This window comes from Carassius carassius, chromosome 19 (assembly GCF_963082965.1).
Source record: "Carassius carassius chromosome 19, fCarCar2.1, whole genome shotgun sequence".
NCBI lineage: Eukaryota > Metazoa > Chordata > Actinopteri > Cypriniformes > Cyprinidae > Carassius > Carassius carassius.
The window spans coordinates 344,299-415,000 of NC_081773.1; the positions used below are offsets into that span (position 1 = coordinate 344,299).

Sequence of the window (70,702 nt, forward strand, 5' to 3'; positions counted from 1 at the left end):
CTGTCATAACAAAATAAATAAAAGTTAAATATCTACATATTGAATTATTTTTCTCCATTTCATCGTATTACACTGAATCACATCGTGTTGAATAGAATCGAAATCGTATAACACCGCATCGTAATAGCAGTGAATCGCATCGCATCGGTAGCTGCCTTTATGTACCTTTAATGTATCGCATCCTTGGCTATGCATCGAGATGCGTATCGCATCGGCCTCAGTTATGGAGATGCACATCCCTAGTATGCATCACTCACTTTCCATAATACAATATAAATTGTTTCTTCACTTGCAAATATGTCACAATATGATAGTATAGTCGCTCATTTCATAATGACCTGAACAAGATATAAAAATGAAATCCTTGTGTATACAAGCAGCAATAACTTTATTATCAAAATATTATAAGGGTACTTCAAAATGTTTATTTTTTTTTTTTTTGTAGAAAATCCCCTGTGTATCATTTCTTATCTATAGCAGTATTTTCCAATCAAATCATAAAATACAACTAACCTTTATTAACAAAAAAAGAAGACCTGTTTCCCTAATGTGAACCATAATGATTCAGAATGTCAAAAACCGTATCTGTATTGCACAAAGCGCACTAAGTGGACTCTCATCAAACCACACATATGCTATTAAAAAACAAAAGCAACAACAAAAACTAAATTACAAATCTATGTACAGAGGTGAAAGTTGTTATGGGCAATAGGTGAGTGATATTCTTGAGCATCTCACTCAGCATAGTAGTGTGTAAACTGCCATTTCTGAAAAGTATTGACAGTATCACAGTCCGTAAGGAAGATGCTGTCAGCTTTAACTCCAGCTTCCAGGCAAATGGGTTGGGAATGACCCTCCATCATCACATGCTCTGTCTAGACATAGATACAGATGGTAGAATTTGGTCAAACAATGTTTACACATTTAAACTGAGCACAGTTCCTATCTTGATATATGAAATCAAGAATGCAACTGCACACAATATGATTTATAAGAGAACCTAATACTTTTTATATAAAACCTTATAAAACAGCACTTGGCTGATGAATGATCAATGTTAAAATATACCACTGAAACATATTTAAACACCACAGCTACTGTACTGTGTGTATCACTGTGCAGTGCCAAGAGATTATAATAACTAAACCTTTTAGTGGAAAGTGATTTAATTTTCTTCATAACATGTCCTTCATATTTTTATTATGTGGTAAAAAAGGGAAACACGGTACTTTGGGGCATGCTTATTATTATATATAATGGTAAGTTTGTTAACACTTAACTTCTACAGTATCTACATTTCAATTAATTATTTGATACAATGCATTTATTGTTTAATACAGCATATATTTTTTACATTGTACTTATATTTTAAAAATACCTGCATGTAATTACATCTGTAAATAATTTATGTAATTACATTTTTATTTATATGTTTTACCCATCCCTTACATTTTAATCCACCCTTAAAGGGATACTCCACCCCAAAATGTAAATTTTGGCATTAATCACCAACTCCCATGTCGTTGCAAACCCATTAAATCTCTGGTCGTCTTCGGAACACAATTTAAGATATTTATGAAGAAAACTAGGAGGCTTGTGACTGTCCCATAGACTGCCAAGTAAATTACACTGTCAAGGTACAGGAAAGTATGAAAGACATCATCAGAATTGTCCATCTGCCATCAGTGGTTCAACCGTAACATTATGAAGCAAAAAGAATACTTTTTGTACATGAAGAAAACTAAAATAATGACTTTATTCAACAATTCCTTCCCTCTGTGTCTCTCTGCATCACTGTAGCTCCATTTCATAGAATAAAGTACAGCACTCTGTGTCAGCCGTCTCTTCCATTGCATCGCTGCTTGCAATTAACTGATCGCATCGCTGCTTGCAAATCAAACTGTTGCAGTTTGTTTCAGAACATCTGAAATCCGCATCTAAGATAAGTGAATGCTCTTTTAATCCATATCGCTGTGTATGCAGGAACGAATATTAAGCATATTTGCAGCAGCATTTATCTTATATCGCTCTAAGGACACGCCGATAAGGCCATGAGAACAAGGTGAAATGAGACAAGCGTTCTCGTGCAGCGTTTCAACTGGCGTTCGCTGTATTTAGCGGCGAAATCTCAATGTCACTGGTGTTTATTTCTAAGGTTGATGTCACATTAGCTGTGTGAGTGTTTCAGATGCACAAAGCTTCAAAAGCACGCATTTATCACTCTATGGCTTCTATACATAGGCTTATAAGAACGTGATCTCAATAGCCACGTTTACATGTATTTTATTTTTTCATTCAGATTTAAAGATTCGGTGGACTGTTTACATGAGACGTTATCTAATCCGATATGGTGTTTACATGTGCTCGTGCTTTCGATTTTGGGACATACTAAGTGGCCTGCGATGATAAGCCAATTACCAGGAAAAAAAAAATAAAAAAACGCATTCATATTTTTAATAACTGCTCGCACTTGCTTGGAATTAACAGACTAATATTTGAACCTCTAGTGTTCATTTGTGCGCTCAGTCATGTGGCCCGAACACTATCACATACACACTAAGGCCGTCTTCTATCGTACGGTGTAGTCGGGGCCATACGCAAGTATACCCACTTGTTTTGTTGCTTCGCAAAGTCTGTAATTTACTATCATGAATTTTTCCCTTTAATGGTGTACCATACAGTTGTGAAACTAGTGATTCTTTGTTGTAATTGGTGCATTATCAGTTCTGTCATTTCACATTCCCCCGCCCATCATCTACGAGTGCGCGTGTCCGCTGCAGCGAGAGAACTCCGCTCAAATGCCATCGGGAGCACCAGGACATTTCTGGACCGGTTGAGTTGAGAGCTGATCATCGAAGCGAGGGAAACCTCCCTCACATTAGGCACTGTTTATAAATTGCAAAATTTTTGGCAGTTACACCAAACTGGCAAAAAAGTGTGAAACGGCGCTACGCACTGCATCCGCCAGCTGCATGCAAGAGCAGAGTCTCCCGCACAGTGCTGCATTTGTGCAACAATGTAAAGTGATAAACTGCTTCATCCATTCAGATGTGATACAGAATTATTGATACTGTCGTGTCGTGTGACAGATGAAAACATTAAGGTTCTGTAGTGATGCTGGCTGAAAAACATCCACAATGTTAACTGCATGGAGAGGTAAACTGGAAAACGCCAACATAGGCATGTCAATTCACCAGTGGTGTCAAAAGTATTGACATTCATTACTCAAGTAGAAGTATAGACACTAGGGTTTAAAAATACTTTTGTAGAAGTTGAAGTATCAACTTAAGCTTTTTACTCAAGTAAAAGTGTAAAAGTACTGGTTTAAAAAACTACTTAAAGTATAAAAGTAAAAGTAATGTAAGGGGAAAAAAAATATGAACAAAAGCTTAGGCTGCGTGACTGGGGCCTATTGTGCACTACCTCACCTCCTCAAAAAAAAAAAAAAAAAACATTTTTCTTAAGGCCATAGGCCATAATGACTATAATATTATATTAAAATGTTCATGTTGAAAAATTTGGGATGCACTATGCTACTTGTTTCAGCCACATATATGCCCATTGAAAATGAACGCACTTTAGTACAATACAAATACATTAAAGAACTAGAGATATGATGACTAGTTGCCTATAAGTATTGTTATGGTGCAAAAAGTCAATCTTCAGAGGCATGTCATCAATAACCTTTAATGGAATGTAAATGTACATCCAAGCTTAGCTGCAGGAATCTGTGAGGGCAATGGATAAGAACACTGGTGCAGGCTTAGTAACAATTACCCTTGTATGGTTGTCTATACACAATAAACATTATAGTGCTGTCAAAATGAATGATTAATCCAAGTGATTAATCAAAAACTAAAAATGAAAAATAACTCATAATCCGGATAACTTCTTGATTGATAGCTTCCTGTATTCGCTACATACATGTGCTATGTCCAGTGGGGGGGGGGATAACGAGTTACAAAGTTGGTACAGCCTACTTATCACAACATTGTCAATCGCAAACGCTAATTTATTAAAATCTCTCGCTACCGAACTACCTACAGTAGCTTAATTTGTGGAGGACGAAGAGAAAGCACCCATTTGGTAAATGAGTCAGTAGTGAGAAATAATAACTTTTAAGCAGGGTCCAGTGCCATTTCGAAAGTTTTAAAACAGTACCGGTGCCTAAACGGTTCATGAACCGATACTTTAAAACAAAAAGAGCCAAAAAAAAAAAAAAAAACCTTGGATAACATTAAAGAACATTACAAATTTTTAAAATAAATTCATAGCTTTCACCTTGGATGCTCTCATTTCCCAAGTTGTGCTTCCCTTACTCTAAGGCTAATAAATGTATTTCACAATCTGGGTCATTATTTAATACAAAACCACACATAATGTTTCTACTGTATCTCTGTCACTCACTCTGATATTTAGTTAGAAGATGAGTGCTGTCTGTCATTGTCTTTAAACGGTTCTGTGAATTACTGTTTGGTCATTCTTTATAAAGTAGCAACAATGTCATTTGTAAAGTACAGAACTGTGCAAAAGTCTTAGACACATTAGTATTTTCACCCCAAAAGAAGGTTTAAGCCAGTTTTTTTTTATATTTTGCTGTAGTGTGTCAGTAGGAAATATCAGTTTGCCATTAATTTTAATAATAATCTAGTGCGATTTTGAATGCACAAGCAGTCTCACAACGGCAAAATGAATGTTTGGAAATGTAAACTGATATTTTCTACTGACACACTACAGCCAAATATAGAAATAACTGGCCGAAAACCATTCTTTTAAGTGAAAATACTAACGTGCCTAAGACTTTTGCACAGTAGCTAGTGTATGTATAAAGTACGTATGATTAAAGTGTAATTAAAGTATGTGTTCGTTCAAATGTGTTAAGGGCTAGATTTTCGCTGGAGGAAACAGCTGTGGTGTGATGAGCTGTGAACAGCGTAAACTTTACAGTAGATGAGAAACCGACTGCTCCCTCGTGACCTTTTGTAAACAATCTGATGAAGAGCGCGCTGAAAGACGGAGAGGAGACCGGTCTGACACCGGTTTCATATGAAATTTAAGGGGACTGACTCTGAGGCGATGGCGAATTTGTGTACAGTTTATGGAGCTAAAAGCTATAGCCCCGCTAAAAAAGCCTAGCGACGCCCGTGCTTCTTGTGTACATTTCGGAGAACCAGGAAAAACATTTCAATCAATCGCTCAGGCATTTAAAAGGCACCGAAATCTGCGTCCTTATTCGGTTCGGTGCATACCGGTTCCATACCCAACCCTACTTTTAAGAAATATATTTTTTGATAAACTAACCCAACACTGGCTATGTCCTTGCAGGAGTGTGATGTGATTTGTGTCATGTGCAGGTGCGATGGATCGCGTACAAACCAATAGGGTGTCGGAATGGTATATGTTTATACTTCTTGTCCTACCACAATCAAATTCACTCCATCCGGATTGCGCGATTTATCTGGATAGGATTTTTTTTTTTTAATGATGACAAGCCGGAATGAAAACAAGCCGAAATGAAATGGCAGTAAATAAGCTATTTTTAAAATGTAAGGAGTAGAAAGTACAGATACTTGCGTGAAAATGTAAGGAGTAGAAGTAAAAAGTCGGCTGAAAAATAATTACTCAAGTATAGATACCCCAAATTTCTACTTAAGTAAGGTAACAAAGTATTTGTACTTCGTTACTTGACACCTCTGCAATTCAGCAAGGGGAAATAGCCGCAGCCTAAGACCTTCTGTAATGCAGCTATGAAATAAATTGTATTATGACATAAAAAATAAAAAAAAAACAGCTTTAATGCATATTACATGCTTCTCGTGCTGCAGGAAGGGGTTGTATGTATCACACATTTGTTTAAAGGGGGGCTACAATGGTGTTTCATGGATTCAGAGTTGTTCAGTGTTAAAGAGATGGATTTTTGTGCTAAACATGACCATTTTGGATTAATGGAGATATCTTTGCCAAAAATCTTACTTCTGGGTGGTAGTGCTGGGCGGTAAACCGGTTCATACCGAAAACCGGTGTATATTTTCAGAGAGTGGTTGAATGTGCATTTTTCCTGAGCACTGGTTTTAAGCCAATTTAGATACTGTGGCATAACCGTAACTTATAATTGTGAGTTAAATAAAGATCAAACTACATCTTATGAATAATCAATGCAGAAACCTATATATAGGTGCATCTCAAAAAAATTTGAATATCGTGAGAAAGATTTTTATTTTTTATTTTTGGTAACATTTTAAAAAGGACACTTTAATATATTTTAAAATGTGTTTTTTGTTTTTAATTTTGATGATTAGAGTTTACAGCTCAGGGAAGTAAAAAATGCAGAAACAACAACAACAACAAAAAACTAACACTAGCTTTTCTAACCTTTTTGTATTATATCTATTTATTTTCTTTTTATTTATTATACAATTAACAAAACCAAAAAAATACCTCTAACACTAGCTTGCTCTATTCTTTTTCTATTCTTACTGTTTTCTTTGTATTTATTGTATATATATATACATATATATATATATATGTGTGTGTGTGTGTGTGTGTGTGTGTGTATGTATATATATATATATATATATATATATATATATATATATATATATATATATATATATATATATATATATAAAAAACCTTGTTGTAATGGGTTAAGATAACTGAGACTTGTTATGGCACTTGCATATCATAGATATTTTGTTAATTTTGATTGCTTACATCGTCCTCATTTGTAAGTTGCTTTGAATAAAAGGTCACATTTTATTTTAAGGTCCAATTATCACTATTAACTAACCATTAACTATGACTTTTGCCTCAATTAACTCCTAATTTGCTGCTTATTAATAGTTTATAAGGTAGTTGTTCAGTTTAGGGTATTGGGTAGGACTATGGATGTCATGCATTATATGTACTTTATAAGCACTAATAAACAGCCAATATGTTAATAATAGGCATGCTAATAAGCAACTACTTATTAGTGAGAATTGGACCCTATACTAAAGTGTTACCGAATAAAAACATCTGCTTAATGACTAAATGTAAATGTAATGTATACATTGACAGTGTCCTTCATTTCAATTCATCTTAACACTAACATGAACCATAATTAAAAGAGAAGCAAATTATCAAATTTCTGATATATTTGTAACAATCATATGGTGTTATTATTAAATATGTCCTGTCCCACCATTTACACCATTTATTGTTTAATTTATCAGTTTTACTATGCCTAGAGATTAAATTTTGTGCTATACTTACCAAACCTTTACCAGACTTGTGCATCCAGCGGAGATGTGGCTTTGTGCTGTCACATGGTTCCATGATAATCTGTTTTTCCTGAGGAGCCAAACAGAAAGTGTTCTGTCGAACCATCCTTAACCAGGTGTAGCTGAAGTGTTGACTCTGCGAGGCATGAGAAAACAGAAACAATTTTTATGATGCAGTGTTTTTTTAATGAATGCAGCAGAACGAAATATACATGTAAATAATATTTCTGACTTGGATTTACCTTATTTGTGAGATCACATTTATCAAAAAATAAAATGTCATTTTCAAACACCAAACATTTTCTGGTTCCAACATTGAAAATCTATAGAAAAAAATATGTTTGTAAGATTAGTAACAGAATAATTAGTTGTATAAGTGATAGTGGTGAAATGTTTATTTATTTTCTACCTACCAGTCCTTCTGCTTTGACCAGAGGGGCGTCAAGGTCTGGGTAGACATTCTCCAAGTACCATTTAAAGCTTTTACACTTGAGTTTTTTTCTCAGCTCAATCTGTTCTGTCAGGTTTCCTATATCAGTAACACGTTTGTCCAGCAGATGATGGTAGCCATGGCCATAAAACAGCTCTTTATAGTCATCCAGCCACACCTCTGCAACCCTGGCCAAGTTTCTCTCGACTGTCTTCACACGATCTTTAGGGAACTTGTAGGGGTTATCACCACGGAAGATGTGGCCGACACGTGAGCAGGGGATGATTTCAATCTCACCTCCACACATCCAGATCTACAGCACAAATATCACATTACCTTTTGCCACTGTACACAATTATTTCAGAATGGCTCAAACTTATACTCATATTAAATTTTAATTTAGGATCCATAAACTATTTGAGCCCCATCAGACTGGTTGTGGCGGAGGTGTTGCAACAATATATAGTGATATTCTCAATGTTACCCAGAAAACAGGATACAGGTTTAACTCTTTTGAAATACTTCTGCTAAATGTTACACTGTCAGACATGCAAAATAAATCTAATGTATCTCTTGCTCTGGCTACTGTGTATAGACCACCAGGGCCGTATACAGAATTCCTAAAAGAATTTGCAGATTTCCTCTCAGACCTTCTAGTTACAGTTGATAAGGCGCTAATCATGGGAGATTTTAATATTCACATTGATAATGCAAATGATACATTAGGACTTGCGTTTACTGACCTAATAAACTCCTTTGGAGTCAAGCAAAATGTCACCGGGCCCACTCATCGTTTTAATCATACACTAGATCTAATTATATCGCATGGAATCGATCTTACTGCTATAGATATTGTACCCCAAAGTGATGATATTACAGACCATTTCCTTGTGTCGTGCATGCTGCGTATAACTGATATTAACTATATGTCTCAGCGTTACCGTCTGGGCAGAACTATTGTTCCAGCCACCAAAGACAGATTCGCAAATAACCTGCCTGATCTATCTCAACTGCTATTTGTACCCAAAAATACACATGAATTAGACGAAATTACTGACAACATGGGCACTATTTTCTCTAATACATTAGAAGCTGTTGCCCCCATCAAATTGAAAAAGGTTAGAGAAAAACGTACTGTGCCATGGTATAACAGTAATACTCACTCTCTCAAGAAAGTAACTCGTAGTCTTGAACGCAAATGGAGAAAAACTAACTTGGAAGTTTTTAAAATTGCATGGAAAAACAGTATGTCCAGCTATAGACAGGCTCTGAAAACTGCTAGGGCAGAGCATATCCACAAACTCATTGAAAATAACCAAAACAATCCAAGGTTTTTATTTAGCACAGTGGCTAAATTAACAAATTACCAGACGCCACCTGATTCAAATATTCCACCAACGTTAAATAGTAATGACTTTATGAATTTCTTCACTGATAAAATAGATAACATTAGAAATACAATAGCGAATGTAGATTCTACAGCGTCTAACACTTCAGTTTCATCCATCGCACCCAAAGATAAACTGCAGTGCTTTACAAATATAGGACAGGAAGAGCTAAATAAACTTATCACTGTATCTAAACCAACAACATGTTTATTAGATCCTGTACCCACTAAATTACTAAAAGAGCTGTTACCTGTAGCCGAAGAACCGCTTCTCAATATCATTAACTCGTCGTTATCTTTAGGTCACGTCCCAAAACCATTCAAGCTGGCGGTTATCAAGCCTCTTATTAGGAGACCAAAACTAGATCCTAGTGTACTGGCAAATTATAGGCCTATTTCAAATCTTCCATTTATGTCTAAAATTTTAGAAAAAGTTGTGTCTGCACAACTGAGCACCTTCCTGCATAAAAATGATCTGTATGAAGAATTTCAGTCAGGTTTTAGGCCCCACCATAGCACAGAAACTGCACTTGTTAAAATTACAAATGACCTGCTTCTTGCGTCAGATCAAGTCTGCATCTCATTTCTAGTCTTACTTGATCTTAGTGCTGCGTTCGACACCATAGATCATGACATACTCATAGATCGATTACAAAACTATACAGGTATTCAAGGGCAGGCTCTAAGATGGTTTAGATCCTACCTGTCCGATCGCTACCATTTTGTTTACTTAAATGGGGTGTCATCTCATTTATCATCAGTAAAATATGGAGTGCCACAAGGATCCGTCCTAGGTCCCCTTCTATTTTCAATATACATGTTGCCCCTTGGTTATATTATTAGAAAATACGGAATTAGCTTCCACTGTTATGCTGATGATACTCAGCTATATATCTCAACGAGACCAGATGAAACTTCCCAATTATCTAAGCTAACAGAGTGTGTTAAAAATGTAAAAGATTGGATGACAAATAATTTTCTCCAATTAAATTCGGATAAGACAGAGATATTAATTATTGGACCAAAAAACACCACACAGAATCTTGTAGATTACAATCTGCAACTAGACGGATGTACTGTTACTTCCTCTACAGTCAGAAATCTGGTTGTTATATTAGACAGCAATTTGTCTTTTGAAAATCATATTTCCAATGTTACAAAAACTGCATTCTTCCATCTTAGAAACATTGACAAGCTACGAAACATGTTATCTGTTTCTGATGCAGAAAAGCTAGTTCATGCTTTCATGACCTCTAGACTGGACTATTGTAATGCACTTCTAGGTGGTTGTCCTGCTTCGTCAATAAACAAGCTACAGGTAGTCCAAAATGCAGCAGCTAGAGTCCTTACGAGGTCAAGAAAATATGATCATATTACCCCAATTTTACAGTCTCTGCACTGGCTACCTATTAAGTTCCGTATCAGTTACAAATTATCATTACTTACCTATAAGGCCCTAAATGGTTTAGCTCCTGCGTACCTAACTAGCCTTCTACCACGCTACAACCCATCACGCACCCTAAGGTCACAAAACGCTGGACTTTTGGTAGTTCCTAGGATAGCAAAGTCCACTAAAGGAGGTAGAGCTTTTTCACATTTGGCTCCCAAACTCTGGAATAGCCTTCCTGATAATGTTTGGGGTTCAGACACACTCTCTCTGTTTAAATCTAGATTAAAAACGCATCTCTTTCGCCAAGCATTCGAATAATGTATCTCTTAAATTGTGAGTGTAGTTGCATCTGCATTTTTATTCTTTAGCTTGGGTTAAACTAATTTTACTTTGTTGGATCAGCAGCTATGCTAATGATGTCTCTATTTTGTTTCTATGTTTTGCCACGGGATGTAACTAGGATTTACACAAGCTCCAGTCTGGATCCAGAACACCTGAGAAGAGATAATGCTGACCCTCAGAGGACCCCAGATGATGCTAACCTTGAATCAACAAACAGAACTAACAATTATTGCTACATGTGTGACTGCATCATATAATTACTATGAATTAATAATATTGATAGTTCATCATCTAGCTGACTACATCTTGTATTATTATTATTATTTTTATTTTTCTAAAATCCTGTCAAACGTGCACAAACTACTAGCTACTACTAAATATTGTAGAAACATAATTTTCTGTAAAGTTGCTTTGTAACGATTTGTATTGTAAAAAGCGCTATACAAATAAACTTGAATTGAATTGAATTGAATATTAACAAAAAAGTGAGATGTTATGCTGTTTGCCCTAAATGCACGTAAGCTTAATTTACTGAAGGAAAGCTTAAAAGTGGTCTGCTTTTGACTCGCATTTTCTTTCACACACCATCCTAAATAAATAATAATAAAATAAATATGCCATTCCCCATGAGATGATCCCTTGAAATCGCTGGTTAAAGATTATTTGACCCTGCAAATAAACATTTGGGTTATTTACCTTAAAAGAGATTTCCATATTTTCTCCACCCCATACATCCAGGCCTGGGTCATATGCCCCCAGTTCATAGAAATAGCTCTTGTCAATAGAGAAAAGACCCCCTGCCATAACAGGACACCTGTGCAACAACAACAACAACAAAAAACCTGTCACCTTGAACTGTACTTTGGATTTAGATATTTTATTACATATTACAACAAACATATTATAACCTATAATTAGACCTATAAGGAAAATTAAAACTACTATATATAAACCTTCTGACATCCTAACAACAAACAGAGCTGAATAATGGAGCACAGCATATCATTGCAAAAATGTCAAATGTTGGGGAAGACAATTTAGCCCTTTGAAATTAGTGCGATCAGTGTCAATGTGTATGGTGGTTACAGTCCTGATTTGTTCAGCTTTTCATATCAATCAACGGTTTACAGCAAAGAGAAAAGGTGCACAATATCTACATTTAAAAATGACTGATAATCACACAATTAAAAATATCTGCAAGTGGCAATTATAGCGGACTCATACAACAATGATACAGTGGACCTGTCTCTTTTCTTAAAGTGTCTCTTTACAGGAAGATTTATAGTTTTAAATTAAAATAGAACAAAAAAAAATGTCTTAAAAATAATTCATGTAAGTGGACAGCAACATAGTCAAGTCACTGGACAAGTATGTTCATCTTAATTTCATTAGGAAATAAAATTATCTGTAAGCTTACTGAAGATCACTTTTTTTTTTGTAAACTGACTATATTAAACTCTTTCAAACTATATTAATATAACATTATTATATCTTTATATGCTTAACCGTTTACTAAGATTTGAATCTATAAGACCTAAAAATAATTATTATCCTATGACTCCCTCTGGTGGCCAATGTTAGTATCATTAATGTCACTAATATTGATAAAAAATTACTGATACTGTAGTTACCCTCTGAGCAAATTCATTAAACTTAACATATACTCAGAATGTCCTGTTGTCTATTTGTAATAACGATACTTTTATGAGATTTGTGAAGTTCGGACATTCACAAAAAGATTCACAAGATTTGTGGCAACACCCACAAATATAATGGCCTATATTGTTGCAACATCACTAACATTTTATAATAAAGTTCCGTTTGTTAACATTAATTAGGTATATTAGTTAACATAAACTAACAATGAAAAATATTTGTAAAGCATACTGATCTCAGTTCATATTAATTGCAACGTATACTAATAAATTGTTAAAAAACAAATATTTATATTATATATTTGTATAATATTAATTATTAGACCTGAGCTAACATTAACATTGTACAGGTGTAATTACCATAATTATTGTTAACAAATTAAATTTTTAATAAATACTGTAACAAATGAATTGCATATTGTTAGTTAACATAACGTAAACTACTGAACCTCATTGTAAAGTGTTACAAAGTTATCAAAACTGTTTTGACAACTTTTTCTCAGGGGCATCTCCAGATGGTGGATACCATTTTTTATTAATTCAAAATGGTGGAACACTTCATGCAAATAAATAAATACATGATTAACTGATGGAATTGGAAGAGAGATTAATTTAGATTTTAACCACTACAAATCCATACTTATTAGCAAAAACATACATAAAGAATAACCTTGTGGTTGATTTTCACCAAATTCCAAACACCTTTCCAAACACCTTAAAGCAATAATTCACGCAAAAATGAAAATGTGTTAACAATTTACTTACCTTTGTAGGGTCAAAAATGATCAAAGACTGTTTTCCTGTCCCAAACTATCTTGAGTTAACAAAAGGCCCATTTGGCACTCCTGAAGGCATTGAAGTGATTTTATCAATCAAGACCTGTAGGCCAGCATGTGTTTACATCGGGGGTCTGCTAATTGTCACACCTTTTGCACAATGGGTGAAGCTGTTGTCTGCTGATTTGTCAGTATAGCCCCTTTCACACTGCCATTCCGGCAAATACACGGGTAAAGTGTTCTGGCAATTGTTCCCGGGTCGCTAGATTTTGCACTTTCACACTGCCAGTGATTACCCGGGATATGTGCGTGCTTTCACACACAACCTGTAAAGATCCCGTAACGACACGTGACATCAGGGCGTGACGTGTAATGTACGAGTCGAAAACGTTAGGCACGTAATACTTTCACTGAAGCAAGTGAACGATCCCGGCGTCAGCGCGGGAAGTGAGGAACTAACTGATCTCTGCTTCATTACAGTTTGCACATATTTTTTCGTCGCGAACGTTGATCTTCCTTCAAAACAGCCGGTAAAAGAGTCGATAACGCGCGTCATCACTTCGACAGGGCATTAGATCTGGCTTTTGTTCACACAGCGCTCGTCCCGGGTTGAACTCGGCAATGTTACTAGGTCCCCGACCCGGGTTCAATGCCGGAATCAATCCCGGGACGTGGTTGCTTTCACACAGAAGGCGACCCGGCAATGTTCCTGCAATATGCCAGGTCGGACGTGCAGTGTGAAAGGGGCTTTTGAATGTCTCACATTTGGGTTTCAGTCACGTGGTTAAGGAAGGGATAAAAGAGGACTGTAAATGTTGCTCTAGGCTTTTTCTCTCTTCTGGCTTTTCTTTGCTGACTCTTTCCTTTGCTGGACCTCTCTTCTCGGGGCATTGCCCTCTCTCCCTCTATTTTTCCCTCTCTCTATCTCCCCCTCTCGCTTTCCTTCTCAGGTAATATTTAAGATACATGATGGGTACAATTAACTATATGTTTTACCATCCTTCATCTATTTTGTAACAAATTCAAGTGTAACTTAATAGCAATGCTCTCCCACATATTTAGCTATTGTAACGGCGCTTATTTCCGTTTTTGGTATAAGTGGCAGTGGGTGGTAATAGAAATGTATAGTTTTATAACATCGTGCTGATAACGTTTCTTTAGTCCTTCAGCACTCCTACAGCCTGAACATCTGTAGGCAAACCACCCTTACAGATTGGTGCCGAAACCTTACAGATTGGTGCCGAATCCCTTGCAGTGAGTTTTCTGAAATTTATTTTGGTCAGTCATCAGAATGAGGATTTTTTCACAGTTGATCTTTTGAATGGATTAAAGCTGGCCTTCTGACTGCGGACTGTGTAAGTATTCATTCTCCGTTTTGCATGATATTGAAATTAGAAGGTTGTAAGTAGCTTCAATAGTCCCATTACTGTTCAATCTGACAACATTCAGATTATCTCCTCAGGGATGGAAGGGAAAACCTCTAAAGAAAGTGACTCATTGTTTGCTTTATGGAGCAAAAAACTTGAGCCTACCTTGTGCAAACTCAAGAAAGATTATATAGATACTAGATCTTCAGATGATGAAATGTTCAATTGGTGGGACATAATTGGTAAACATCAAAAGAAATCAAAACATGGTGAAATAATTGAGGCTTTAAACTTTATAAGCTGTACTCGGCTACGTGATTTATTGACACATGTCTTCAAGTATAGATGTATAATTGTAAAGAACTGCATTCTAAAAATGCAGAAATACAATTGTCAGAGGCAAAGATTTGGAATCTTCAGTCACTAGATAAATTACTAGCTGAAAAGTTAGCTCTGAAGTGATAAATGTAAAAATCACAAGGCCACCATTGCAGATCTTAAGGCTAAGCTAAATGCACAAGAGTTAATGTCTCCCAAAATGCTTAACAGTGATGGGGCTAAAAAGCATGTCCACTTCTTGGAAGAGGTGACTTGCTGTGATGATTCTAGAACTTTTAGTTCAGAGGAAGCATGTGCTACTGCTCAAGAAAGTGTGCAGTTATTTCAGTTATTAAGGTGATGCAGCACTAGAGAGTCATGAAAATCCTCAAACTTCAGGAGAACACAGCACACAACCCTGTGGCAAAGATAGCAGGTTTTGTAGTTCCTGTCACAAAATAGGCCATACAGAGGAAAAATTCCGGTCACTGGGTAGGGGTAGACTTCCACCTTATTTTCAGAAAGATAGGAAACCACTTTCTAAAGGTAGATAGCAATGCTCATTTGCAGGTAAAACTCTTACTGAGTTGGACTGCATTGTTCATGCAAGGCCTTCAGCTACTGACTTAACTTGCTAGTGGGTTAGCAGCTTAATAGCAATGTGTTTAATATGGAAACATCCCAATTTCAATAATTTTCGAATTTGTAATTGTGTTTAAGACATTGTGCACATAGATCACACAGTACAGTTGTTTGTGTAACTACATGTGCACAAAGACTAGTTGAGTTTATTCTTTTAAAATACATGAATGTTTTACTGTAAGTGTGTGAAACACTTAGGTTTAAGGTTGTAGATGCTACGTGCATTCTAGACCATGTGTCTTGTTTGAAATTGGAATAACTGTAATACTGGAATTGCCTAGCAATTTCAAGTTTCATGTTTGTCAATGCTGAGTTTGTTTGTTTCCTGAGTGGTACACGCTGCTATCTTCCATATAGCTGCAGTTAAGCCATGAACAGGAGCATGGAATTGCTTTGTGGCCACAATGTGATTCACAATTGTCTTAATAATGAAAATGCTTTCCTCACAACAAAATCTAATACCTCTGAATTTTGCATGTCATCATGTCCTTAACAAAAACCATTGGTATGGAAGCACTTTGAGCCAGGCTGGCTCCCTGTTACTACAGGACTAAATTTGCATCACAATTGTAAAACTTCCTTCTCTTTGTTTGGAGCATGATCACACTGACTCATAGCCTCTGCTAAATATAGACACATATATAAAACCCTTTGATTTTCACACACAGGATCAAATCTGTTTAGTTTGGGTTTACCTAATCACTTAGTCTTTATCTTACCAAGTTTGAGATATAAATTAGTATTTCTCATTCTTCCCTAAGTCCAAACATTTTAATTGATATATCATGTAATTCATTTGATTTCAGTTTCTTTGTATGTTGTCCATTTCAGTAGCAACAATGAACATTTTAATTCCTGTATTTGGTTACACTGAATATTTGCTGATGCTCTTACTGATGAAGGGGGGTGTTAAAATCAACAATTGTTGATTTTATTATAATGCAATTTATTGTAATGTTTCCAAAAACAGTGTAAGAGCTTTTCAGATCATCTTTTCTTCTCACCTTGACCATTGTTTTAAGTACATAAATTTAAGGGCTTTTTGTCAGAGACAAGTTCAATCTGATCACATCAAACCTCTGACCATGCAATGCATACTTCTGTTTGTTGTGCCATATAATCTTTTTTTTAATCACAGGATCCCTGTTACATGAATTCACATCCCGTGTCCTGCTTCCGAAAAGCTCCTTTAACACTGCACGTCGGACCCGGCAAATTGCCGGAACATTGCCGAGTCGCCTTCTGTGTGAAAGCAAACACGTCCCGGGATTGATTCCGGCACTGTACCCGGGTCGGGGACCTAGTAACATTGCCGGGTTCAACCCGGGACGAGCGCTGTGTGAACAAAAGCCAGATCTAATGCGTAGTGATGACGCATGTTTTCGCGCGGCTCTTTTACCGGCTGTTTTGAAGGAAGCTACATTTTTCTTTAACCTGCCAAATTTTGTGATGGTATGTCATTCAAATTTTTGGTTATAAGGTGATTAATTTTGATTGGCTGCTGATGGCTGTTTGTTTGTTTATTCAAATTAAATTGGAGAAACTTCAGTAACACTTATTTTCAATGGTTCCTTTTGAACATTCTGTTGACATTAAGTAATGTTGCACCTACATATCAACTAACTCTCATTAGAGTATTAGTAGACTAAATAAAGACTAATAAATAGTTAACCAATATTAAGCAAACCTTTATATCATTTATCTCTTTATTGTGATGGTCGCCGAACAGACATGCTACTGACTCGAAGTAATTTTGCAAGTACATCAACTTATTCTAACCCTAACACTCTATTAATATTCAACTGTTTAGCCCCGTTCACAGTACAAGTGACACACAACGACAAAACAGTGCAATCCCATTCATTTCAATGCACAGTGGATGTTGGCGATGGATGGGGCGTGTCCAGCGACACGACAAAGTTCAGAAACCTTTATGCAAATGAAGAGTGACTTTTGGGAGCGACAGCCAATAGAAAAGAACACAGCACTCCCTATGATCGTTCTCCACTAAGCTCAGCAGTGACGGAAAGAGGGAGGAGAGGCTAATCCTTGCCTTCATCATTCATTTTTGTTTTCATGTACGGATTCAATTTATATTTATATTATATATAGTCTTTTGCCTCCAGAATGTTTGTATTTAGCGGCAAGAAAAATTATTCACTGTCAACATGAAAACGCCCACTAGGGACCTCAACAAAAGTCACTGCTAGTGTGTAAATGCAGCTTTTGTATAACACTCTCTAAAATACAGCATAAAAAACACTTGTCAGCTTTGGTAACCTGCAAAAAGTACAACTAAACCATTCAGTATATATATATATATATATATATATATATATATATATATATATATATATAGTGTATGCCATTTTGTTGACGTTACCTAATGGGGTCTGAATCCTTGATCTGATTCTTTCTAATATATTCCTCTGGTAGTGCACTCCAGCCAAACACCAGCGGCCATCTGAAAATGCCTCTTTGGAAGTTATCAACAAGCATGTAACTGCGTAGACAAAAAATAAATTAATACATTTTAGTGCATGAATTTTAACAGATCAGTGCAGCAGTGGAGGAATGATACACCAGAAAGGGCGATTTAGTCTCATAGGGACATGGATATGCGCCATGGTAATGTGCCATGTACAAAATAGGGAGCACAGCATTTATTTAATTGCATGACTGAATATACTTCATTACCTCATGTCCTTATCACTGATGACCTCAATAACAGGACAGACCACTTTTTTGCGGTCCATGTAAACTCTTTCTAACAGTGGCTCCAGCCAACCCACATTACACTCAACATGAGAGTCCAGGAATGTCAACACTTCACCTGCAGATAAAACAACATATGAAAACAACCAATAAGGCCATACACTAAAACAATATGCATATTATAAAACAGAGATGCGAGATAACAGATGTACATTCTATGTATTCCAAACAGATTAAATTAAAGGAGTGTCATTTTGACACAGTGGACCCAGGTTCGAATACGCCTTTCGGCAAAATTTGTTGTCCTTTTTCTAATTTCATATCACATCAGAAAAGCATTTATTTTCAATGAAAATGAAGGAAAAGTTGAAAAAAAAAGGAACTTGTTAGGGTTAGGGTAGGTAGGAGGGCTTTATTGTCCCTAAGGTGGCATCCATTTAATCATTTGAATTAAAAATTAAAAATTATACTCAGTAAGTTATTATTGCATACTGTTTTCTAATGTACTACAATACTGAGGTCCAGATAATTGCCACTATTGGCAAAAATTTGTATAAATAGCTGAAAATCCTTCAATTTCAACAATGTAAATAGAATCTATAGCTATTTGCACAGTGTAAAAAGCATACATCGCCAAGAAAATATGGTATTTATGCAATTTATTTAGCAAATAGCTGCTGCCTTAAATTAAGCACAAATCCATGGATTGAAACCTTTCCACTACACTGAACTGAATCGAATGTGAGTGTACAGTACCAGTAGCAGAGGCAGCCCCTGCGATTCTGGCTCTGATTAGGCCTTGTCTCTCTTTCAGACGGATGATTCGTACTTTAGGGTATTGAGACATATAAACATCCAGCTGCTCCTTCAAGTAGTCTACAATTGAAACAGAAATACATTTTAGTTATAGAGAAACAAAAATACAGAAAAGTCTGTCAATTAGAGGTACTTTTCTTTCTTTTATGCAAAAATGCATAAAAAAAGACTGTTCAGACTTTTTAACTTCCATAAAAAAATAAAAAAATAAGTAAATTCAAGAAACTTCTACTTTGAACACCAGATTTTCAATTCATTAGGTGTACAATTTATTTTTACAAAAATGAATTGTGGATCCAACAACTACACAGATTGACAATTTTATCTTTCTTTCTTTCTTTCTTTCTTTCTTTCTTTCTTTCTTCATATTTGGTATCAGAGGTGATTTCCTTTACCATGCCATACCATTCTTTACCATAACAGCATACAGTGTCAAATTGTAGTATTAATAAAAAAAAGAAAGAAAAAAAAAAAACTTCTCAAAACATTTGCATTTCTGTTCTATTCCATTATTTTGATACAATTTGTATAGTGCTTTTTGCAAAGCAGCTTTACAGAAAATTTCTATGTATAAATGAGTTTCTACATTATATTTAAGAGTAGGTTATTAGTGGTGACTATGGCAGAAATGTACAGTAAGAATCATGCAGTTTATTATCAAACAGACAGTGAACACTATTAACTGCAATGATTATATGTTGCATTATATGACTGAGCATGGTTTCTCCCCATTTTTGCTCCATTTTGTCACCGATGGAGTTTGGTTCCTTGCCGCTGTCGCCTCTGGCTTGCTTAGTTGAGGACACTTAATTTACAGCGATACTGCTGACTTGATTACAAATGATTGCACAGATACTATTTAAACTGAACTGAGCTGGATTATGACATCACTGAATTCAATGATGAATTGCCTTTAACTGTCATTTTGCATTAATGACATTGTTTTCCTAATTAATAATGTTAAGTTGATTTAAAGCTCTATATAAATAAAGGTGACTTAACTTGACTTCAATGCAAGAATACATTCAATGTGAATTCCAAATGCCCCCAAGATCCTCTTGAAGAATGATGACATCCATATTTTTATTTTTATTTTAGGACTTATGTATTTTAATAGATTGAGCAAATACAGTTTGAAAAAGATTTACTTTTCAAGATTTTGAGTGGGCCAAGAAGTACGTTATTGAAGAATTAATCACCTACCCTATGGATGTCTGTGAAACATAAGCTTGTCTCTGATAACATTTACCTCATTATTTAGTGCTGCTCCCTTGCAAGTTTGTATCAACCAAACTGAATTTTAAAACTATATGTAAAGGTCTCTTCCACCCGCAATACCCATGGCTGAAGTGCCCTTAAGTAAGGCACTGAACCCCCAATTGCTCCCCAGGTGCTGGAAAAAATAGCTTCCCACTGCTCTGTATGTGTGTGCTCTTGGATGGGTTAAATGCAGATTACCATACTTGGCAAATGTCACGACATTCACTTCTTCACTTTCACTTTAAGCTTTTAACTATTAAACCCTGTCAATTAACTCACTTGATTAAAGGGGTCATATGATGCTGCTAAAAAGAACATTATTTAGTGCATTTGGTTTAATGAAATGTGTTTATGCGGTTTAAGGTTAAGAAAAAACATACTGTACATTATTGTTTCTCCTCTATGCCCCACCTTCTGAAACATGTTGATTTTTAAAAGGCTCATTGGCCTGAAAAGCGAGGTGTGCTCTGATTGGCCAGCTATCCAGTGCATTGTGATTGGCCAAATACCTCAAGCATGTGATGGAAATGTTATGCCCCTTAACATATTGTGATGCCCTGTCCAGCCAGAGTGACAAGACATAAACATAAAACCCATTATAAACGTGATATAAACATGATTTCTAGTCGTGTCCTCTTTTGGAAGGCCAAACAAAGAAGTTTTGCTCTCTCATCGAAACATTGTCACACACCGCGGCCTTGAGCGGAGGCCGGCTTGAGTGAGCAGAAGTGGGCCGGCTTGAGAACAGTGCAGCCGGCGGATTCTACAAAGGAGCGTCCATTAGGTTTGTGGCAACCACATGTGATGACCCCAGGCTGGACTCCGCTTCGTCCACGGTAAAAGCCGATCAGGCAAAGTTGATGTATTTCCTCAGCGACCAGCACAGATTGGCTCCAGGCATCACAAAGCGGATATCATCTTCTTTTGGAAGGCCAAACAAAGTAGTTTTGCTTTCGCAGTGAAAAACACAGCTTCTATACAACATGGCGGTGGCAACAACAATACTACAATGAGAATAAAAGGTACGCCTTCTTTCTTTGCATGAACATCTGGGCCGCATTATGCAAATCTTACCACACAGTGACGTAGAGATGTGGGGGTGTGTTAGAATGAGCCTTAATGTTTATAAAGAATATCTCTTTGGATTTGAGACTTTAGTCTTTGCAACATTACAGGTCTTCTTTATGCACCAAGACCTTGTAACACTCCAAAGAGAAAGGAAAAAATTAAATTGCATCATATGACCCCTTAAAATAATTTCTTTAAAATGTAGGCAAAGCCCTCGAACCTTTGGTGCTGCAGTCGTCCACCAGAATGATCTCTTTGAGCAGGTGTGGAGGAGACCTGTTGAGCACGCTGTGAACCGAGCGTAGCAGAGTGGACCAAACCTCGTCCACAAAACAGAAGATTACACTGGTACTGGGCAGGTCATCATGAACAATGTTTTCCGAACATCTAAACGACAAAGGATATGGAGGTGTTACACATATCTTGCCATAACAGAAAATGTGTCATTACCTGCAGGACTACAGCAAAAATAATCTATGGTTCAAACTCACATTTGAGGCCTGGTGTCTGGGATGGCTCTGTCTATTGGTATCTGTTCACTCAGGAATACATTAAAAAATCCTTCACTCCAGCGTCTTCGACTCTCCAGTTCTTTATCTCTGGGAACTCTTGCAGGCTGGCCAAACTGTCCCACCGCCCTGGGATCTCTGGGCCTGTCTGTCACATCTAGGGCCATAACCTTATGATGCCCTCCTGACCTCCTCACCTGCACACTTGTAGAATGCGGTACTCTGTATGCATCCTCAGCTGGGTTCTGATCCTTAAGTTCACTTGGTTTTTGAATAATATCTGGTTTTGTTTTGTTGAAAGTATTGCCATGTTTTTCTGAATTTTCAATAATGTTCTTTGGTTTATCACCATCTGCTGGTTTCAACAATTCATTACTCAAGTTCCTTTGCAAACCCGCATCTACATGTACTTCATTATGTGGCATCACTACTGTGCCATTAATATGATGTACTTTCTTCACACTGTTTTCTTTAAATGCAGGAGGATGCATTTTCTCCTGGACAGCAGACAGTGCTTTAGTAAGTATATGTGCTTTGATATCTAAATTTGCATCTGTCTGTTCATTAAAAGCAGCCTTTATTTTGTTTATCTTTGTGGTTATATTCTTCACTTTGACATTAAGAACTGTTTTTGTCTTGTTTATTTTTTCAGGGATGCTAATAATTGTTCCCTTCACAAGTGAATTCACAATTAGATTCACTTTACTTTGGTTAATTACCTCATTTTGTTTCACAAAAGACTTGTCAGCCATAGACATTGGATTCAAACGTTTGTCTTGTTTTAACTCTACTTGATTTGTGGGCCTTGCCATTGGCCTCTTTCTGTAAACTTTATCAACTTTCCGTTCAAAGCTGTTGCTGTTTTTTAAAAACTCCTTTTTGTCTATGTTTACATTTTGCAGTGGTTGTTTGAGCACATCCTTTACATTGTCTTTCCTCCTTCCCTGTTTTAGTACAATCTCTCTCTCTTTGAGATCCTGATTCATATCACTGATGACAGATATCCGCAATGCTGCTATGTCAAAAAGGAGCCATATTACAGACGCGATAAACACAAAAGCCAAGACCCTCCCACTGCCCCTTAAATACTTCCTAAATTTCATTATTTTAGTACTATTAATTATTTTCAAGTATTTTCAGTTCACGCTCAGTTCGGTTCTCAAAGAGAGTGAATCCACATTCTTTAAAATGACCTGAATATTAAAAAGTCGTAAACAAATTATAAACAGATATATGACTTATGTTAAGTATGTTAAGTTATGTTAAGGAACAAACGCAGTGGTCTAAAATTTAATCAGTTTTTAACAACATCAGAGAATCCGCGAACATTGCATGAAATTACCAGCAGAACTAAAACGAAACCACTCACTATGGTCGCTATGGTTACAATGGTTATTTACGTTATCGCGATAATAAAAACGGGATTTGATTGTGTTTTACCTGGACTTACAGAGACGACGTTTATTAACCTCGAGACTACTGTAAATAGACAATCTGAGAGAAGGAAACTTTTTAGAGAATGCTGTTAATGCCAAACACTGAGTGTGTGAATGTAACCACAGAAGAGCATCCCGAACTCAAAAACGACTGCGTGGCAAAAATTTCTTCCGTATGACCTAAACTAAACTCCTGGCAAACTTCCGCGGTTTTACACTCAAATACATACAGTATTAGACACAGAATATATTAATATTAGAGCTTTCGTTTTTAAATGACACTCTGAAATAGACGCGTTAAAGTTCCTTGTTGAGATCGGTGTAGCAAAGTTTGTCATCACTCACGTCCTTTCAAATGAATGTTTTCTGCACTCGTTTTGATATTCCGACAGATTCACCTCTATAGTTCTCAGGCGATACTTCTGAGCACACACACACACCGTTGTGTTCATGTCGTCTTCTGGGTTTTAGACATCCTACTTTAAATCCGCAGTTCCTGCTGGCGTTTTGAACATCAGACCTGCCCTGTTTTACACGTACCCACACTTCGCCTATGTGACGACGTGTCAGTATTTAGAGCGATAATTTGGACGCAACAAATTCATTTTAATTTATTTATTTATTGTGCATGGCATATATATATATATATATATATATATATATATATATATATATATATATATATATATATATATATATATATATACATACATACATACATACATACATACATATATATATATATATATATATATATATATATATATATATATATATATATATATATATATATATATATATATATATATATAATCTCATCTATTTAAAAATTATATTCTAAGTTTTCTCATTTTATAAAGAAACTAATACAATTCCCCAGGTTTTTTTCTTTTTTATTATTATTTTTTTTTTACAAAACTAATTCAAGCTAGTCTTTAGAAAAAAGAAGAAGAAGAAAACAACAACAAAAACAAAAAACTCAAGTTTGTCCAAACTTTTGACTCATAGTAAATACCATGAGAATTTAATATGCTGAGGTCATGGATGATCATCCAGTTCCACATTTTTCAAAGTGCCACACTATTTCCATATGACACCTTACCTGTACCGTGGTACTGCCACATTCATTTTTTGAAGAATATATGTAATGGAACATTATATATAATGGACATAGATATTTTGTCCATGTAGTCTGTTGAAAGATTGTAAAGAAGTATTTATATCAAGTCTGGTCTAACCTGTTGTGTCGCAATAGGCAATAGCTGACTGCCTTGTCTGTTTGTTCCTCTAGAATAGCTTTTAAAGCTGGTATGGGCAACTGGCGGCTCGCAGTGTCTTTTAATACGGCCCGCTGGATCAAATTAGACTCGGATGATCAATTTTAAAACATTTGAAAAGCAAGTCACTTAAAGATTGCTTTCAGTTCATGATGTTAATACTATCTCCAACCAGGAGAGGTCGCTAGTTTCCAGCCACTCTCCAGTATTAATTTCAGCGTAGTAGGATGTGCACTCTAATGTAAACATTCACAAACATTAGCAAATAATAAGTTCTTTTTCTCCAGAGATCCAGACGCTGGTGCTGGTGTCACAGAAGAATCTGTCATGAGGGTGCCCCGTCTCTGAGAAAGCAGGGATGGGCAACTTTAATAGTGGCGAGGGCCAGCATTTGTCTCCTTTATACCAAGGGGCCAGATTACTAATCCACGTCCACAAACCTTTAACACCGTCTTAATCAATTTCCTTTTTATTGAAGGAAATTAAAGTATAACTGATGTAATTTATTCGTAAAGATTTTATTAACTATAAAGTTATACAGTTATGCTAATTCAGAAAGAAAACTTTGTTGTCAGTGGACAGAAATATTACCCCAACAAGCCAATGTAAACAACTGAATTGTCTGTAAATTTACAACAAACAAATGTACCTTTTTTATTAGTGGCCTACAGAACATCCTCGGTCTCTCCGTTAAACACTGTACACAAAGCTGATGTGCAGCCCTAAAGTTTATTCAGTTAAATCATAGCATTTTGAAGTTTAATCATCATATTAAGCCATATTGCAATTCTTGTCATTAAATCCCCAAAGACAACGTAAAAAAGATTCAAGATTTTAGTCACATACATGGTTATTTGGAGAGGATATGACCAGCAGTGAAATTTAAATCAGGTCCTCTCCATGGACAGTGCAATTATTAAAGAATACAAACACAAGAAAATTATACAAAATAATAAGATATGGAAAAGTAAGATAAAAAAAAAGTGCAGGACAGTATACGGTAGACTTAATAAATATTATGATGAGCAGGAATGTACAAGAGGACAATGTGCAAACAGGTTGTACAGGGTATTTACATAGCAGCAATAGAGCAATAAAAACATATAAAAATTGCTGTGTGCAAGTGTCAGTGTCAGTATATTCAGTATTGATAATTAAGTGAAGTCATGTAGAGGTTAAGAGACTGAGTTTGAGGAGCCTGATGGCCTGGAGAAAGAAGCTCCTCCTAACTCTCTCAGTTTTTGCCATCAAGCTACGGAAACGCTTACCAGATAGCAGCAAAATGAAAAGAGAGTTACTAGGGTGATTTGTGTCCTTGATTTTAACAGCTCTGCTTCTGCAGCGTTTGAGGTAGATGTCCTGCAGAGAGGGGAGAGCAGACCCTGAGATCCGCTCAGCTAAGTGCACAACTCTCTGCAGGGCTTTGCAGTCTTGACTGGATCTGTTCCCATACCACACCAAGATACACTGAGTCAATACACTTTCTATGACCCCTGAATAGCAAGTTTTTAGGATTGCTGGTGAGACCCTGAATTTCCTCAGCTGTCGCAGATGATACAGTCTTTGCCTGGCTTTCTTAACCTGAGTTTGAATGTGGGTAGTCCAAGTCAGGTCCTCAGAGAAGTTTACATCAAGGTACTTAAAGCTGCTCACCCTCTCCACAGGGGAGTGTAGGGCTGCTGCTGTCTCTTCCTGAAGTCCACAATCAGCTCTTTAGTTTTACTCACATTCACAGAGAGACAATTGTCCTGGCACCGTGATGTGAATTTCTCTACCTCATCCAAGTATCATTGTTGTTGAAAATGAGGCCCAGAACCACAGTATCACACAGTAAATTTAATAATAGATGTGGAGCTGTGGGAAGACACACAGTCATGTCTATAGAGAGAGTAGAGCAGGGGACTCAGGACATAGCCCTGTGGAGGTCCCACGTTCAGGGTGATGGAGTTGGAGGTGTACTGGCCTACTTTCACCACTTGAGGTCTGCCAGTGAGGAAATCAAGAATCCAGTTGCATAGTGAAGAATTCAGGCCGAGGTCCATGAGTTTAGAAGCTAGCTTGATGGGGACTATAGTATTGAAAGCTGAGCTATAGACTATGAATAGCAGCCTTACATAGTTCCCATTGCTGCTGTCAGTGTGCTTGAGAGAAGAGTGCAGGATGTGAGAGAAGATGACATTTTCAGTGGATCTGTTGGGTCGATCAAACTGAAGAGGGTCCAAAGTATCAGGGATGGAGGGAGCAGATGTTGTTCTTTATAAGGTTATCAAAGACCTTCATGACTGTTGACGTGAGGGTAACCGGACAATAGTCATTCAGACAAGAGGGGTTGTTGTTCTTAGGGCACAGGAATGATGAAAGATTTTTTGAAGGAGGTGGGAGCCTGACGTTCACTCGGTTTAGGGCCCTCCGAACCTCATCTTCAGACACGGTCACATGATTATCGCTACTCTAACTGCCGCTTCTTGACGCGCTGATCAGCAGACTCATATTGCCGCTGTTGCCTTCAAAGCGGCCGTAGAAAGAGTTTAACTCGTCAGCCAGCGACGGTTCTGCTCTCACATCTGCAGAGGATTTGTTTCCAAAGGCACAGATGGTTCTTAGTCCTTGCCGCATGCGTCGGGAGTCATTTAGCTGGAAATGTGACTCTATGCGTTCACTGTATAGGTGTTTGGCAGCTCTTACCACCCATCAGAGAACATAGCATGATGTTTTGTACTCACTCATGTTCCCCGACAAGAGCCCGGCGTTGTATTCAGCAGTGCGTTTATTTACTGAAGCTCGGATTGTTCTGTCCACCCGCGTTTTCTGATTTGAGAAGGTCCTTGCAATTATTGTATCCGTAGGTTGTTCAGTTAGCATGTTTACAAAGCTTAATGCTACATCCGTGAACTCCCTGACGTCAGAGGAACTCATCAACAAGAGCCCCCTGTAGCATGGCTTCAGAGTGCGCGGACTAATGCGTCACTACCCTCTGCACCGGGGGTTCTTGAACGAGCCTTTTTTTAATATTCTGTTGTGAGGAAAACAATCCAAACATATGGGTATCCCCTTGAACTTAGTAAAAGATAAATCAGTTTACCCTCTTGACTAGAAAATACTGTTTTCATGGTCAGTTTTTTCATGTATTATTTGCAAATTTTTGTGAATGTTTACATTGGAGTGCACATCCTAGTACACTGAAATTAATACAGGGAGCGACTGGAAACTAGTGACCTCTTCTGGTTAGATAGTATTAACATCATAAATTGAAAGCAATCTTTACATGACTTGCTATTCAAATGTTTTAAAATGTATCATCCAAGTCTAATATGATCCAGCGGGCCGTACCAAAAGACACTGCAGGCCACCTGTTGCCCATCCTTGAAGTAGATCCTTCCTTGGAGGAATCTGTCATGAGGAGCATCAGTTCAGGTGCAATGAGCAAGACCTGAAGTGGCGGGCAAGTGGTGGGCAAGTTGTGACATGCGACAGGAGTGTAGACCACCTTGTCGGTTGATATATGAAACTGTCACAGGGATCAGTGCGTGCTTGCCTCGTAAGTGCCCTTTGAGATGGTTCAAGGCTGAAGAGGCTGGTCTGGGACAAGGAGGCATTGTTTCAGAACCTCTACCTGTTAGCTTCGTGACCACACTTGTGCAGGTCCTTCAGTGATTTAGCCTGGTGGACCTGCAGTAACACCATAGCATGTAGGAAGGAGGCAGCTTCCCCACAGTCTGCAGAGGCACTACCTGACCAGGAAAGCACTATCAGACCAGATTAATACCTACAGGCCCGGGAAGAAAAGTATGGTTCGCCAGGTGGAACCAGTATTAGGACAACATCACTGCATACCGACTGCTCTCACCTATGTATACTCCCTAGTTGTTCCAACATTGAGAGTGGTGAGGGAGGAGGAGCCAGCAGGCCAGTTTTGGGCAGTAAAAGGTGCCATCCACAACCTGGTGAGCTTCTCATGCACCTCCAGGAAGAAAGGCATGCGGGGCACCCCGGGAAATCAATCATCCAACCTCAATGGCGAGTTTCAACTCAAGCCCTACTCTCTCTGCAGCCCAGGCAAGCATAGCCATCATCTCTGGAGTCGATTTAGGCATTGCCATCTTCCTGGAGGGTGGCAGTGCAGCCGAATCTTCCTCTCCAGAGAGCTTCGGCTTGCTCTCTAGTGTGCTAAAGTGCACAGGGGAGCCTGATGTGTGCAACCCACTTGACACAGGAAAATGACCACTGCTGTAGTGCCATTCTACCAACATGAAGAAGCCTCCTTAGACTGCACTGAACTCATCTCGTTCACAAATGAAGCTTGGAAAGAGCAGAACGATTAACACAGCACGGCTCCGAAGTGAAAAGCTGAATATACGTTGCTCCTGCTGCCTATTTATGCTTAAGCTGTGTTCATTTAGTTTATACTCGAAGTAAACTGGTCTCTCTAGAAAGATCCCCATTTTGTCGGTCATCAACGTGAAGTTGAAAGTGAACGACTGACTACTATGCTTTTATTTTTAATGGCAGTTGTTTTATGTGTAGGTAAACTGCAAAAAAAAGTGTTTTATAAATGAAAATGTGAGTCTAAATATAATAAATAAATATCATTATTAAAAAGTAGACATTATAGTATATTATAATATATTAATAGTAAAATGTAATATGTTACTAAAGTGGCACTCTCAATAAAGGTAGAGGGAAACACACAAAATAGTCTAAAAAGCTAAGAAAACTTTAATGTAATTAACATTCCACTTGGTAGTCTTTAAAAAAAAAAATGAAAATTCCGTTTGAAGTAGAAATGCAAAAGAAGCATTTTGACTGGTGGCTGAAATAATCTTGGAAAGAATGGTAAGATAGTAAATCTCTGTTACCTGTTACTATTTTAATATTGGAAGATGTAATTAGTGTGGTTGGACGTTATCTTGAAATGAGCCCTGTAATGCATACATCTCCTTAATTGAGATCTTTTCAGACCCTGAAGAAAGTGACTCTGGCATGTCCTGAGTTGAGCGGAACAATTTTGCATTATGTCTTTATAACATGTTAATTAGGGATTTGAAATTAAAATTACAACAGTTGGTCTTTCATTTGCATAGAGGTCATGTTTAGCTAATGTGTCTCTTGTTGAAACTGACAGCCAGCATGACTGTGGTTAAATCTGACCCAGTGACATTTCCTGCTTCAAATTATGCACAATGTGTGAATTAAATTAATTAGAGAATTCATTAAGAAATATGGCTCATGGAAACGACCGTAATATTTAGTTATGTGAGGTCATTTTCTTTCAATGTTGGAGCTAATTTGTTTCATAACATTTCCTGCTATACTATCTGCCCATTTTAAATATGATGTATGCAATTTGTTAGGGCTTTAATTAAGTATGATTACATTTTATACTAAATGTTCAGCTTGTTTGGACAGATGGCTCCCATCGAAGAAACGTTTCAAGCAATTAATTTGAAATCAATTGCTTCCTATTTCCCTCCCTTTAACTAGTATGGCACTATGTGGGAAATCGGAATGCTATTTCCTGCAGCTGTGACTGGCTGTAAATAGATGTAATGAGTGATCATCTCCCCTCTCTGCTTCTGCCATAGTCAAATAAATGCATTTGGCTGTTGTAATGGTTGTTGTTAGTTACCTACCCATGCTCGCACTGCAGCACCTGCCTTAATTTGTCCTGGATTATAATGTTTGTGGTTGAGATGGTGCAGCTATTATGACCATAGCTATAGCCTTTAAGTAGGACCTCACCTTAAATATGTGAATTACTCTTTTTCAGCCAGAGAGGCAGGGCAATCCCAGCCCATCAGTTTCTGCCAGTCAGCTTGAGTGACAGGGAGTAACATAACTAACAAAATGCATGACAAAGTTGTATTGTACATAATTACATTCAGTGTTATAAATTAACTTAAGACACTTTTTTTTTGTTCACACCTAGTTGTCTTTTTCTTGTAAGCCTTAATTGATGAGGTGTGTTTAATTAGAGTGGGAGCTCTGCATAGTGGTGACATTCTTTCCTTCTGTAGGTGTTGAACACTCTGCCTCTAGATGGCGGCTTAGTTCTTTTAATCCCAGGTAAACTAGTATACCCAGAGTCCCCAAACATTAAATTTAGTGCTGAGAAAATGGTCGTATTGTGGAGCAACAATAGACCCTTTTTCGTGGTTTTTTTTTTTTTTTTTTTTTTTGAGACACGAGCCACAGTGAAATGTTACTTTTAAATATAATTACTTGCATTATTACATAAACATATTTATAATATGTGTTTCCTTTTAGACGGCCAGTACACCATAGTATCAGCTTCAGACCCAAAGTGCATGCTGTTTTAGGACAGCAGCAGTGCCAGGCCAGAAGCCACAGGGGAAGTGTGTCTTAAGGTTATTAATTTTGATGAATGTTTTTTTTTTTTTTTTTTTTTTTTTTTGTGAGGCCAAATTTAAATATCTAGATCTTAATATGTTACAGATGTTTGCAGCAAAATCTGAAATTGTTTCAAATTCAGTTTTATTAATTTGGACAGTTGACTTACACACTGAATCATTGGCAGGAGTTTCTCACACTAAGATACAGTAGCAACGGGATACTTTATGAGACAGATCCTACACTGTATGAAACAAAACTGGTAAATGTCCTCTAAATGGTAAATGTCAGTTATTATGAAGCAGTTCTTTTTTGTGTGTGTAGCTTGAATGACAGGTGACAATTCTACTGCAGGTAAAACAATTTATCTTCATATATCCATAACAGTATCAATAAAAAGTGTATCAAAATAGGGGGATGCTTTTTGTTTGAGGGTCTCTGCCCCAGCACTGATGAAGGGCTATAAACAGTCCTGCTCACAAATGTGACCCTGGACCACAATATATATAAATTCAATTATATAAAGGGTCAATTATATATATATATATATATAATCTGAAATCTGAATAAATAAATTTTCCTTAATATGCTAATGATTTTTGGCATAAAATAATAATTTTGACCCATACTATGTATTTTTGGCTATTACTATAAATATACCTCAGTGACTTAAGACTGGTTTTGTGGTCCAGGGTCACAAATAAGAAACTCATAGAATGCAATAACACTTTAATAGTTTGTAATAGTTGTAATTGTAATAGTTTCAAAATGTAATTTAAAATCAAAGTTTTAAAAAAGTTTCTTGAAATTTGCACAAAAAGTAACACGATTGCTTTTTTTCACATCTCTTTAAAAGAAACATGCAGCCTTTCTGTCATTATGCATTTTAATAAGTACATATAGGCTACATTTACTCCAGCAAGAAAGGTTAATTATTAGAAAATAATAAGCAAGCCTACAAATGTTTGAAGGCTTTAATAAATAGTAACCACTTACCATGAGCATGGTATGAATATTCTACTTTGTAAAAAGTACACATGCAGTTGTTACCTTTAAGAGCTATTTCTACCTAATCTGACACATAAAATACTTTTTGTATTTTACTCTAGTGCATTCAGCAGTAATTTTTGACAAAAACCTATCCATTTAGATGTTACAGTAACCTCACAAAACATTTTACAATGTAGCATCAGAACACAGGAAACTAATAAACATGGAATAATCCATTGGTATGAGACTAACAAGTAATATGCATGCCTTAAATCTAATCAGCAACAATACTTGAGTCACGCAGTACGATGTGGCCTGACTGTGTGTGAGTTTGTCTGATACAGTGGCAGGTGTTTGCATGGCAGCAGTGTTAAATGTCAGTCTGTAATGCAAGCTGGACAGCATCTCAGAGTTTAAACCGAGGCTTTATTGGCCCTTGCATGCCCTGTGGCCAGCCTGAAGCCTCATGAACTGGCTGACTCCTAATGCTACAGAGTTTGAACATTACTCAGTCTCAAACACCTGTTTATCAGTTTGTGCAAGAAATACACACATTTTTTTTTCATAAATATCAGTATACAGCATTAGTTTGAACTGCATGTTTGTTGATGTGTTGAAGTTGAAGTGGCCAATTCATTTATATAATTAAAGAAATATAGTAGTATGGCAAGCATTAAACTGGCATATACATTTATATAGTTAATAAAAGAATAAACAGTTTATTTTAAATATAGATAAAGTTAGAATAAAATGATCTGTTTCATACATGGTTTGTTCATTCTTCTGGGAAAAAACAAATAATAAAGACCAAACTCACTCCTCCTTCTATCACAAAATGATATTATTTCACTGAATTGGTTCTAGAGATGGCCTCAGCAGTTGAACATGTTTTAAGGTCTAAAAATCACGTAGCAGTCTGGAGAGACCAAAGTACATCCAGACAATCAAAAATTTAAAACCCATTGATTTGTATACAAAAACCCATTGAATTATTGTTTTGTAAAGATTAAAGATGGAAAAAAGGTGAATACTTCTACATCAAAATCCAGACATATGGTGGTTTTGGAGGAACTTGACACCCTTTGTTACATTTGTATGAGGCCTACTGCCAAACATGTCTTTTTATTATCATACAACCGAGAAGATGAGCACACATTGTGTCTAAATTAACTTTCCCAATTTGGCAGTAAATGAAATCAATTCTATCCTTTATGTTACTTTTTCATATGCCTTTTGTCTTGTTGTGGAATCTTTTCTCTCTCTGCTTCATTCATCTGTTTTGCCCTTTCCTTGATCTGATAGCATTAAACATATAATTAAGCCATAAAGGAAGGGCTGATGAGCGTCGCAGATGGTAATTGTGTCCTACGTTTGAATGAAATGATATGCATTGCTACAATTTACAGCCTGTTCCTCATATTTTATTCAGAAACCTTTTATCTCTTTTCCCTCAGAATTATTCTGCAATAAATTTAGACATCTTATCAATAGCGCAGTGATAGAGGCAGAAAACTAGAGACACGAGGGAGGGGAAGAAAAGAAAAGGAATATTGAAAAAAGGGAAAATGTCCAATATTTCCCCTGTTTGAAATAGTCTTCTAATAGAAGTCTAATGTGGTTGCCTCTTTCTGTCTCATGTTTCAGGTTGAAGATTACTTTTTAAAATAGCTTTTCATTTATAATTGTTTAAAAGTGAGTTTTGTGTTCCTTAACATCAGAGCATGACATTTGTTCCTGTTGTATAATGTCCCATATCTCAAACAACAGAACATTGTAATTGTAATTCTTGCAATAGCTTGAGGATGTCCATTGCCAGCTCAACCTCTCTGTAAGCAAATTAAATAGTTTAGCTATGCATGTAACATCAGAGTATACTGAATATGCCACTTTAGAGCAACATGAATGGTTAGTGCAGTTCATTGGAAAATCTAGTAAGACTACTCAACCAAAATCATTATTACTATTATTATTATTTTACTTACAATGCTGTATATCCAATTGACTTTTTTGAGCTAGTTAAGCAGCCTGAGTGTGGGGACTGTATCCATATTCAAACCTCAATATAAAGATAAAATCAGAAGTCAGTTATTTTATTATAAGTTTGCTTGCAGACACAAGGAGGATCTTGATACTGAAGCTTCCAGTACGCATAATTATGACAAGACACATGAAGAATAAACATAAGAAATACTAAATGAACTTTCTAGAACAAATAATTTTCATAGATTCTAGACTATTTTAAATAAAGTGAGTTTGACATATTTACAAGAAATCATGCATAAATATGGAAATGCAGTGTAATCTAGTTGAGACTCGTAGTAGGGCAGAAATTTGACTGCCCTGGTTCTTTTTACATTTTTTTTACATGTCAGCAAATTTGTCAGAAATGTCAGATTGTGAACACGTCCATTGTTATTTAACAAGGGACAGGAGGTGGTCTGGAGTAGCATACCAAAATATATAAATACTTTAGTTAAAAGTACTAAATCGCCTGTTACTACTTCTTTAGTTTTTATGTTTGTTCTGAGTATCGACAGTTTCTTTTCTTCTAAATCAACATTAAATATTAAGGTAATTCTAAGATAACATTATATATGTGTGTGTACACTTGGAGCCTCTGCCAGTAAGTGTTCAGTTATTGGAAGCTGATAATCAGAAACTACGACAGAATCTGCCACACTGAAATTTATGCTCAGGAGTTGCTACTGTTTTATCTTCTCCCAAATTAATGTGTCACTAGCAATCAACAGAGTAAAAAAATAAAAATAAAAATAAAATATTGACAAGATTTTGAGAACACAGCTAATTGTTATAAAGATGGCTACAAATTTGTTTAATAGAAAATTTTACAGGTTTAGTCTAAGTTTAACTTAGTTTAACTTTTAGTTTCAGTTTAACTGTTCAGAACAAACAAGGGACTCGTGCACAACCATCACAAAACAGAAAGACAGTCGTGTATCATCCAGGTAACAGCACACAGTATTAAGAACCAAGGGTTCCCCAACTTTTGAATGGGGTTATTTTAATAATTTCAGCATTTTTTTGTCTTGTGGACTAAATGTAAACATCTTTTATGTATCTTACTGAGGACAGTACTAAATAAAAAATAACATGCATTTAGTATTATCTCTCTTATTTTTTGAAAATTATTCACATTTTCACAGATTCTGCAAGGGGTGCCCAAACTTTTGAGCCCCACTGTACTAAATATTGCAATATCTGAATCTAAATGTAAACTTTATATTTACAAAAGTTCAAAACAATCTAAAAGTAATACATTTTTGAAGAATCATCCAGAGTTCACCAATAGTCAACAAGTAGGGACACCTCTACTCCTGTATGTTGGTGTCTACATGTATTTCAATGTATGTGTCTGTGCTGTGCCATACACCTCTGCATACACTGGACAAAAAAATAAAATAAAAATGTTCTTCTCATTTTGAGTCACACTGTGAATTGAGTGGATTATCTTAGCTGTGTCTCTAGAGGAGATTTAGCCTTTAAAACATCACATTTTCTTGCACTGTATTCCACTATACAACCCCAAAGAAACCATGAAAGTCATTTACACAACACCTTTAACACTGATTTTGATATTGCCCTGTCCAACCCGCTTGCTCCTATGGACCGACTTTCTTTTAAAAACTTTCCTCCACTTTCCAGTGAGCTGAACATGTTCGTGGGCCTTGTAGCCAACACAAGCTGATAGTATTGAACTGTCCCTGGTGTCATCCTGCTCTCCACTGATACTTGAGCATGGGTTACACAAGCCATATAGGTTTAACTCGCATGTCTGTTTGACCTGCCAAGTGCTGAGATATGCCAGCTGGCGGGCTTATGCCTTGGGGTTTGGGGAGGCGGGTTGTTGGGGGTGTGTGGGGGATCGAGCTCTGCACCTCAGGCCCCTGCTGTTTAGTCATGGTGTTACTCCATTACCTTTAAGTAACTAACACCACTCTCAGCCTTGTATCCACTTCACCTAGAACCCTCTGTGCTCTCAGTGCCTGGGGAGACTGCTGTGTAACGGCTAATAGACTGTAGAGGAAGGGAAACAAAAAATCAAGAAGATAATGCATTTGATCGATCAGCATGAACTAATTTCATTTGAGAGATCAATAACAGTTTACAGATGACAGAGCTAAACAAGTACATTTATTTTCTGTCTGTGATTGAAGCTCTCAATAATCTCAGAAGAAGAGCCGCTCTCTGATTCTGTGTGCAGTGGGAACAGAACCCCTTCTGCTGCTTTATTGCTCACAATCTGTATTTAAAACTAATATCATCTTGCTGTGCATGGCCCAGGGCTATAGCCACATAACCTGATATATATGGAGCTCTTGTGTTCCCATTGTATTAGAATGTGAAAAAATACATTTTCCTAACATTTCTCATTGGATATCCATTTATTTTTGTTTGTGTTTGGTGCTATGATGATTGGTTTCTGAGGGCACTGGAGTAGTGATTTGTAATGCTTCTCTGTATGATGTAGCCCAGGCATATTACAAAAACTGATTTCGGAGAACGGTGAAGCAGAAGATGGAGTGGTGGTGGTCGGGGGTTGGGGTTTTAGGGGACTACGTGGAGGAAAGGGGATGCCAAGTTTATACTCAACTTTTCTCTCATTGTTCTTCTCAATGGTGTGTTGCAGGGGTTAATCCGCATATACCCTCCAGACACAAGAGCCCTTACAGTGGTGTGCATTGAATGAAGGCCATCCACAGATATGGCACAGACTGAAAGAGAAAGCTTGTCTGCACAGATAAATATTTACTGAAGGAAGCAGAGCTCCAGGCGAGTTCCCTAATCAGGAGGAGTATACAGACCTCAAAGGACACCTGACTCATAATTTTTGTCTAGTTAATAAACGGTTAAACACCTGTTGAAAATTTTATTGCAAAAATGGAGATAACCTATGTTCATACATTTATATTCACTCTGTATTCAAATCCATGGATTATTTTCCTTATTAGTGCTGTTTGGTGTGAGACATGCAGTAACAGTTTTTTGGAAGCCTGTATTTATAATGGATTGTAAGTAAATTCTTAATTCTTAATGCCTTATACAATCTGTGTAATATGAATTCCTGAATAAATGTAACAAATTATAATACATAAAACTATCTTGGTTATACCCATTTTGGTTGTAATAGTTCTTATGGTTATGGCCATTTCTATAACACCTAAAAGGAGGATTTGCAGGATATGCAAATCAGGCCTGGTTAAAAAAAATAATAATGATAAAAAACTAAACAAATAAAACTTCCAAAACCTAAAAGCAATGAAAGACTTTACCATTTTTCAAAACCATTATTATTTATTTATTTATTTAATTTATTTACAATTATTATTGTTTTTCTCAGATTCCTTTGTAATGCTTTATTAGGTGGTTGTTCTGCACGCTTAATAAACAAACTCCAGCTAGTTAAAAATGCAGCAGCTAGAGTTCTTACTAGAACCAGGAAGTATGAACATATTAGCCCGGTTCTGTCAACACTGCATTGGCTCCCTATCAAACATCGTATAGATTTTAAAATCTTGCTTATTACTTATAAAGCCTTGAATGGTTTAGCACCTCAGTATTTGACCAAGCTCTTATTACACTATAGTTCTCCATGTTCGCTGCATTCTAAAAACTCTTGCAGTTTGATAATTCTTAGAATATCAAAATCAACTGTGGACGGCAGATCCTTTTCCTATTTAGCGTCTGGAATAACCTACCTAACATTGTACAGGAGGCAGATATACTCTGTCAGTTTAAATCTAGATTAAAGACCCACCTCTTTAACCTGGCTTACACATAACACACTAACACATTTCTAATATTCAAATCCGTTAAAGGATTTTTAGGCTGCAATGATTAGGAAAACGGGAACCAGGAACACTTCACATAACACACAATATACTTGCTACATTATTAGAAGAATGGCATCTATGCTAATATTAGTCTGTTTCTCTCTTATTCCGAGATGACCTTAGCCACCAGATGCACCAGAGCAGAGGAGAACTGGCCCTCCGACTGACCCTGGTTTCTCCCAAGGTTTTTTTCTCCATTCTGTCACCGATGGAGATTTTGTTCCTTGCCGCTGTCGCCTCTGGCTTGCTTAGTTGGGGTCACTTCATTACCAGTGATTTCGTCGACTTGATTGCACAGATAGATGCTATTTAAACTGAACTGAGCTGGATGATGACATCATTGAATTCAATGATGAACAGCCTTTTTGTTTTATTGACACACTATTTTCCTATTTAATGCTGTTCAGTTGCTTTGTTATAATCTGTATTGTTAAAAACGCTATATAAATAAAGGTGACTTGACTTGACTATACACTGTAAAAAATCGCTGTAAAAAAACGGCCAAATTTCTGTTTTTTATTAAAACAGTGCATTCTGGGTAATATTCATAATTTTCGAGAAGGTAGCCTGCTGCTATATATCGTTAATTAACAACGTACAAAGTCGACACTTAGCGGCTGTGTTTCAAATCACACCCTACACCCTACACCCTCATTCACTATTCCCTACATGAGTTTACTAATATAGTCCACCTGACAGAGAGAATGAACGTTAATGAGTGAGTTCAGACACTGATGAACAGCTGCTGTTAACAAGCAGAATCACTGAAGAAAAGAGAAACAAGACACACACAAGAACTACAGCTGACTTCAGCTACAGCTTTAGATGAAATCAACTGAAGATTTAAACAGTCAACAAACAGCTTTACCAACTTCACTCATTACTAACCAGACTGACTTTTTTTCTATCAGATCAGAGATCAGAGATCAGAAATCAAAAGATCTTATTGAGAATTACAGAGATTTAGATTATAATGTTACTGTTTCGTTTGACTTCACCATTGTGGAGATCAGTGTTTGATTTAGTTGGGCTCCTGACCCTTAACTTTTGTATTTTAAATTTTGTTTCATTGCTCTATTTGTATCTTTATGATACATCTGTTACAGCATTATTAATTTTGATAGTCAAGTGATTATGGCTGTTTTTGTCAGGCATGATCTACTAGACTGACTTAAAATGTTGCTATAGTAATCAAATATTAATTTGGTGTTGAAAAATAACCAGAACATATGGATTTAATGACAGTTTTAGTTTTAAATATCTTGGGCAGCGGTGTCCGCAACACTCAAAGAGAGACATCAATAATCAGCATATGAATCTCAACAATGATGACAATCAAAAGGTTCATGATACAATGTATGCTGGGTACCAGCACAGGATAAAACTCATCAGGTGTTCATCACTCATGCTCAATCATCAATTAATCACAGAATTATCTCATTAACTTCACTGATTCAGTGTTACTCAAACACTCCGTAGTGTGCACACATTATAAGTGTTCATTGTTGTGGGGTTTAAAGGGTTAAAGATTTAAGATTAAGAAAAAACTGCATGAAACATAATTTAACAGTAATAAACTGTAATTAATTTAAAGGAAACAAACTGTAGAAAAACAGTTATTTACTGGCACCCCTGCTGCCAGTAAATAACTATTTTTCTACAGTTTGTTGCCGTAAATTAATGGTTGCCAGCAAAAAAAGTTTTTTCTAAAGTTTGTTGCCATTAAGTCAAGAAAAACAGTAATATACTGTAAAACGTAAATGTCAGATTTACCAAATGGAAAAAAAGTTAATTTAACTAAAATATGTGTGAACATCCATAGAAAAAAAATTATGCAAAGTCATACACTGATAATGAGAGTAAAATACTGAACTCGACTGTATTAATGTGTGTTTGCACAAGAGAGATCTGTTAATGTAGTTTTGTTGTTCACCATTGTGCTGGAGAGTAGAGCCTTTGCTTCAGTCAATGATGAGCCACAAATTCTGATCTTCTGCTGCTTTATATAAAGACATTAAATGTGGAGTCACTGATACAGTGGTGATCTCTGTGTTAAGTTCTTCAGCACATACATGTGTGCTATAGCTGACAATGAACTGCAGCGATTTGAGTAAAAGTCATGTATTTAGTTACTTTACTACTACACATTAAGTGTTTGCATTTTATATTAAGAAAAATTCCTTCTCAGTGGACTCAAATGAAATAAGTTCACAGTACTAACATCGTAGGAATGCTAGCTTTTAAACTCGAACTGTTTGAAGCAGTGGGAGTGGAGTTAATTTCCATGGTAGAATTTACGGTAAAATACTGTAAAAAAAATAAGTGGTAAATTAATGGTTGAAAACTGTAAATTAACAGTATTAATGTTATTAAACGGCACAATTTTTAACAATGTAAGTAACTTTGCAAATACATGGATACTAGTTCTCATTAATTTGCAACTACATGACTACTAACTCGCAAAGTAGACTATTAGGTTTTAATGTTAGTAGAAAACGTTTACATATACTTGCAATATTTCTCATAGTATGTTGTATGTTGTGGATTTATAAAAAATAAACATTTTTAGAAGACATTGAGCAGCCAGTCTACTAATAAACTAATGACTGCTAGTTGACATCTAGTTGCAAAGTTACTTACTGTTACAGGAATGTCTAAAGTGTACTATCAATATAAAGTGTTAACATTTATCCTTTTTTGAGTGTAAAACAATGTCAAGATTTGAGACATATATGTATAATAATATGGGTATACAATGCAATGTGTAATACATTATAACATGCTGTTTATCATGGGGTATAAATTAACATTCTCTTACAAGTTATAATAATAGGTAAGTTTTATAATGTATTATATTGGTTGTTATGATTATTCATTATATTAAATTTGCAATTTTTAAAGGCCATTATGCATGCATTATAAATACAGGTTTCATAGAAAAGTGTTACCAGTAGACACACATACACACACACACACACACACACACTACAGGACTTCAGGTTCAGAGGACAGTGCGACAGTGTCCCCTTGTCCTGGTGCATTTATATTTGGCCCAGGTTGGGCAAAGGGCTGAGACGCATATTGTTTGTGTTCATTTAAATAAGGAGAAATGTCAGCTTTCCATGGCTGCAGGCTGCTTGCATGTTAGATGATCCAGTCATTGGTGCCTGTGGTTGTGGGGTTGTGGCTGGTCCTTCCAGGTCAGTGTCAGCCATGTGGCGGTTTCGGGCCATAATTGACCTTTTGACAGAGCACAGGGAGACAGCTTCTTTCCCAGGGCTGGAATAATCACTTCGGATCTCCTGGTGCGGAAAACTCACCTCGAGTAATTATAAATGCTTGCAGTTTTTTTTTTTTTTTTGAAAACATACAATTTACGTAATACAGTGTCTCTCTTCCCAAGAAAATGCATATGATTTCCCGAAGCTTTCAATTTAATCTCAAATGTCTAAATATGTAATATTTTATCTGTTTCTGTCTGACTTACACTTAGTCCACTCTATTTAAAGGTTTTGGATATAAATAATAAATTCATTAATTACAAATAGTTAAATAGCTAGTGATCTTCCATAACTCTATTTGGGATACCCCCAGTGTAAAGTAGGTACAGTAGACTGAATTAGGCATTAAGTTTGTGTTCCATGTGTGATCAGTGAGCCCCCACGAAACACACACATGTCCCCATGTCCACCCTTAGGGTGCAGAGCTTCACCCGGATCTCTGACGTCTGATTTGTTAACCATGTGACCCATGGCAATGTCTTTCCCCTCACCCCACTCAGACCTTTTGTTGTTTAACCTTCTTACCCCCCCCCCCCCCCCCTACACATTATGTTTTTTGACCTTCTCTACCTTCATTCTGTTATTACAAAGCTTGCAATTATGGAATTTAAGGAGTAGAAAATGCATAAAACAACCGATGCAGAAATGCATTGTAACTGAAAATGAAATACTCCATCAAATGATACCAGATACCAACAGCAAGCAAACTACATCCTTACCACTATCATTCATTCTCAAGACTGCGTTCTTTTTCAACACAGCAGTTTTCACATATCATTCTGTCATCAAAATGTATATTTGCATATAGAGAACTAAAGCTTCATATAACAAACCAAATGCATTAGTATAACCTCTCAGAGTGTGCAGAGGGAGAAAAAGGTTTCAAGCATTTTTGCTTATGTCTTTAAAATGTTTACAAGACGCTACAGGCTTGACTGTTGAGAATAGAGTATTATGATATTAATTAAAACACAAGTCAGCCTTCCCCCCTCTCTGTGCATAGCCCAAGGGTATACAATGTTGCACACTTGATTGAATCAGGTAGCAGCAGTCAGCTAGGCATTTTGTATTTTGCGCTTGAAGGGCTGAAAAAAATCTTAGTGTGGCTCCATTATTCTCAACTTGATGGGAAAATGCTTACTGATCGCAACCAAAAGCTGACAGTTCAGAAGGCAGTACAACATAGTTTGTAACTTGCTTACATTTTTAGATGAATATGTTTGCAGGTTTACAGTTTGATAGTATATGAATTTAGAGTCCAAAATCTGTAAGCTTAATGTCGAGTCCTGCCATGTGTTAAATATATACAGTATACATACACATATATACATACATTCATATTACAGTCATTTTCAGTTGGTGGGTCATTATGTTGTGGAAAACATGTTTAAAAATTTTAAAATGTTAAATAAAAATAAAATAAATTGTATGATTATGCCTATAGAACAGCTAAGCAATTAGGCTGAATTGAAAAGGACATGAAAATGCATGACTTGTTCAAACCATTGCTACAGATTTTTAGCACAAAATTTATCTATCCTGTTAGAAGCTAGCCAAATTCGACACATGGACAGGGTATGTCACATATTTCTGATTCTGTTTATGAATGACTTTTTGTTATGTTAATGTAATTATTTTTTTTATACTATGCAGTACATATCATATTATTATTAGCCTACATTTTTCTGTATGATAATGTCCAACTGAAGTAAGATCTGTGTCCTGAAAAAAGAAAAAAAACGGTTAAAAAGCACCATCTAATAGACTACAGGCAATAGGTTTCCCTCTGGATTTGAATGTGAGTGTTGATAAGTTGTTATGTAGTACGCAACTCTTTCTGAAATAAGATCATGGATCTAAATTAATTGTCTAAGAATGGTTTATTTTCCATACCATTTCTATAATTAGCTTACACAAACTCACTTTGTGTTTCAGCTATCAATGCTATCAATAACTTAGGATTCTACTTTCTCCACTGTGAATGATATTATTGACTAGCACTATATAGAAACTGTTCCTTTTCTAGCCATGTCCCTCTGTTAGGACCCTCCTCATTATTGCTCTTAGTTTGTGTGATGGAAACGGACTGGAAAAACTCCATTAGCGAGTCCTCTCCTGCTCATTAAGGATCTGTCCTGCTGAGCTGTGAATATGTAAAGTTTTAATAAGCACAATGACAGGATGAAAGCACATCTACTAGGTTTTAATGCAGAAGAAAAGAAAGGTATTATAACACAATAGAGCAGAAAGATGGCTGTAATTAGATGCACATGCATCACATGGCTCTGTGCCTTCCGAAGACTACAGTTCATGGCTAAGAATTTGAGGCTAAAGCTGTCAGAGCAATTTCTTTACAGGTCATATTAAAGTATTAATAGCACTGCATCTTTTGCTATTAATCGTAGGTATTAGCGTAAACTGTCTTTTTTACTTTCCAATTTCAAGTCAACTACACTCTTGGCAAAAAATTCAAGTGTGTGTTTGCCTATTCTGACCTTACTCTTTCTCACACTATTTGTTTCTCCATTTTCCTAATTTCCATTCTCTTTGTCTTTTTTTTTTTTTGGCAAAATCTTCTTTGCCTTCTCCTCTGGTTTTTACTGACCCCAAATCTGGCTCTGTTAGATGTAGTCCAGTTCGTAATGGATGGTTGAAATATCACAGGATGCCCTAGGCTTACACATTTCCTTTTATGCTGCAGGTACAGAGAGAGTGCAAAGGGACAGAGAGTCTTCTCCTCCTCCAGGCCGATATGGTTTACACAGGGCTGTAGTCAGCCACTCAGCCTATATTTTTGCTGTCACATGCAGATTGTAGGGTTAATTGGGTCTTAATCCTGTGGAGCTTCTAATATATAAAATGCTACACTTTCTAATGAGATGTAATAGTTTAACATATAGAGCAAGCAGGCAATGTAAGCCCAAGTGGTGTTTTATCAATGATTTGTTTTTGAATTAATATTTTAATAAATTAGTTGTTTCAATGTCTTTTTTTACTTAAACGACTTAAAGTTTGTCCCTCTTCTGACTGATTTTTCAGGTTTATCATTCATGTTGGATTATAACAAACATACACATGAGTATGCTTTCAGCAAACAGCAGAAGGATCTTTGAAGAAATAGTAAATGTATTACGCAAATTCTGTCTGAAAGTGAGGTGTGCTGAGTTGTATATATATATATATATACACATACAGGTGCTTTTAATATGCTGAAAACACCTGTCTTTCTCTGAAAACTGTGTTTGTATGGCTGAATGAGTATTGATGCAACCCTTCTCTGCTCTAGTACAACAGTAATCTTTTACAAAAAAGTATACAAGTGAATTAAAAATGGGAGAATGCTCCTCATCATCACAGAATGCTAATCTGCGTTAAAGCATTTATGCTGATTGAGAACTGTTGAAACAATGCAGCCTCTAGATGGTTCTTTTTTCTCAGTAGAAATAGTTAAATACTGTATTCTAATGTACAATCTGTCAATGCATTAAAACTGGCATAAACATTTCTCCTCTTTCCTACTACATGTTTGTGTCTGTCAGTTTTTATAACCATTTGTATGTGTAGGTAAGATGATGTTATTTAGCTTGTGTGTTTGGCAGTGTTATTTTTAGGATTAATGATAAACTACTGTCTATTGATTTGTATTATTTGTATTTGTTATTTATTTGAATTTTAGTTCAGACAGGAACCACTTTGGCAAGTTTACTTGAGTTTATTGAACACAATTTATCTTTGGCGGTATGGTTCCTTATGGGGGTTCTTGCTCCCAGAATAACTGAACATACAAGAGCTTTAACATTAAACCCCCTGGAACCATGAATTTAGAAATACATAATAATTAAGACTTTTAATAAAGTCTTTAAAGCAAACGGTGATAATCATGTAGATGTGGCAGTGGTACGTCTTTCCTGTAGCCTGGTTATGAAGATGGGTCTCTCTGCAGTGAGGTCCATGCCAGCTAAGATTTTTGGAAGCCTTAGTGATCTGAAACAAACAAGACGACAGCCAGAAGGTGCGCAGGAGTGTGCTCATGCTTATAATGGGGAGGGAGGGAGGGTTGCGAACGCTGCGCTCGATTTAAATTATGTCTGAATTTATTATTTCTGTAAAGGTCTTTTATTAAGTTTTTGTTTTATTTCATTTAAGTTATTTTAAAACAAACTAAATGGAAATACTAAATGGATAATACTACAATTGATTGCTTCTGTTGTCCTCATTTGTAAGTCGCTTTGGATAAAAGCATCTGATAAATGACTAAATAAATAAATAAAATAAATACAGGTTGACCTACTTTCTTCTCTGTGACCAGCGAGTGTCAGAAACAGGAAGGCCTGACTTACACCTGCTATCAAGAAGTGTTTATGTCAATCTGATTAAAAAGTGGATAACGCTACATACAGATGTAAATGGGGTCTGAAATGTTTTGAGCCTGTTCACTTTTGACCGCTTCCAGAGTTTGTTGAAAACACATTAATACAGATTGCTTTCATAAATCCTCATGCATCTGAAGAGCCACAAAAGACCTCTTCCTTTCTGCTGACTGACCTAATTCTTAAACATTACATATTTGATCTCATTTCGGTTGAAATTGTAAATTTGGTATGAAAGGGGAAAAAGTTTTTTTACTAGTGCTGATTCTAAACACAAACCAACAAAGTTTGGCATATTTATGCAGCAGAAGAGCAGAAGCAAATCTGCTGCTTTTCGTATCCCTTTTCCATTGTCTACTCTCACATATTTATGTAACTTGCACAAACTTATTTTGCAATATTAAATCAGAAGATCAGAAAAACATTATTTTTTTTTTATTATTATTATTATTTTTTTTTTTATACATTGTTCTGAAAATCGCAATTGCATGTGAAAATCTGACCGATTTTTCAGGTTGATCATTCATGTTGGCCTATAACAAACAGACACATAAGTATGCTTTCAGCAAACAGCAGAAGGATCTTTGAAGAAATAGTAAATGTATTACGCAAATTCTGTCTGAAAGTGAGGTGTGCTGAGTTGTTAGCCACAGTAGACCACTTGAAGAGAGGCTGTGTGATATTGATAACCAGGCTTGTGCTTTTAAACCAAGCCTGAACAATAGATGCTTGCCCTGCTGTGCCCCACTGCACAACAATATCTGCTCTCAGCACACATCACAAACAATCACACCACAACAAAAGCCTTGATGCCTGTGTGTGTTGGCAGCTCTGTGCAGCTGTACACTGCCAAACTTGCTTAAACTTATAATCAGTTTATTTGAAATCTGCTTAAAAATTCCAAGCTAAATGTACAAACTGAAAAAAAAAAAAATAATTAATACCTATTTGAGTGATGACTTTTTCTAAAGAAATTCTGAACAGTGCTTATCTGATAAAAACCTGCCACCAAAGGCTGTGATGGGTGGTTATTGTTTCTCACATCTGGTCCAAAGCATTAAAGGAACACTTTTTTGACAATATGCTCATTTTCCAACTACCCTAGAGTTAAACATTTGAGTTCCCTTTCAAGGGAACTTCGACCTGTGTCCTCTAGGGGTCGCTATGGGGAACACCTCGTCGTGACCCGTGTCTGAAGCATACAATGGAAAAACGCCAACGCGTTGGCCGGCGACAGCCTCTGACGTCACTACCGGCGCGACTATAAATAAGCGCCCGGAGAGCACGTCATTTAATCTTCTTCGTCTTCATTGACTGTTTTGTTTGAAGCATGCATTCTGAGAGAACGACCACGGTAAGAGCGATCTTTCTCTGTTTATCATGGCATCCACTAGTAAGGCGTTTAGACAGTGTGTACATATGTGTTGGCGTTATTTGACACCTGATGACGCAAACAGTCTTTGCGTCTCTTGTTTGGGTGAAGAGCACGCACGCGATGTCCTTGAGAGGGCGATCTGTGTGCACTGCGAGCGTTTTTCTATGAAAAAGCTCCGCTCTCATCTGTCTCTCTTTTCGAGGAAAGAGGGACGGCCGTCTGATTCCTGCGGTTCAGGACCCGCCACTGCTGAGGCACGGAGGAGAATGAGCTCGTGGGGATCGCAGATGGAGCTCGCTGAGGAGTTTAGAGAGGGACTTTCCCTTTCGCGCTCTTTGGCGGCAGGCGAGAGTGAACTTCAGGAGGAAGATGTGTTGTCATTAACCCTTTCTGATACTGAAGTTTGTGCTCTGCTGGGTTCTGCCCCGGAAGAACAGGAGATTTTTGAGGGTGGCGAAGAAGCTGAGTCTCCTCAATCCTCCTGCCCTGTGTATGTGGAGCTGTTAGAGGTTATGGATCACACCACGGCAATGTTGGACTTGCCATGGAAGCGTGCCAGCAAAGTGACCCCGCGAGGTCGTCTCGACAAACATTATTTGTCTGACCATAGCCCTCCAGCCCAGGTGAGCCTTCCATTCTTGCTTGATTTACATGCAGAAATTTAGAAAGAATGGAAGAGGCCGTTTTCTTCTCGCATCCATCGGTTTCAGCATACGAGTTATGCCAATATCGAGGCAATTCGCGAAAACGGCTATGAGAGGATGCCCCCTGTGGAAGAGGCAAGGGCGCGCTCAGCTGCCTTTAAATCCTTCATTCCACGAAGGTCCAGGTCCGAGCCTGAACAATATAGGGGTCCTGGCCCGTCTCAATCTGAGGATCAAAGACAGGCGCAGAAGGCTAGTGTTGCGGCTCGCGCTCCTCCCCCGCTGTCAGGTAAGGGTAAGAGGAATCGTGGGTCACGAGGAGGTAAGCAGGACCTGAGGGATGTGATTCAGACGAGGCAGCGTTCTCGTCCGAATCGGAGCGATACCTAACGTAGCTACTCATTCCCTTGGGTGTTTTTTAACTTCTGTTTTTTATCCTCCTTTGCCTAATTCCCCTGTAACCACCAGCTCTCCACCTAATTGAGGTTAGGTGGGGAATTTCTTGCATTACAGTCTCCTATGCTGGACTTATGATGTTTTGGATGGTTTTATGTTCACAGAACAACCACCTTACTGATGGTCCGGACTAAAAGGAGGTGCCCCTTGAGGGGGGCTCCGATACAGGAGGGTGGGTAAGTAAAATTGTAACCCTTTCTGTATATACTTGTGTATTAATTTGATAATACCTAGAATATCAAAATCAACTGCGGGCGGCAGATCCTTTTCCTATTTGGCACCTAAACTCTGGAATAACCTACCTAACATTGTTCGGGAGGCAGACACACTCTTGCAGTTTAAATCTAGATTAAAGACCCATCTCTTTAACCTGGAATACACATAACATACTAATATGCTTTTATTATCCAAATCCGTTAAAGGATTTTTAGGCTGCATTAATTAGGTAAACCGGAACCAGAAACACTTCCCATAACACCCTATGTACTTGCTACATCATTAGAAGAATGGCATCTACACTAATATTTGTCTCTTTCTCTCTTGTTCCGAGGTCACCGTGGCCACCAGATCCAGTCTGTGTCCAGATCAGTGGGTCACTGCAGTCACCCGGATCCAGTACGTATCCAGACCAGATGCTGGATCAGCACCTAGAAAGGACCTCTACATCCCTGAAAGACAGCGGAGACCAGGACAACTAGAGCCCCAGATACAGATCTCCTGTAAAGACCTTGTCTCAGAGGAGCACCAGGACAAGATCACAGGAAACAGATGATTCTTCTGCATAATCTGACTTTGCTGCAGCCTGGAATTGAAATACTGGTTTCGTCTGGTCAGAGGAGAACTGACCCCCAACTGAGCCTGGTTTCTCCCAAGGTTTTTTTTCTCCATTCTGTCACCGATGGAGTTTCGGTTCCTTGCCGCTGTCGCCTCTGGCTTGCTTAGTTGGGGACACTTCATCTACAGCGATATCGTTGACTTGATTGCAAATAAATGCACAGACACTATTTAACTGAACAGAGATGAAATAACTGAATCCAATGATGAACTGCCTTTAACAATCATTTTTGCATTATTGACACTGTTTTCCTAATGAATGTTGTTCAGTTGCTTTGACGCAATGTATTTTGTTTAAAGCGCTATATAACTAAAGGTGACTTTGACTTTGACTTTAAATTGCTGGTGGTTATGTGTCGACTAAAAAAAAAAAAAAAAAAAAAAAAAAAAAAACTCTGTGAGTTTCCTTTACAGTGCTCCGGTTTAGGCGGCCGAGGTCACAGGCTTCTGCGGGAGCCTCGCTGATCATCAAAGCTGGCTCAGCACTGCAGGGAGTTTCATGGATGTCCGGCCAGGTCACCCTACGGGGCCTCCTGGCCGCTTAAGTCCCTCAACGGTGGTCCCAGGGAGAACTCCTCTCGCTGAGAGAAGTCACATTCCTGGGCATCTTAATATGGGAACAGACATCCTGTTGAGGCAGGGGCCGAGGCCCGGGGAATGGCTGCTTCACACTGAGGTGATGAAGCAGAGTTGTAGGGGTTGGCCAGACTCGAGTGGATCTGTTGCGACTCAAGAGAGCATCGCACTGTCCCCTCTGGCTTCCTCTGACTCATCCAGCTCCAATGGGGCTGGACGCCTTTGTACAGACATGGCCGAGGCTTTATCTCTGTATGGTTTTTCCCCTGATTGCTCTGCACCCGGGAGTTCTGGAGAGAGTGCGCCGGGACGGTGTTCGGTTGCTGTTGGTAGCCCCGTTCTGGCCAGGTACGATTCCTGGGCCTGATTTCTCTTTTTTGACGGTACTCCATGGGAGGTTCCTGTCAGGAGAGATCTCCTCTCGCAGGCGGAGGGTGCGCCCCCACATGGAGCTTAGAGGCTGTAGGTGTGATCTCTGAGAATGCACAACTCGTAGCTTCCGGTCTCTCAACCGAGGTTTTTAAAACCGTTTTCCAATCCAGAGCTCCCTCAATGTTGAGGGGATATCTGGGTGTTTCTCGTGGTAGTTAGCAGCACTCCCCTTTTCCAAGGAGGGTCGCCTATGAGCGCGCTACTCTAAATTCGGAGTTCTCCTCTCATATGAGACGGAGTTCTCTGTTTTTTCCCCCAGATTGGGTTGATGACTCTCAAACATACTGTTTTGAGATGCACCATTCCATTTGTGAGAGGCTCGATCAGAGTGCCACGAGAGCCCCTCCTTTGAACAGTATTTCGAAATCCATGTTATGGTAAGTGTACACGCGAGGTCTTTGTACACTTTCTGAAATCCACACTGTGGTAAGTTCGCACGCTATTGCTCTGCGTTCTTTCTTAAATCCTTTATGGTGAGGGCTTCGCGCGGTTGCTTCGTGCCCTTTCTTGAGTTGGTAAAAGCCCCGTTCATCTTGGGCGCCACTCCACCCATGTATCCTCGGATACCCATCTAAACAGGGTGTTGCTGCTAGAGATGTGTTGAGACAGAATTTTCAGCAAGCTTGTGCGAGAGCAAGCGGTTAACCCTGTGTGACAGACGAGACCTTGTATAAATACTGGGTTCTTAGCCATATCCCCTTAAAGGAATCCTTCTTGATTCCAAGCCTTGAGCTTTACCCTGGGTCGAGGCCCTAACAGGTAAGTTGGGCATGTAGCCTAGGCATCTGGCCGTAAGGGATAATGTCACGGACAGCGGTCTAAACGTCCCAGGGGCAACTCCCATGGAAATGGTAGAGTTGGTACTTAGTGTTTGCCATGGTTCTGGCCTGTACTCCCCTCAGCATGGCGGCGTGGGTATACTGTTCCCCATAGCGACCCCTAGAGGATGCAGTTCGAAGTTCCCTTGAAAGGGAATGTCTCAGGTTATGAATGTAACCTTGGTTCCCTGAGTAGGGAACGAGACACTAGCTCCCCGGGTCTAGCACTAGCACTTTTAGCTTAGCATAGATCGTTGAATCTGATTAGACCATTAGCATCTCGCTCAAAAATGACCAAAGAGATTCTATAGTTTTCCTGTTTAAAACTAGACTCTTCTGTAGTTACATTGTGTACTAAGACCAACAGAAAATGAAAAGTTCTGCAGCGCCTGAAAACAGTCCCAGCTAGGTAACTTCCAATAAACCTATTTTCAGGTGTTGCAAAATATCATTATGCCTGCTGCACCCATGGTTCCTTGATTATTACACCGGAATGAGAGTTTAGTTCCTAGCCATATCGGCCTATAATATCGCAAATTTTCATATTTCTAGGGTAGTTGAAAAATGAGCCTATTTTGAAAAACAGGTGGAGTGTTCTTTTAAAGCTTTAACCAGAATAGATCACCCCTTAGTGTTCACACAGTCAATATTTGACTATTTTCCCAATCCTATGATGTTAAAGGAAAAAAAGGTCATTACCCATAGAAGAAAATGTCCTATTAGTTTCTCAGAAAATGTATGTATGTATATATATATATATATATATATATAAAGCATTTCATAAAAATCATTTTTATATAATGCTTATACAGACTGATTTGGAGCTGGGCAGGATTTGTCCTAGCATGTTTCTTTGTCACTGGAGGTCTGAGGGGCATTCATCAGCTGCACACATTCATTCTAGTGGCAGGCCAGTCTGTGCAGCTAAATGGCATCGTTACAACGCACTTCCGTGATGTGTTGACAGGTCCATATGCTAATTTTAATGGATACCAAAAGGCTGCAATGTGTACCACGTTTCTCAATGAAGTGCTGAGTGTGAGCACACTAATGTAAGTGCAGCAAATTGAAATTAGCTCATTATAGACTGAATGTGCTGTTTCCAGTGGTTAAGCTGAATTATTTTCTTCAAGGACTCCATTAGGAACACTAATTTGTGAATAGAATTAGGGATGTATTGTCCAAGTAGTCTTATTTTCAATTGTGGTCAGAATTTGTATCCCTAATTTAAATGTACAGAAATGAGACTCTGTACAGATGGAGAAAAGTGAATTACATTTGAGACTTGCCAAATGTGAATATGATGTTGCTTCTGCGATTTGTAACAGTTTGCAGTATTTTATATAATAATACTGTATATGCATTCGTTTTTGATTATATAGATGGATAAAGTAATTTTACAAGGCTCTCCACACAATGTTTTTCCTCATATGTGTTTGTCCAAGCGTGTGCGCATGCCTTTAGGTCTGACACCAAGATCTCAAACACGTTGCGACCCGTCCATCCTCCCTAGTGAGAAGAGCCTGTGGTCAGGCTGGTAGGGTTTAAGTGACTGGGCCCAAACCCAGACTGTGTGCTGACTGCACTGGAGTGTAAATGCCAGGTGCTGCTGGTGGCATGCAGAACCCGCGTCTGAATCCATGAGCACATCTTAGAAACTCTGGAACACTTCTTCTATATTTTTATTTCTTTGTTTATTTTGTATTAATTTAGACAGGCAAGTATGTAAAAATGTACCTAATGTAAAAGTATGCTATGTTTTATAAGTTCCCATTAATGTTTATATAGTTGATGCAATAAACAGGTGCCCTCACCAAAATTTGGGTTAAACAGATGTTTACAGAAAAATCAGCTTGAAACAAAAACTGATCTTTAGTGCACATTCCATCTACAACTACACATCTGGGCTTATGTTCTAAGCATATACATTATGAGAATAAGGAACATTTAAAATCCAAGCTACCTCCATTGAACCACTTTATATTGTATGGTTACATGGTTAGCCATCTGGCTATGGACTACTTGCACAACTCCTTCCATGTTCTACTAATTACATCTCAGTAATTTCCATGCATTTGCTCTCACACATAAAGCATTCTGAATCGTCATTCATAGAATGATGGTATGACACCCTAAATCTCATTAAATCCTTCAGTGATTTTAGGTCCAACCTGATCCATGGTTAAATGACTCCTACAGACATCTGTGTGATGATGGTTGGCAAAATGTGATTAAAGGGTTTACCAGCCACTACATTCTAAGACCAGCTTTGCAGATTTACAATTTTATTTTGATGACAATGCACACAGTAATATTCAGAATATTTCACCAGCTGTCTCTGAAAATGTAACGACTGAAACAAATTATTTTATTAATACTTATTTTGAATGCAGTTTCAATAACTAGGCAACAACAGCACATTATAATATATACAGTATATATATATATATATATATATATATATATATGAAGAATGATAACAAGAGAATAATGAAAAACTAAAAAAGAGATCATGAATAAAGTACAACACAGACTCACAATGATATACTAACAGTGAATAAATTAATATATCATTGTTGAAAATTGCTTTATCCATCCAAATCAATCCAAATCAACAACAACAAAAAGCCAGATTATATAACTCAAAACATAAATATTATATAGAGTAAATATAACGCTAAACATCAGAATTTAAAATTTAGCTTAAAAAAAGAATTCAGGAATTCAGAAGAACTGGAAGAACAGGAATTCAAATTAAATATTTTGAAATGCTTTATTTACATGAACCATGTACAGAATCTACTTGGTCAGTTGGAATCGATGATCACATAAATTTTATCACATTACTAGAAACAGCTTTTTATAAACAACTCAGCCAGAGAAAGAGAGCGTTCAAAAATGGGAGAGGAATTCAAGATTATCTTTGCGTCTCTCTTCTTGGCTCAGGCGCCAGACACAGAGTGACAGGTCTTTCAGATGAATGACAGGTGTCCTTTGAAATGCTGGTGAGGTGGCGTCTGTTCCAACTGTTGAAATGCATATTTGCCACTCTTATCGTAATGGCACGGATGGCTCCGATAGATGCTGTTAACATTGCAAATGGCTTTGGAATTATTCATTGTCAGCTGGGCTGGGGTGAAGTTAGATTATTCTCCTCATACAATAGCGGTTCGTTTAATGATTTCTCTCCACCTTGGCAGCAGAAGCGTGCCGACTTCAGGTGTAAGCGTGAACGCGAGTGACATGGGTCTGGCCAAGTGTTAGAGCAAGATCATAACGTCTGAGCCACATTTTAATTTCTAATACATTAATCTTTCCTGAGCAGATCCTCCATGAATATTCTGTGGACTCCTTGTTTGTCAGGGAGTCTGTCTCTTTCATCCATTCAGGTGCTTTCATTCTCTGTGAAAGCCAGTTAAATAGGCCCGATCAGTCAATGACAACGGCGGCACAATAGCTCCTGCTAACACGCTTCTTTTTTTCCTTTCAAGCTGCTGATAGACAACTCTGACACTTGGTCTCTAGGGACGTTTGGGAGCAGAGTCAGCTCTCTGGGTCCTTGAGAGACTTTCTTATTTTATCGTATCCATAAAGGATTGACACAGGTGAATGTATCTGCAGTTCTGAGACCGCCAGTTCTTCTGACCCACCCTGGCACTAGCCTCAACACGTGCTGCACCTCCACATCGTATTGCTAATGGTTTAAAATGGCTGAGTTAGTGTTGAGCACAAGTGTGCCCCATGGATCAAATTTTTTATGCACCTTTTGTTCTCAGACAGTAATTAGCATTGTCTTGAGTTCATTAGCGTAATGCTCTGTAATGTTTTTAATAAGTGGAGATGGACAACCTAAAGTGATTCCAACTTTGTACTGGGTGACCTTATAACAGTGTCCGGTTCTCCGAACAGGAAGAAAGGGAATAAGGGGATGGATGACAGAAATGTTAGAATTCATTCAGTTGTTAAAGAAAAAAAAAAAAAAAAAATCACAAATATGCTGAAAAGTATAGCTTGAACAAAGATTTTTTTAGTAGTAGTCTTTTTTTCTACTGTGAGCTAAACAAAAACACTTTAAACATCTTCCCAACAAAAAGACAATAAAAATATTGTCAGTTTATTTCATCATTATTTCATCACCTGAAGTGTTTGATTAAAACTGTTCAAATGAGTAATCTTAACAAAAAATTGGACAACTAGTACATATGGTGGCTTTCTTTAAAAATGCCAATTGCTATACTGTACATTTTACTGGCTTTATGCTACTGCTGTTGCCACTGTTAGTACGAGCTTAAAATGAGCTTTGAAACATTGTCCCTTTCATGGTTGAGGACTCGGGAAGGGCTCGAGCTTTAGGAAGTCGTATAGCTCAGAGATCACACTTTTGCTGAATTAACATCTGTTAACATCACCGTTTGAGATTTGTGTGTTGAGGTATTCGTGCATCTCATTGCTGCTGTTGTATTTAATGTATTTGTCTGTGTGATATGTGAGGTGTTTAAGTTTTTAAATGTTTTAACATTTTAGGATGTCTTTGAAGTAGTATGAATGTTGGCAATGATTTTACACCATGGTATAGGCCTATCAAAATATTACAGTATTGTTATTATACATTGCACTGTGGTGCCTTCTATCTTAAGTTAGTAAAGTCTCTCCTCTGCATTGTGAGCATATGTGAAGACATCATATAATTTGTTTTTAAATATACTGGGAGCAGCTGCCTCACATGTACCCTTAACTCAAGCTATATATGGTACCCTTTGCTGAGACCTGCCAACGTATTTAAATATTTTACATGGATCTTGATATGATGACATTCATAATTATGATATCTGATTTGGACCAGAGCAGTGCAGTGCTACAGAGGTAACACAGGGGAATAGAGTGATATTTTAATGTGCTGCAGACAGACTTCTCCCTGAAGGTACATCTAACACGACACCAGCTGTGGCTGAATTGGGATTTATACTTCCTGTTTTCGATTAATATGGAGATGAATACAGGTGTTCTGTGTCGTAAAATTAGCTTATCTCACACAAATTGCAGTTATGACCCAGGAGAACAGGAAAAAAGGAATATTAGATGAAAAAAAAGGTCAAAACAGAAGGATTTAACAAGGGAATGATAGCATTCCGTCATGACTGTCTTGTCCCAGAGTGCCGTTTGGCATGGGCTCCTGTTTGTGACTGTGGAGGGAAAGGTTGGCATGAGCCCCGCCACGCTAGTTGGACACGAAGAAAAAGCACAACAAATGAGCTTTGAAACATTGTCCCTTTCAAGGGTAAGGACTCGGGAAGGGCTTCAAGCTTTAGGAAGTCATCCAAAACCACCCGTGTCCCTTAGGGCAGAGTGTTGAGGTGCTGGTGTGTGTGTTTTTGGTTTGTCTTTGTCTGAGTGCTGGAGCAATTGCACTGGGAAAGTACACACATACACTATCATTTAAATATTTTTTGTCATTAAGATTATTTATTTATTTATTTATTTGCACTAAAATGGTTACATTTTAACTGTTAAATATTAATTGCACATTATTTCTATTTTAAATTAATTCTTCAAAGAAACTTGCATTGGGAAAAAAACACTTCCACAACCATTTTCAAAGAAAATAATTAATAAGAAAGTGTTATTTATTTTTTTATTTTTTTATTGAGTACCTAATGCAAATTAGTGTGATTTCTTTAGGATCATGCAACTTATGAAGACTGAAGTAATGAAGTAATGAAGATGGAGCTTTGCTTACAGAAAAAGCAAAGACATTCGTCAGATCTGAAGGGTATTACCATATCAACTGACCTGCATCTCTTTCTCTACTCAGGGAATGTCTTCAATTACAATCCAGTTACAGTCTGACACACATGTGCAGCGACTCCAATTCTGATTGGTGAGTAATTTTTGACGTGTTGACAGTGTGCTGTTGAATCTATAGGACATCAGTAAAGAAAACAGGTTAGCTTCTCATTGGCTGAAGAATGTCACTAACAGTCATGCAGGAAGTATGTCAAGGGGCACATCATCTTGTTCCCCTCTCAGGGAACCGTGGTTAACCATGTATAATGAGACATTCCCCTTTGAGGAGCTTACGATGCATACAAATAATGGCACTATAGGAAACAAAATGACCTCTGGGCCATACTGAGTACTGTCTGTCCTTATATCCTTTGAACATTAATCTTAAGTGCCCTAACAGGTCGCACAAATTTCAGCCTCTCTTGATATGCCATCACACCTTGAGGAGAATGGAAGGCCTGCAGAATTATCGACTGTGGTGTGTAGCCTGATCTAGGGTAAAGGATTGCTTGGACCCTACCCGGGTTAAATTCTAGACAGGAAGGTGAGGCTGACAGCACCTGAAGTCTACTAAACTCTTAAGACAAGCAGCAATGGTAGCAAGAATCACAAAGGTGACATATTTCCCAGGGTCAGAGTCTAGAGGTTCAAAAGGAACCATAGACTTTATCTCCAAGGCTATGAAACCATGCCGAGACTGTAGCATGAATGGAACCAAGTTATCAAATGGAAGCCTTGGCCATGTCTGTACCATGGCATCCAGGCCAACAGTTGCTGGATGTTTCAGGGAGAACCAGAGCAGACAGTGTATCATCTACTGTGAGGTTTTGGATGTCTGCTTCCACACTGAGGTGCACAGCAATGTACATTGCTCAGAGATAAATCAGTTTGCCCTGGAAACACAGTAGATGTGGTGTGCCAGTCTGCATAAAGGGCATGACCTCAGACACCCCTAATGATTTATGTATGATGATGCAATGTACCAGTGCATTGTTACCGATGGGTTTCCCCTCTGGGAGAAACCCTTGGTCCTGAGCCATCACCTCAATGGTCTCATATAAGCAGGCCAAAACCTCATGTTCGATGCTGCTGCCATCAGACCTTACATTCTCTGAAACTGTTTGAGAGTGATGGCCTGGCCTAGTTTGTATCTGGACACTACTGCCACATTTAGCTTGATATGTGTGGGAGCCCCAAATGAATCCTAAAAAAGTTGTCCTCTGAACAGGAAAAAAGCATATTTTTCTTTGAGTTTAGTCTTAATCAATCCCAATTGGGACTGAAGTAACAAGTTTGCTCAGGCTACAAGTACTGTAAATATATTTTTAGGGTCTCTGATTTTACAATTATACAGAATACCTTTTTCTATGGTTTGAAGATACCAACAATATATTTTAGACAGAGGTAGACACAAAGTATGAACTGAAAAAGGTGTCAGACGCTATGTGGCTGAAGCCTGTAAAGAGAGCTTTGGTCAATCAAGTGACCACATAGGCCCAAACAGTACATGGATCAGAGAAAGCTTCTACATCTCTAATCATTGAATGGCATATGAAGGGCATAGAAATGTCTTGTGCCCTGCCTGCTGCAAAACTTCCTAAGACCTTAAAGTGGACAAATCACATAGATAATATTCTCAACATTACACAATGGAGGACCACTATCATTTGAAGCCACAATGAAGTAGACATTTTCGTTCAAAAATACATAAATAAACAAATAACAAAAAATGAGTGAATGAGTATGAGGGGTGTAACGAATAAGCTCAAAGGGGAAATATGAACAATCAATCATAACTAGTTATGAGTAATTATATTTATTTAGATCCGCTGTAAGTATTTACTTGTCTTGACCTCTCAGTGTCAGCTGTCTATCAATTCTAAGATTGGCATCGACTTGAGCTTGCCCAAGTTGTGTTGGTAGAGGTTTGGTTTTGGGCATGTGGGCCCATTAATCCAGGGCTGGACTGGGAAAAAAAGGGCCTTGGCATTTTTGCTCAGACCGGCTCACCACAATCGGTCGGACACAACCAACCAGAACACCATCCTTGTAGTCCCTGTAGATATGCATATCTACTGTTCCATTCCCCAAAACCCCATATAAAGCTGAGAACTAAGTGCCATGGAGCAGTGTACCAGTGCAAGTGGAACAGTGTACTCACTCTCTCTTGACTGACTCCCTGGTGATCAAGAGCGCCCTCCTCCACTGCTAACTCAACCTGGCTTGACTATACATAAGGACAGAAAGAGAGATGATTGCAATTATTTGGAATTATTATTATTTTGGTTATTATAGTCCTGTATTCCATGTGCTCCATGTCATAAAAGCTAGTTAACCCTTTAGAACCCAATAGAATGTGGATGTAGAATACTGCTAAAAGAAATGTTTTCAATGAACCAGACAGCAGAAAAACTAGTTTACAGTTGCAAGTATAGGCTACTTTATTTAAAGAAACACAAGCACAAGAAAGCATAAACCCCTCTTTAATATGAAACCAAACAACATTTACCTCTCATTGTAGAGATACTTCCCATAAAAAAAGAAAAACAAACTATACAACCAATTACTCACACAAAACTTCCTAATAATATATATGGAATTCATATTATTCATTCACTGTTAATATTGCATATTAACCCTCTGGAGTCTAAGGGTATTTTTGGGGCCTGGAGAAGTTTTGTCATGCCCTGACATTTGTGCTTTTTTCAGTTTCTTATAAATATCTAAATGGGTAAAGTCTCACTCAATCTCACTGTAATCAGCACAAACTGGGTTATAATAATATGTGAAATGTATGTATGTACATGATTGTGTTTTGTAGGGAAAAAAAATGTTATGCGTGGTTAGTGAAAAACTAAAAAAATGTTAAAACACTTGAATAAGGCAAAAAAACCCATAAAGAACATTGCTTCCCGGGATTTCTGAGAACTGGAGCTTGCAGCCTAGAATTTTTCTTCCTAAATTATGTGAAAATCATCTTGTTTACTCACTTACAGAAAACAATATATTGATTTAAATTTTCTAAGACACTTTTTGTTGGTAAAAGTCATATGCGAGTAGGCGTCAACTATCATGAATATCTTTGTGATTTACACCTGAGAAGACAAAGACACGCATAATGAGCTGCATAATGAGCCTCTCAGTCAGCTGTGCCACTGTGAGGGAGGAGTTACAAGAAAGAATGTGAGAACAAAATAAATGTATATAATTTTATGTTTGTAGTTTATTTATAATATATTTTATTATCCCACAACATAATTTAATATCCACTTGGGGGAGCAGTTAAACAGTTTATTAGGAACTACCAATGCTGACTTTCAAACAAATTTATTTACTATAATTTATTTATTTAAAATCATTACTCCAGTCACACAATCCTTCAGAAATCCTTTTAACAATCTTATTTTCTACAAAAAACATTTATTGTTATTATTATTATCATTATTATTATTAATGTTGAAAAGAGCCGATAATATTCTTCAGGTTTTTTAGGGGGGATAAATTAAAAGAACACCATTTTTTGTTACATTTGTTACAGTTACATTTATTTGTTACATTTATATCATTTACATCAAGATTTTGAAGTATTAGTATTGTATATTGTATAGTATTGTATATTGTTATTGAAACTTCATAATATTTCACTTGATTATACATTTAGTCAGGAATTATAGTTTGGAAAAAGTCTAACTAGTAAAATGTTTACACGTTATGTGAAAACTTATACAAGTATATAAATAAATAAAAATAGACTTACTCATGTTTATGATCTCTGCTGAATAAAGTGCTTCATTATTTTTTTCTGAGGAAATCCATTTCTCAAATCCTCAACCACATCGCATCTTTTTGGGGTGAATTATGTCTTATTCCTCTCATCGCGAATCAAACAGTAAAATAAAAAAACTTGAAGAACAGTCTTGCTGCTTTTTCTTCTGTGTGGGTGTATTCAAGCCGCACGCTTCAGTTTGAATCTGAATAGAGCGTTCAGCGCGGGGGCATGGTCACATTAGATATAATGAATGGAGACGAGAAAAACGGACATCGCGTTGTTTTCTTATGGATTACTTTATCACAGAATATTTGTTTTCGGCAGCACTTGTTTAGTTTAAAAGTAGACATGTCAAGCTTTCTATAGATATCTCTCTCATGTCTCTTCGTTGAGTATTCACGGAGTTACAGTTCATTTTAATGACGTGTTTGTAAATGAAGATCAGCGCAGACAATGCTGGAAATTCATTAGAAACATGAGAAAATATCTACTTCGTTGAATATACAGCTAAACAAAAATATATAGCTTTCAAAACGCAAGGTGGGTTTTAATCCCCAAATATCATGTGTTAGCTACCTCTCTTGCAACGTGTAACTTGTCGTGGATGCTTTGACGCAGCCATTTTGAGTAATAATTAAAATAATCAAACGGAATCATTTAAGTTTTTCTAGAGAAGGGCCGTACGGCCGTTATGGGTTTTAAAGGGTTAACATTAGAATAGAATAGAATTCAATAACACTCTCCTGCTCACTCTGTCCATCCTTGACTTCACTGATGGTCTGATGCTGTGTTGTGTCAGGCAAGGAGTCATAAGTTTGTCCTTTCCAGTATTCCTCAGTTGAGTTTTGTTCAAAGAGCTCTTTTGCTAGTGTCAGCAGCTCCTGTAACTCAGAAGTAGGTGTGTCCAGCTGTCCTTGTGTAGCCTCTGTTCAGCACCTGTGTGAAGGGTGTGCAGGAAAATGTTGTGGTGGACTGCTGTTGAACATACCGTGGTGTTTGCAGGATGAGGATGTTCTTTTCCATGCTTCTCCCAGTGGTTGGTCTGGAACCTGGGTCTGTTGTCATGGTGATGCTCTGTCCTCCGCTGGCTAGCAGCTTTCTGCAGAAAGGCCTTTCTATTATGGCAATGTTGGGTGCCTTCTGGTGCCTGCTTTGGATTCTGGGATGTGTAGTTCAGAATCAGTAGGGTCTTACAAACACCTTTAGTGGAGGCCTTGTGCTTAAAGGCTTTCTGTTTCAGGTCACGCAGTTGTTGAATAGGCATTGTGTGGCAGGCCATAATGCCTAAATGGTGACTTACAAAAGGATGGAGGTTTTGGAGGAAAAGGCTCTTGAAGGTGGTGTCCTCCTCAATGTCAGGGTAATTGCGAGCTCCAAAGAAAGCTTGTCGAAGTCTGTGGTAGTAAGCATGGGGATTTTCATGCTTGACCTGTTTGGTGTCTAGGGCAGTGATCAGTCCATGTTCAGACTCTGGGTCTGAGAATTCCTTTCTGATGGCTTGTTTAAGCTGCTGGTGAGGCCACTCTCAGGATCAGTTCCTTTGATGTCCTCAGGGTCTCTGTTGCTGAGCAAGGACTTGGATTCCAGCTCGGGCTGCTTGCAGGTGGCATTCACAGGCAGTGTTTCGGTTCGCCTGAATTCAGTTTTTATTCTGCAGCTGCAGAGGTTTAAGGGAGATAACTTGAAATGTCCAGCAGAAGGCTTCGGTTCCCCCCTTCCCAGCTCTGTATGGGGTGAGGGGGCTTGCACTGCTGGCAGTGTGATGTTCAGCAGGCTGTCTTTCACATGAGCCCATGTGCAGTCGGCAAGACTTTTTCAGTTCTCTGAACCATGTCAAGCTCCTCTTTAATGTTGCAGAATTGCTGAGTCAGGGTTTTGGACTTCAGATCTGGCTGCATGCAGATGGCCTTCTAAGGCCTCAGCTCTGGTGTCTCTCTCATTAAGTTCCACATACTTTGTGTGAAACAGTTCTCTTTCCATGTCCTGTCTGATGGCTTTTTCGAGCCGCACTTGGTGTCCAGCAACTGTTAGAGCCTCCTGAAGACTGGTGATTTCCTTCTGTTGCACCATTCTGTAAGGTTATTTGCATCTGTTCTGTTTTTTTCTTGTTGAACATCCACTCGTGTCACAGTCTTGCTGTTGCAGGTTGTTGGCTGCTTTGGGCTGTAGGATGTCAATTACAGTTCTCTGCTGGGTTTCCAGGTGGTCCTGTTGAGCTGGCAGGGCTTGATGTCTGTGGAATGTCTGCGACATACTGGCACACTTGTGGGAACACCAGAGACAGAGAGAGACAGAAAGCAAATGCAAGTACGTACAGAGGTGTAAAGCTTTCTGTATGGGGAATGGCTGCATAGGCCGTGTAAGGTAAATAGCTGGTGAGGGGCAGTGGTTATCACTTGTTCAAAGGAATGTAGCATGATCATGGAACCTAGGGAGACTGTTAGCTGCGGTAGCAGGGACACATCAAACACCTCAAGGTAATAAACAGAAACAATAGGAAGTGTTTCTAGTTTGCTCAGGGGCCTGCTGTAATAGAAGGGTAATAGAAGAGACATACTACTAAAACCTGTACAACTCGTTAAGGGGACAACAGTTGCTAGAACTGCTCTAACCTATACCGAGAGGGAAGATGGTGATGGTCAAATAACTAAAAAGAAATGAAAATGTCCTAATAGCTTTAGAAAGCTAAAAGGAATTATACAAAATAAACAAATTGATTTAATTAAATCTCAAATTTGAATCTGAACTGAGTCTGTACCTTCAAGCTAAAGGTAAATACATGAAATGGAAACACAGAGAGGTAGAATAAAGTCAAAATAAAAATAACACAAATAGAACCAACAAATGTGAGGAGGGGCAAACCTGAGTCTAAACAGGTTTTAGCACAAACTAGAAGTAAAAACAAGAATGAGAGGGAGGGAGAGAGAGAGAGAGAGAGAGAAAGAGAGGAGTGGTTTGAAAGTTACACTTTATACACACACCTACTGTATCTAAGTGTCAGTCAGATGCTGACAGCTAGCTATTGAGGTAAAGGGCTTAGTTAAGCCTGTATGGCTGCTAAAAGAGTTAGCTTTGGCTATACGCAGTTCTTTGTTTACAAAAAGGTCTGTGAAGTGAGTGCTGTTATCAGATTAACCCGGAAGAGTCTGCTCACACTTCAGGGGTCACATGTCGCTACAAGACCAATGCAAGCTCACATCACAGCCCAACCGGAGCAGCGAGTGATCTGTGCTGTCGGAATGCATAGGAAACTCACATGTGGTCAGATGAGATGGGCTCAGTTACTTCACAGGCAATGATGAATTCATAGTTAGATACGCTAGAATAACACCATTAATTTGACGTAAATGTTTCACATGAGCGGGTCACTATGAATACAGTGATACGTAACACATAATAAGGCCTTAAATCGGTGAAATGAGGTGCATTGCTGAAACAGTGCTGAAATTTGGCTTTTCTTCGACCAAGATCAGACTGATTTATTCTGGTACCATTTATATGGGCTGATAATCTGAGATTTCTTCATCAGAAAAGTCATACCCTCTACTACGTTACAACAGAAATTAGGGTTTCTTCGCTAAAATCAGGTTAGTTTCTTATCATACGATTTAAACACATTATAGCACTGAAAACTTTCTACCCCTTGTAGGAAGACACATTCAAGCTATAGTTTTATCTTTTTATCTGATCTCTCTGGACAGGTCAAGTTCATCTTGAGTTTTGTCCAGCTTTTCAAGGTCCTTTCTGGCTGCCTTTTCCAGCAGCTCTTGTTGTTCAGCAGCTGTCAGAGCCTTTTGAAATCTGTTGGTTTCCTCCTGTAACTCCATTCTGCAGGGGTCCTTGTGGCTTGGGATCATTTACCTCCTGTTTCAGACAAATCTTGGTGAAGTGAATTGACATACTGCCAAGTATGGTGACCCATACTCAGAATTCGTGCTCTGCATTTAACCAGGGGGGCAGGGTTTCATATTTTATTGAAGGATCCCTGGGTGCCGCCATTGCTTAGCGGACCCCCATCTGCTGTTAGCATTCCATTGACTCCTATTCATTTTGGCGTCACTTTGAGAGTGAATAACTTTACATCTGATGTGTTTAAAGACTCCATTTGTCCATTAATTATTTCTAAAGAAACACGAAAATGTATAAAAGGCCCCATTACCTTGCATCTTATGTTATGGCCCCGTAGAAGCAATTATTGTAAAAATAGGCTAATGATTGCGTCATAACCCGCGACTCTTTTACTGTCTATGAGGTTATCGGGGGGACTTGGAGGCATAAAGTCAACGGAGAAGCCCATAGAGAGTCCATAAAAGCAACGGGACAAAATTGTTCAACAATGTCTGCAAGATTCGGATCATGATTTGGGACTTCAGTTATGAGCAAACAATGAACTACCTCAAGTGTGATACAAATAAGACTTTATTAACTACATAAACACTTAAACTAGTTTAACACACACACACACACACACAGACACACACACACACACACACACACACACACATACACATGCATACAGTTGGAATAGGAAAAGGCTTAAAGCTTAAGCAGTAAAAAGAAAATAAATAAAGACATGGAGCTATGAAGCAATTTGATATTCAACAGATCTACAGCCTGAAGGAAACAGTTTCAGTTTCTTAGTCCAAACACACCTCTGAAAAAGGTGCATATCATACTTAATGTATCAATGAATAAGACTAAGTTAAATACTTGCAAGTTTAGCCTGTTTGATAAACAGTGCTGATACACTTTGGGACTCCAATTGGTCTCTGCTGAAGTGAATTGATAAGACCAGTTCGAATCAGAAAATCTTGATGAATGAATAGTCAAGGCCGAAGCCTGGCACAAGCTTAGTAAGGTTTTTAAGGCCTTTATAGCTCAGAATCTTCTCCTGGAATTCCTGAATCTAGAAGAACCGCCTGATCTGGTATAGGGGGATGATGTCACACCCTCAGGATTTGAGTGAGCCAATGAGGACTGGAACCTTTTGGAAGAAAGTTTTATAGCTCTTTGTCTCTAGTATGGTGTCTTGCATATGAAATTAGATTGGGGGTTCAAGAGAAGAATCTTTAAGATTCTTATAAAACTAATGTGTTGCATATGCATCAACATATAATATACACTCTCATTTAGATCATGAAAATACGAACTCATAGATACCAAACATCGTATAGATGAGGTTATATTAACCAGCGATCCATCATAGGCATGTATAAAACATATACATTACACAAAAGACAATATACAAGAACAGTAACAGCATACACAATGTCCTAAAATATATGTTAATTAATCCAAAGAAAGGTTTTTCTATTAATTAAATAGAGAAGAGTCCCTTTTTATGTTCATTATGTGTTTGTTTTTAGAGACTTGAGTTTAGAGTTGCTTAGTCACATTCCTGGGGGTCGTAAACATGGTGCAATCAGATAATGTGCCTATGGTTGCTGTGGAACCAGAGGCCTGTTCAGTCCTTTTTGAGGTGATAGTATCCTTTTCGGGGATGTGTCCATGGACCCTTTGGTTAGATGAGGAGGCGTTAAATATTATTTGTTAAATGTAACAAATACTTGTGTGTCCAAATGTTCAGGGGCCTAACATGGAGCACAACTTGTTGTAAGGGGTAAAGGCAGTAAAAACCTCAGTGGTCTTACACAGCCCTTCAATTTAGCCTGTCCCCAAACAATAGAATATACAGCATGACACATCCAAATATGTCACACGATGGATTTCACAGAGTACTGAATGTTTGGTAGCTTGAAGCCCCAACTGTATACCACAGAATACCACAGGTCGAAATGGAGCTTGCAGAGATGGCCTCTGCCCTTTCTCAGCTCTCACTTCAGTGAGGTGGAAGGTGGTTCTCTCAAAAAGTAGTCAGTTGTTTTCCAAAGGTTCATCCCCCACTCAGCTCCCAACATGCATATGAGGCCATCCTCAAGAGACTGATTCCCTTAGTAGAATTTTTGGCAATCCGGAATCTTCTGCCAAACATGTCTCAGTGGGTCTTGCACACAGAAGAAAATGGCTACAGAATCCAGTTCGATTCTCAACAGCCAGAATTTGACACCATGCTGCTGGTGGTAAAGGAGGCCAAAGAACGTGTTCCCTCTCCTGAGAGACATACCAGCTTCAACAGCCAGCACTTCATAATTCCGTAGAAGGGTGGGGGGTTCAGAGGACTGGTTTGTCATAATTGATGTGAAGGACAAATACTTCCACATATCCATCTTTCCTCAACACAGGAAGTACCTGAAGGTTCTCTTTCAGGGGAAAAGCATAACAATCTCGTTCTTCCTTTTGGCCTTGCAGTATCCCATCGCACTATAGAGAAGCTACACTAAAGGTGTACAGTATGTACAGTATCAGCAATTGTTGATGAGCTAATGGTGTTTTTTGGGAAAGAGCTCGAACACCAGTGTGAGAGTGTTCTGTCAGAGAGTCTGTACAAATGTCTTGAGAGAAATTAAGTTATAATTTTAAACAATTATAATTGAAGGCAATCATTTTTAATTAAATTATATACAGAAACAAAAGCTTGGTGGACAATTGAATCCTGACACAGCATTTCATCTCCTAATCAGTAAAGGAAGAAGTAAAAATCTAAGTGGATGATAGCCAGTGTTTGCTGTAGTGAAAAGAACATTCCAGTGCCCAGTTTATGACGGGGAAGTTAGGTATCCCACCAATTGTTCTTATCTGGTGTATTCTTAAGTGACATGTAATCCAATAGTCATTGGTGACATGAGTACCCATCACTATTAAAGTCAATTCATGATTATATACATGTCTACATGTCTTCAAACCTTAATGATTTTATTTTTATGTTTTCTTGTGGAACAATAAATAAGTATTTTTATGAATGCTGGTAACCAATCAGTTTTGATGACCATTGATTTTCATTGCATTGAACAAACAAACAAAATACACTGAGGCTTTTCTTGAAATGTATTCTCTTATGCTCCATTGAATAATAATAATAATAATAATAATAATAATAATAATAATAAAAGTAATTCAGGTTTGGAACAACATGAAAGACAGAACTATTTATAATAGAAGAGATAACAGGAATAGAGACTGCTAGTTTTCATCCCCTATTTTCATGCAAGATTTATGCATATTGACCCTCAGAGCAAGAAAGTAATGCCATTCATAAGAAACACATCCAACTCCATTTAGTAAAGCACTGGGTGGCTCTGGTTATAGACGGTAATGGAGAGGCAGAGTATTAAGGCGAGACATTAATTCACTGTGTCAAGCTGTCCCAGTGGAAAATTTATTATACTAAATACAATTAATTAGCAGCCCCTGTTGCTGAAACAGAAAACTGCATTGTCAGTAAAACTAAGGATTTGGAAGTGTACCTTTCAGAGCCTCTGTTTTGTGTTAATTAATTCAGTTTAGCATCAGAGGAATTTAAATAGAATAACAGTATGTTAGGTTTCTCAAGCCAAGAGAAATACATCGCAGCTGAGTTTTGAAACATTTCAAGAAAAAATGGACATGTGGTCATAAACGTATGTCACATCAAGCATTGTTTCAAACTTCTGCTTGCGTGATTTTCTACACCCATGCTCCAGAGAAGAGCCTCTTTAAACTTATTAGTGGTGCTTATGAAGCAAAGAAACACTATTATCATCTCACTTGTTTATTAAGTTGGCCTGAGAAAGCCAACATACTGCTCTTTGATTTAAACATTGGTTTCTTCCATACAGATTTTGGCATCTTACTCTTCCCAAACTCTTTGTGAGGTGTCAAATCATATGATGAAAACACTGCCCTTATTTATGTATTTACTTACTTTTAACACATACAATTTTTGTGGAGTCTCTGGGAAAAATCGGACTTCACACTGGTACAAACTTATGTGAGATCTTCATAGCCGGTGAGCGTGATTTCACCAAGTATATAACATGTTCCTGGATCAACATCCTTGTTGATCCTGGAAAGACATTCTAATCAACCAATCAGAATAGAGATATAACTTTTCAGGAAATATCTGTTTTAGGCTTACAATCAGGGTTAGGTGCTTCTACACTCTTGTTAATCAGCTATCATTTTCTACAGATTTTTGGAATAAATTATGGGTAGGGTTAGGTTTAGGGGTAGGAATTAGGTTAATTCTATATTTTTGACATTAATGTGTATCCAGGATTATCAAAAGATGTTGATCCAGGAATATATATTACTTGGCAAAATCACTGCAACCTTCATAGCCACACACTAAAAACCATTCACCCCACCCTAGCAACCACCCAATAGATTTCCCCTGAAAATAGATGAGAGGTAAATATTTGGGTCAAGAAAAACTAAGAGACAGGGGAGAAGAATAATTTGACTAAGTCTGGCAAGTAGTTTTTTTTAACTGTTTAGCCATGCCCTAGTAACCATTTTGAGCTCCCTAGCAATCGTATAGTAGATTGAGCTGGCCATATCTTGGGATACACACACGTGTGTGGGTTTCTGTTAATCGTGGGGAATTTCCATAGATTTTTATTGTATTATTTTCTTTCACCTAAGCCTAACCCTAACCCTTACAGGAAACCTGTTTACATAGTTACACTTTCAGCTTACCATCATGAATGATTTTTTATGATTATTTGTTTCCCTCTTGGGCTGGTCCACAATGTCAAAAATTTCAGGTGGGGACCAAATGTAGCATAAACAAGTACATGCAAACACATATTAAAAATGACTCCTTAGACTTGACTTGAGCGTGAGTCTTTCAGGTGAATTTATTTGCAGTCCTAATGAGCTCTGATAATTGGTTGCAGGTCTGAGTGATAAAGGCACTGGGGAATTAGTTATTTTGATGTTGTTGTTGTTTTGGAACAGAAGTGAAAATAATGACAACTTTCCAATAATTTTTCCTCATGGATTTGGTTAATCTTGAGTAATTACTAGTGTGTTCGATGAGTAATTACAAGTAGGTTACCATGATATCAGAATACTGTTCCAAATAGCTAGTAATGTAGTAACACTCATTACTACTAGGTTACCATCATTCTTAAAATAGGTATTAATGAAAACAATTATCAACATATTGCCTATTGAATATGTAAGTGGTGGTTAAAATGTCCTTCATTAGTTAAGTTTCACATTAATTATGAAATTAGTTTCTCAGTAGTTCTCTGGGAGGCATAAAAAATAAAATAAAAAATAGTAGTTACTGATTACTTTCTTGTTACTTAAGAGCAGTTAGTGTGTTAGTATCACATTACTCATTTGTTCCTGTGTAGTTATTCTATTAATGAATGAACAGTATTTTAAAGTGTTACCACAAACATATTGAGGGTGATAGCTTTCAGATGGATGTGATGGCAGTTTGTTTTACCCATATGATGACAGAACACCTGCTCCCTTTCCTATAGAGTGAGACATCATGTCTGTCTCTGTCCCACAGTGTCTGTCCATCGTCTGCTGTGCAGTGACATCTGTCAGAGTGTGTCAAACGGACTGGGAAATGACCAGTTCTGCTATCTCCAGCCGGACCGTGAAGACCCATGCTGTAACAACAGACTGAATGATGCTAAATAGCTGATCATATCTGGGCCGTGCTGACTGACATTACACCAGATCTAATGTTGCTGAAGGTGTGTGCGAGAGTGACACATAGATTAAGTACTCTGACAGGCCACACAATAAAGCCATCAGGTGGAGTGACATGTCAGATGGATGGAGAGAAGGAAGAATTGTCACTCTGTGTCAGTCCAGATGCTGTCCTCATCCCTGATGTATCTCTCTCTCTCTCTCTCTCTCTCTCTCTCTCTCACACACACACACACACACACACACACACACACACACACACACACACACACACACACACACACAGCAGCAGCAGAAGCATGGGAACAACAGCCACAGCATTTATTATTTATTTTTTATTATATTTCACTGACATGTCACCTTTGCTTTATACAGCTCCTAAATACAGTTTATTATGGCGAGATGTTGGTTTGGCTTTTGAATATCTACACAACAGATGATTATGGATACTTTCTGTGTACCAAGGAAAGCTTTTACAAATCAATTTGGCATGTACAATGCGACTTATAATAAACCATATGCATAACTGAACGGATCGGATCTCAATCATGAAATACAAGCAAAACATTGTAAAAAGATATCAAATTTAAACAGTGAAAGACTATTCAGAAATGCTATGGTAAAATCCTGTTAATTGGTCAACAGTAGTTTTATTTATTTATTTATTTTAATCAGTTATGTGCAGAGGGTTGAATGTTACATCTTATGTTGTTAACATTTTTGCATTACTGTTATGTTTGTTATCGTGATGGTGTTTTGCTTTAATGCGTAAGACACCATGCGCCATCTATATATTAGTATTTTCCTCAGATTGTGAAAAAGCTACTTTGATTATCATGTAGCTTTCTCTTAACCATCTGTGTCAGTATATTATCAAGGCAAAAACAAATGTAATTTATTTGGTATATCAACACTATATTAATAAAATCTTAAAATGAAAGTTTCACAAAGAACTGTGCAGCATGCTGCCAAAA

General features: G+C 37.6%; 1 protein-coding gene across 1 annotated transcript; it reads right to left on the reverse strand.

Moving 5' to 3' along the window:
* Positions 1–326: 326 nt before the first annotated feature.
* LOC132094838 (polypeptide N-acetylgalactosaminyltransferase 5) lies at positions 327–23,925 on the reverse strand. Its single transcript, XM_059499463.1, has 10 exons — positions 21,920–23,925; positions 21,649–21,815; positions 19,041–19,160; positions 18,267–18,402; positions 17,953–18,072; positions 11,508–11,625; positions 7,676–8,005; positions 7,505–7,585; positions 7,255–7,398; positions 327–875 (listed from the first exon to the last, which is right to left on the reverse strand). Exons 1-10 carry the CDS (start codon positions 23,038–23,040, stop codon positions 735–737), a joined length of 2,478 nt encoding a protein of 825 aa, XP_059355446.1. The 5' UTR covers positions 23,041–23,925; the 3' UTR covers positions 327–734.
* Between the last annotated feature and the right edge of the window lie 46,777 nt (positions 23,926–70,702).

Excerpts from the sequence above, each read along its gene's own strand:
- LOC132094838 (XM_059499463.1), bottom strand. The coding sequence starts at position 23,040 with ATGAAATTTAGGAAGTATTTAAGGGGCAGTGGGAGGGTCTTGGCTTTT. Across the intron at positions 7,399-7,504 it reads AATGTGATCTCACAAATAAG|AGTCAACACTTCAGCTACAC; the intron begins GTAAATCCAAGT and ends CATGCCTCGCAG. Across the intron at positions 876-7,254 it reads ACAAGTCTGGTAAAGGTTTG|ACAGAGCATGTGATGATGGA; the intron begins GTAAGTATAGCA and ends ATCTATGTCTAG.